Here is a 72089-nt window from a genome sequence, read left to right as displayed (position 1 = left end):
GTGTTTTAATTTTTTTTTTTTTAATTTTTTTTATCACTTTGATTGTTAAATGTTATCATATTGCATTATAAAGAATTAAAGATAGTATGTAAGAATATACACTATTATTATATTACATATAAGTTAGTGTTTACTGTTATATATATATATATATATATATATATATATATATATATATATATATATATTTTATTTTTACTTTTTTCTCATATAATTTTATTCAACATTTAAATTCAGCCACATCCCCCATATATATCATTAAATTATTTATATTTCCTCTCCTTTTTAATTTTAAAAATTTTAAAATATAATATTTTTCCTAAATTATTTAAATAAAATTGTCCTTATTAAGTGAAGTAATGCTAGGGAAACACTCATTCTCATACCCAATGCATCAAAGGAAAAATGAAATGCAAAACAAATTAAGTTAGAAACACTAAATTAAAAAAATTAAAATCATCATCAAATTTTGGATACCGATAGGTTGCCAATGGAAAGAGAGAGAGAGAGAGAGAGAGAGAGAGAGATGGTAATGAAAAAAAAAACAATACAAAGTAATAAAGAGTAGATAAAGAAAAAAGAATCAAGCATCAATTAGTAACCATTGATTGGAAAACAAAGAGGTTGTAAGGATAAGTAAAAAATAAAATAGAGATTATCGTGTGGAGAACATTAAAAACTTTACAGTGTGTAAAATAAACCGTTAAATTCACTTAAAAAATTAAATCAATAATTAAATACAATCATAGTACTAAATTTAAATTTAAAACTAATCAAACTCTAACTATGGAAACCATATTAATCATAACAAAAAAAAAAAAAAAAAGATGTTCTCTGGTAGTAGTAGAAATTACATTAGAAATAAAGTTAGAAAATATAAAAAATTCTTTTTGACCTTTCATTTAACCTTATTTATAATATATATATATATATATATATATATATATATATATAATTTTCATACACTATTACTTTTGAAAATATAATGAACAATGCTACCTCTCATTTAATGTTTTTGTTATGTGAATCATCAATTAGTAAATATATGATAATGGTAAGAAGTGTTGCAAATGAGATCACTAAAAAATATATATAAAACTAATTAGCCACTATCATTATGGAGTAGTGGTCTATAATTTTGTGCATCCAAAGAAATGGAATATATCGAGTTTTCTTAAAGGTATGTGTAAAGATTCACATTATATATATGTGTGTGTGCATGTGTGTGTAAAGGTAAAAAAAAGGAATATTTAAGGTTTATATTAACTTAAAAACTAATGAACTAATGGTTAATAACTAAAATTATAGTATTAATAAAATACTTAATGAGATCATCCTAAAAAAATTATCATGCACAACATGCGGGTATGCGACTAATAAATAATAATATCAATATCAAGTGAGTGATAGAAAGAGCTACACACCTACACCCACAGAGCTCTTGGCTTCGTTTCAATAGTTTCACATATTGCCTCTTAGCTTCCTTTCTTTTGTATGTCATGAGATGGAGTTATTTTTTTGAAAAAAAAGGGGTTTCCATTGTCCAAAGATAGTTTTTTTTTTTACTCATATTTTTTCCCCCTAATGCTACTCAACACAGGAAGCTATTGACAGGGTCTGTTGTACAGCATTTCTACTTGCAGTTAAAACAAATTTCCAAATTGGCAAAAACAGGCTATTAGTACAACAAAAATTGTTCCTTTCTATATAATTGATTTTATTTTCACACCTTTCTACAATTATCTTTTACTGAAATAATTTGTGTCTAATTGAGTTGAATGGATAAAATATTACACTAAACTAATTTTGAATGCTTAGTTGGATATATTTTGATGTTTCAAGCATCAAAAGCAAGAGAGGACATTTGATGGAGATATTTAGTCCAAACTTCAGAGTTGATTGAGGAATGGACAAGATATTTTATTTGTAAGATGTTTCAAGGAGTCTAGTTTGGCTAATACTAATTTTTATCCAACGTATGAAAGGAAAACACAATAATATCACTATTCCATTTCTCACAACTTGAGAGAGGAATTTTTTTTGGGATCGGAACTCTTTGTTTGGTTGTGTAAGAGCATTCTCATCAGGAGTTTTAAAAAATTTAGCATTTAGCACCTAAAAAATCAACTTTATAGCATTTAATACACCACTTTACAATACACATAACATCAAAATTTCTATTTTTTCTATAAAAAAAAATTCTATTTTTTTTACCACTTCATTAAAATATTATTTATTTATCTTTTTTTATTCTATTTGAGAGAGAGCAGAAAGTGAGATCTGAGGGAAGGGAGAGAAGGGGAACAAAAAATAATAACATCTTACTATAGCAAGGTGCTAAAAAATTTAAAATTTAGTGTCATTGATGTATGGGCTTTTTTAATGGTTTTGTTGCTAAAAATAACTTTTAGCATTTATCTCACCTTTGATGAGAATGCTCTAAGATTATAGAATTTTAAGATTTTAACTACTTTATAAAGACAATAATGCCATTTATGCGATATTTGTAAGAGCGATGGTAGAGTTAGTACAATTTTTTGTTATATTGTGTCTGCAAGTGTGTGTGTGTGTGTTTATATATATATAATCAAATGCATACAAAAAGACAAGTCATAAATAATGACAATATATTCGACCTAGGAATTGTTCACTCCTACGGGAGAAGTCCTCCCTACCACCCCTTGTGAGAGGAGGGAACTCCTCCCACATGAATGAATAATTTCTTCTATTCAACCAAACTAATAACATTAGAAAAACATTGTGTAATTGGTTGAGCATAAAGTGGAGCACAAAAAGTGAAATGAGAATTTGTATTCTAGAGATACATATAGCAAGTAAAAATTAATGATATCATATTCAACCTAACTAATAATCATGATTGTTGGAATTATTTGAGAAAAAAGTCAAGATTGTTGAAATTTTTTTGCAGAAAAGTCAGGATCGTTGATATTGTTGGCAATTGCAAAAGTGTATATTGGATAAGCTTAAAATCAACCTGTTTTTTTTCCGCTAGTTTATGTACAATTTTTTAATATGTTACCTCTTTTTGGTTTTGTTTACATTTACTCAATTTATTTTTTAAAGCAACATAAATCTATTAAAGTATACTTATATCAGAGCAGCAAAATTCTTGGTTCTTCATTCCACTCTCTTCTTATCCATTTTGTAGGTTTGCGCTCCCTACATACTAAATAATCGTATCAAATAGTAATTCGAAGGTTAACCTTTTTATTTTAATCCAATACTCAAGGGTAAGTGTAACATTAGAAAAGCCAAAGAATTTCTCTCCAAAAAAAAAGAAAAAGAAAAACATGTGCCAAAGAGAGGTCAGATAAATAGTAATAAAAAGGTTGGGTAGTAATTACGCTCTCCTCCTTTTAAGTTTGAGGGAATGATCCTCCACTTCAAACTTGTGGGGAAAAATATGCTCCCCTCCATTGAGATTTGAAGAAATTAACACTCCTCCCTTCCAACCCCCTAAAATTGATCAAGTTCCAAAACACTTGCAACAGAAAATTTCTCAATAACCTATTGAAAAAAGAAAAATAATAATAAGCAAAATCCACACTTAATATTTTAAAATACACTTCAATTAAAATTTTGAAATAATGAATTTTAATTATGAAATAGAATAATTTTGGAAACTTGTTCTTAAGCAAAGATCAGGTTAATACACAAAATTTTAATATTAATTTAACAAAGTTTGTTCAATCGGATGTTAAGGAGAAAAATATCTTTTTCCTTCAAGCTTGGGATGGACTGTCATTTCTCCAAACCTCAAGGGAGTGGATTGTAATTACCCAAAAGGTAAATATTCATTTTTTACTCCCAAAAAGAAAAAACTATAACATTGAAGTAAATACTAAAAATAAAAATAAAAATTGAAAGGATCAATAAGGAGGTAAAATGAACTAAAATACAAGGAGCAAGGGATGAATGAGCAATCAATGAATTAACTTGCAGTAGGTTCCAGTTAGCTTAATTAATAAAATCTTTGATTACTAAGTAAGAGATTTAGAATTCAATCCACATCTATATAAAAAACCGATTGATGTCTTGTTCTGATAATAAAGAGTGTAATCATCAGAAGAGGCATTATAGGTTGAAACTCTATAAAAAGAAATAAATAAATTGATTTGCATGAAGAGCTAAGTTTGACCCTTTTGCCACACTAAAAGGCAAAAGAGAAAGGGCATTTAAGACCAACCGGAAGACTATGGAACAGGAAATTATCTAATAAGAATTGAGTCCGGCTTTGTTTCATGAAGGTTTCGACTTTCGTCACAATCACTACTATAGTGATCTCAATTTCCAAATCTGTAAGTCACATATTCTTCACTTTTATTATTTTCCTTTCGCTTTGTCCTTAAAATGAAAGATGAATTCTACACATACAACACTTTCACAACAGATCTTAAATGGCAAGCTGTTTCTTGTAAATTCTAATAATCTATCACCTAGAATTTACTGTAAAAATGTTGTAAAAGTATTATGGACCTAGCATTTCTCAAAATAAAAGAACAATTTAGTCCAAAACACTTTTACATCAAATTATATTCTTCTTCCTTAAATTACTTTCCTTATAATTTATTCCTCGTTAGTTTTAATTGAATGCACTTGTTTTATTTATTTATTTATTTATCTATATATAGCTTGAGATTTACAAGTAAATATACATTAAATTATATGAGTCCAAATCTTCTGTCCCATCAATTGTGCTCCACTTCATGCTCCACCAATAAAATTTGAACAACTAGCCTCCCTCATTAAATGAGATAACTCTAACTTTAACACCGTTAATGTTAAAATACTTTTTTTTTCTTTTTTCTTCCGCAGCTTTTATTTTTTCTCGGTTTGACTGTTTCTGGCTTTTGGTTCTTTTTTTTTCTCTTCTCCATTGCCCTTTGAGTCAACAAGAACGGCTTTTGGCTTCCTTTTGTCCTGTGCAGATTTGTTTCAACTGAGAGACTTTTGCTGCAACAAGCAACTTTCAAGGCTTTTACAGATTTGTTCATCTTCATCCTCACTTCGCCCCGGTTACAGACACATCCTCACTTCATCTTCAAGTGTTCATCTGCTTCTATTGGTTTCTACAAAGTGACTTGTCTATGGTGATAATGGTGTTTGCTTTTTGTTCCATTATGAAAAATGTGGAAAGAAAAACGTTTTTGGACGATGTAAAGGTTGTAGTAAGTAAATAATTGGGGTTGCTGGATTTTGCATTTTACATGTTTGTTGAAATTCTTAAATGAGTGATTGGGATGGAAAGCTCCTCCATAGAAGCTCTCTTGTATATATCTTATTGTAGAGATTACAATTTGATTTGAATATATGGATAACATTTTATTTAAATTCCATATTTCATTATTTTATCAAACTCTATTTGATAAGGATTGATTGGATTAATGGATATCTGCTGAGAATGCTTGGATTGATATGTCTTGGTTTTGTGTTTCAATTGAGATAAAGTCGGATATGTCTCAATAGATGGTTTTTTTTTTTTTTTTTTTGAGATGAAACCGGACCTATTCTGCAGGAACAAAACATTATGTGCAGGAAAAACAGTTTCTACCGAAACAAAAACAGGGGAACCATACCAATTCTGCAGAAATAGAAACATTGTTATCTGCTTGAAGTTGTACACATCCCTTGATGATGGTGAATGTTGGGTGCACTGTACCATAGTCCAGCCCACACTTTGTCTTAGCTCATTAAATGAGCTTGTTGAAGAATTGGCAAGAAGTCAGCAAAGCAAATTGAATTTGCTAGAGAAGCTTGTTCGAAAGAGAAGAATTGAGTTCATCTTTTCCTCCATAATTATGTACAAAAGTACTGAACCATTTATGAAGGGATGTACAAAAGTCAAGCCAAATAAATGAATATGTGATGTTAAACTTGTGGGACACGTTGGAAGGAAGAAAGAAAAGAAAGAAGCAGAAGGCAAGGGTCATTCGGCTAAGGGAGAGCTGAAGAAAAGAAATTGGTTGAAGCAAAGTCAAGATAAGTTGGCTTGCATTTATTGTGACTTGATGTGAAGAGTGTGAAAGGGAGAAAAGAAGGATGAAGAAATAAAAGGAGAGGCCATTCAATTTGAAGGGGTGAAGAGTGAAAGAGTGAAGTCCCAAAGTTTGCTTCTCAAGGCTAACCGTGTTGTCAGTTGTATTGCTTGGCTAGCAACTGTGCTTTGGCCATTGCTTGGAGCTATCAAGAAGAGGCTAATCTAGTTACAATTGTACTATCATGCTAGGCTAGTAGGATCTCTTATATGAAATTTAAAATCCACAAGTATTTTCTCTATATGGATTATGACTTTCAATTGACTCTAGAGTCAAGAATTTTGTCACTACAATTAAAATAGGACTCCATAAACAAAATTAGACAAGTGCCACAAATACAGAAGTTCAAGGAAGATAATTTTTAAAGGAAGCAGAAGTTTTAGGCCTACAAACAAACAAAAAACAATGCTCCTCCCCCAAATACAAAAGTTCAATGAGTCTTTTTGCTAACCAGATCTAACTAAAAGACACATCTGAAAAACCATAGTAAAAGATAGAAAATTTGCAAAATTAAGTCAATATCTCAATGCATGATCTCTATGGACTTGGAGCGTGGCTGATAAATTCCTATAAACAAACACGCTTCTATCTTCAATTCTATCTTGCTATTCAACATCTTCATAATTTCTTTGATTTCCCACTTTGGGTAATTGTGCCTACATATCAATGTATAACAAATCAGAAATCAATAAAATCAAAGCAAAAAATTAATAATTGAATAAACTTTCATCTAATTACTTGTATCAAGTTCAACATATCAGTAAAGTTAGGTGTATTTAAATTTGTCATGCTATCTTCTTGATACATTTAACAATGAAACAAATAAAAATAAAAGCAAAAAATAAATCAATAAATAAACTTTCATTTAATTACCTGTGTCAAGTTCATCATATCAGTAAAGCCAGATGTATTTAAATTTGTCATGCTATCTTCCTGATACATTTCACAATGAAACAAATAAAAATAAAATCAATAAATAAATCAATAAATAAACTTTCATTTAATTACCTGTGTCAAGTTCAGCATATCAATAAAGCCAGGTGTATTTAAATTTGCCATGCTATCTTCCTGATACATTTCACAATGAAACAAATAAATATAAAAGCAAAAAATAAATCAATAAATAAACTTTCATTTAATTACCTGTGTCAAGTTTAGCATATCAGTAAAGCCAGGTGTATTTAAACTTCTCATGCTATTTTCCTGATACATTTCACAATGAAAATCATATAAATAATTTAGAAAATTAGTACATACTATTGTCTAACAAATCGTAAGTACAAAAAAAACAAAACACAAAACAAATTTCATACCAGTGTGAGCTGTTGAATATGAGAGGATGCTTTAGTTTGACGTTTTCTCTTTCTTGTAGCTTTCTCTAATGCACCCTTTCTTCTACGAGATGTCTCTACACATGCTTGTCTCCCTTTAAGCTTAATTCCTTTAATTTTATTTCCTTCACAATTAGTAGGCTGCACATTATCATTAGCTTGTTGAGCCTTTGATTTGAAATGAGTGCTCCCAACAGTAGATTCTTCAATTGATAAAATTTTCAAATTTGCCTCCACTTTGTTCAAAGTACTTTCATGAGCATCCAAAGCAATTCGAAAAGTCTCATCAGTTAGTGCAGCTCTTGCTGCCAAATTAGAATACAATTTAAGCAGCACTTTATAACGACTTCCCACATCCGCATTTTGGTCACGTGGTCCTACATGCATATAATTTTTCATTGCAGAACCAACCTTTGCATCTTTTGTCCACCTTTTTAAAATATACTGATTTGGCACCCTTTTACAATTTTGAAAAGATAACACTTTTAAGGCATGGGCACATAAAATTCCAACAAATTCAAATTTATTACAACTACACATCACTGTAGAAGCCAATGAATCAAATTGAACAATGTGTTGGCGAGATTTACGGGGAGAAATAACTTTATATTTTACCACAGATCCAACCTCACCCTCCTTATGCAATTCACAATCCCAAGTGAGCCATAATTCACGATTAAACAACTTAAATACTGCAGGAGTATAAACACTTGCTGCATGCTTCAATATTTCTACTGGATATTCTAATGATGGTTTACTTTGAGTTGCTTTAAAATCTGCTCTCAACTCTTCAAAACGTCTATCATCAACCAACCTTTGAAAGTGATGAAGGAAACGTAACAAGTCATAATTATAAGTTATGTACCTTTTAATTTGACTGTTCATACTCTCGCTTCTTTGAGTAGTAGACATATCAGCACAGAATGTTTTCCTCCCATAAACCAAAGCCCATTTCTCCCTTAACTCAAATTGTCTTTGCAACCAACTGTTATTCTTTAGATCATATTTATCAAGCATATTATCCCATGCATCTAAAAAATCGTCTTCATAGTCATGGTCATATACACAACTACTAAAATCTGCTGCAAAAGTACTGTACCTTCCAAACGCTTCTTTGAGGTTCTTAGCTGCATTCTGGTACATATGCCAAACACATAAACGATGATGTGTTTTTGGCCATTGTGAAGCTAAAGCTTTTGCCATTGCAGCATCTTGGTCTGTGAGGATAGTCTGTGGTTTCTTACCAAACATTGCTTTCTGAAAAGAATCAAACAACCACATGAAAGTCTCAGATGTCTCATCATATAACAATGCTGCACCAAAGATGATAGTTTGTTTATGATGATTTACACCAACAAACAATGCAAACGGCCTACCTTCTTTATTTTTTTGTAAGTTGTATCAAAGCACACTACCTCTCCAAAATATTCATAATCCAACTTCATTCTACCATCTACCCAAAAAATATTTGTAATTTAATCATCAAGGTCAACCTGAATTGCATAAGAAAAATTAAGGTCTTCAGATTGCATTCTTTGAAGATATTCAAGTAAGCCTCCTGTATCCCTGCTTTTCATCTCTTCTGTTCGTTTTGTACACAAATAATTATTATAGTCCTCAGGAATGAAGCCAAGATTGTCAAGTCCACCTACCCTTCTGGCCATTAGTCCTACACTTGCTTTTGGTGCAATTCCAGAACTATCTGCTAATTCAGCCTCAACAGCTTGGGCTGGATTAATGGACCTCTGAGATCTAAGGAATATACGCTTACGAGGAGAAGCTAAGACATGTGTGTGCTCTGACACAAATTTTACCACACAATATTTTTCACTATATCTACAACTAATTTTCATCTCTGCTTTGCAACCACATCTTGTTTCTAGACAATGGCATTTCACATTATCATCTCTTTTGTTATTCCCTCGTATACCCTCGCAAGAGCAACAAAAAACTCTATCTAACCATTTACGTGAACCATCTTTATCACCCTTATGGCCCTTACTTCGCCTAATACTAAATCCAACTACACGCGCATAACTATTATAGAAATCATACGCATCTTTCTCAGTCTCAAACTCAATTCCTAATTTCGGAATCACTTCTTCTTCTACATTAGCATGAATTTTATCATTGCTATCTATTGATATTGGTTCTGGTTGTTCAACTATCACAAGTGGTGAATCCTCATCTTCAAAATTTAATTTTCGAACTGATTGACTATCAGTCTTAGTATGATAATTGCTATCACTCATGACCTTAATAGAAAACAAAAACAACATAGTTATTTTTTTTTAATAAACAACACATATATATACACACACACACACACTTTAGACACAAACTCACACAAGTGTATATAAGAAAGTTGTTATAAATCTTAAAATAAATTTAAAAAAGAAATTTATTTACACTAAACCAAAAGAAGAGAACTTACTTTGTGACTGAACAATATGTAAAAGCCTTGAAAGTTGCTTGTTGCAGCAAGAGTCTCTCAATTAAACAAATCTGCACAGGACAAAAGGAATGGCACACAAAAACAAAAGCAAAAGCCGGAAACACTTTGGGAGAAAGGAATACAATGAGACAAAATAGGGAAGTGTCCAAATCAGAAACAAAAGTTGCGGCAAGAGACAAACCACATGGAGAAGAGAAAAAAAAAAAAAAAAAAAAAGAAGCCAAAAGCCATTCTTGTTGACTCAAAGACAATGGAGAAGAGAAAAAAAAGAACCAAAAGCCAGAAACAGTCAAACTGAGAAGAAATAAAAGCTGCGGAAGAAAAAAGGAAAAAAAAAAGTATTTTAACGTTAACGTGTTAAAGTTAGAGTTATCTCATTTAATGAGAGAGGCTAGCTGTTCAAATTTTATTGGTGGAGCATGAAGTGGAGCACAATTGATGAGACAGAAGATTTGGACTCAAATTATATTCATCTTCCTTAATTTACTTTTCTTATAATTTCTTTCTATTCAGTTTTAATTGAATGCACTCTTTTTCTTTATCTATATATAGTTTGAGATTTACTAGTATATTTACATTAATGGTTTGCATGAGCACCCAAGGACCATCAACATCATCATCATCATCTTCTTCTTAGGAGGAGCCCTTCGACTTTTCAAAAATCCCTCCTCCCTCTTATATATTTTTCATTTGGTAAAAAAAAAAATATATAAATTTAGATGTAAACTAAATATATATATATATATATATATATATATATATATATAAATGCTATAGGCAATAAGTATTTTATAATATTTTTACAAAACTATTAATATAGTAAATTCTTACTGGTTCTCATGAGACTATTAATTAAGTAGAATAATGTGTTTTTTCTTTTTTAACTGTACATGTGGTATAACATGAGACATTTTAATAAACCATCAGCTCAACTGTTAGTATTATTACAAGAGGGGCATTATTGAATCAATTTCGTTCCTTCCCTTTATATCTACAACTCAGTATCTTTCACTTTTTAAAATTTTGAAATATGCAGCAAAAACATGAATGTGCAGAATTTGGTTAGAAGCAAAAAAAAAAAAAAAAAAAAGCTTGTAATGTCGAATGCTCATAGGACCAAGACTAAACTGGTTTAAAATGTAAATTCAATGTTCAGCAAGCATTTGATTGTAATTTAAGCAGTTTATTTTTTTATTTATTTATAGTGAGAGGCTTTCAAACGGTGTTGTAGCAATAAAAGTTAAAATTTTAAGATTACTGAAACGATGTATCGTGAAGTCTTTTAACTTAAAGCTATATAGGTTTAGACTTGCTCAAAGTTTGGTTTAATGTAAGTTTGGAATCGAGTAGTTGTAGGAAATTATTGTTCTATTTCTGCATGGCTCAATCGATCGAAGAATAGACTCGACCGATCGAGAATCGTGCATTAGGAATTTTCTGCAGAATTTTAAGTCGGCCCAAACACAGTTCAAGCCCATTAAGGATTAGGGTTTCAGATCTACTTCTCCCACTATATAAAGGAAATCCTAAGCACGTTTTTAATGACTTCTAAGAGAGAGAAGAGTGTGCCTCTTTTTGTATTAGGGTTTTGTACCCAAAGCTCTCTAGAGTCTTTGTTGCTCATATTGCTGTTTTGTGTGAATCTCTTGTGAGATCAGAGAGGTGCTTGCCTTCACACGAGCTTGGGATTATCAAGAAGGAGATTTCTTTGAGAGCTTGATGATCATTCAGTTGCTGCCATAAAAGTTTAAAGAGACACAAGCGGGAGTGCTTGTACTTGCTGGAGAATCCAAGAAAGAAGGAGTCCGTGATCTCAGAGCTTGCACGTGGTCGTGTCAGTAAGTTCTACTAGTGGGTAGCAATAGGATATTAATGGTCTAAGTCGCTATTGTACAACTTCGATTCTTTCATAGTAGATTCAGGTTTACCTTAAGGATAGTTAGGTTAAATCCTCTCCAGGTTTTTTACCGGTTTGGTTTTCCTAGGTTATCATATTATTATGTTATTTATTATTTCCGCTGCTTTGCATGATATGATTATTTTTGTTTTAACCTAGATCTGAATAATAAATCTAAGTATTCACTTGGTTAATTAATTAGGTTAAATAATCTAGTTTTTATAGGGGTCTAAATTCTAACATATATAATCTGCATATCAATAATCATGAACATATATAAAATTGATTTAGGACTAAGCATAGTTTTAAGAAAATAACTCACTCAGAAAAGATGGATTGTGGTTAGGAATTTCGAAGACATTTCCTAAAGACATCATCTCTCAATAGAAGCTTAAATATGAAAATATTTAACATTGTGCTAGAAAATCAAATGGCATTCAAGATGATTAGTGTTAGACTTCTATAAGATTAATAGAATGCAATGTCCGCGACTTAGAATTGAATAATATCAAAAATTGGGACACACATAGCACATTAAAAAATACACATACACAGGAGAAAAAACCAATAGATCATTTTCTCAAAAAAACTCAAATGTCAAACACATTAAAGCAACAAAAGAGCACCACAAATTTATGCAAAAAGCCATGCCTATATAACTTTTAAATCATCCAAGTGCAGCAATATTTGAAGTAATTTTAAGGATTTTTTCCTCCTCTCAGTGGTTCCCACTCATCTTTTTCTTTTTTTGTCTTTTTCAAATCTATTAATCATTCTGCAACATGAAAATCACAATCAATACGTATACATCTCATCAAGCACAAATAACGTATTTGTTAATATTCTACTTGTCAATTGAAAACAGTCCAAAATTTACTACCAACAACGTAGGAGTTATAGCCGTAAGGGGAGATTGTGCTAACTTCCATAAATATATGTACTTTGCCTAAAAAAGTCTGTAATTCCACACCCAAAAAAAAAATCCAGGTTATCTTAGACTTAGACTACAAAAATCTAATTCCATCCAAACCAAGAAAAGAAGACAAACTATACTTCATCCAAAAACGTTTTCTATAAAGAACATTATACTTTTAGATTTCAAAATCCAATAATTTCAACCCCCTTACAAATAATTGAACAGGTAAGAGGGAAAACAAAACTCAACAATTAAAGTGAAATGACTAAGTTTAAAGGATTACTAACCATTAAAACTCATGTAGGATTTCATTTGGTGGGTGTTTCCACTTATAGGGAGGAAAAGGGCTATGAGTCAAAATTCTTAAATTGACAACAAACCATAATTGAAGAGAATATTAGGAAAAGAAATTAATACCTTTAACTTTACTTCTGCTTTGATGAAATTAGAGATTATAATTGTAGAAAGATTCCACATCATCTCAGCAAAAAAAGAAATCAAATGATTTAAATCCAAAAGAGATAAATTCAAAACAAACCCATTACTGAAAATGCTGAATAAAAATAGTCACATCAGAATTCTGAACCGGTTAGTTTTTTTTATATTGAGAAACTTGAAATCAATGTTTTAATGAACCTGAAACCTAGTAAGCATTATGTTTCTTTACCGTGAAAACCCAAAAAAATAAAAATGAAAATTCAATTGTAGCAATCTATAAAACATAACAAAAGCAAATATAATTTAATAGGCTTATTGTAAATTAAATTGAGAAAGACAAATTTTGAGCGAAACCAAAAAAACAAATCAAAACCTAACGTAACTCAAATAACTAAACTTTCAATAATTGTACACTAAACTTTCAGATTTGAAAGCATAAAACATTAATTAAGGGCAACTTTCCTAATGTTATTAAAACATGTAAACAGAGATTATAATCGGAGACCAAAGCATCCAAAGAAAGGGAATAAACAGCCGGGTTTTAATTCAAATTTGAATCAGTGCGTACCTTCAGAATACACCATTGAAGAGAAGGGATGGGGGCAGACAACTAACAGAGCAGAGAAGGGATGGGGTTGAGAACGATTAGAGCAGCAGCTAAGATGAAATTGAAACCATGGAGTGAAGGGAATTGTTTTGTTTCTCTTAAATGAAAAGGTCGGTCTAGTTTTTCAATAACCACCTCTGATTATTCAAGGGTTCTGCCATTCTTATCCACACCGTAAGAATTAATATTCACAACAAAGCATCTAAAGAAAGAGAATGGGCATCTGAATTTCAATTCAAATTTGAACACAGTAAATTGATGCGTACCTTTCGTCGATCTGTGTTTAGTTCTGATTATGTTGGTCACGAAGTTGCACTGATCTCTATCTCTGTATCTCAAATCTCTAAATTGATAGCAAACCTAAAGAAGACAATAAGATAAGAGAGAGAAAATGTTAAGCAGAGAATGATGAGAAGAGATCACTAGGGTTTTTTCAATTGCAACGTTTTATTTTATTTTATTTTAACTGGGTTTTTTTTAATATACAAAAAACACCCAAATGTCTTATCTGAAAGAGAACTCCGTAAATTTGTGCTTCAACAAAAGGATGGGAAAAGGAGGTTTCTTAAATTATAGAAAATAAATTGAAGTTGTAATCTGGTTTGAATTGAAAAATGTGCAAGATTGATCCCATAGTACCATTGACTGCTCATAGGACACCAAGACTGAACTGGTTCAAAACATATTTCTAAATTTATCCATTTAAAAAATATTAAATTTCTTAATACTATGCATATCAAGAAAAGAATAAATATATGGTGTGGGTAAAATTACTTAGAAACAGATGGACTGTGGGTAAGAGTTCGGAAGACTTTTCCAAAAGACACCATCTCTAAATAAATGGTAAAATTTATAATATTTGACCAAATAGAATAACATCCCAAAACAATAACTAAATATATCCTTCTGTGTCACTCTTGTAAACAACATCCATCCCATAGAGCATCTTGCCAAAGACAACATGGCATTCGGTCAAAAGAAAAAGAAAAAAAAAGAAAAAAGAAAAAGAAAGAAAGACAACATGGCATTCCATCCAATCTTTTAAATGAAACAAAAAGCAAGCATGTAAGAAGGAAAAAAAAAATCCAGGCTATAAAAACTGTGCACTAAACAGATGGTACAAATTAACATTGTTCAAATACATTTTAAATATAATATAAAAAATCCTCCACACCATTAATACAGCCAGCCAGCAAATGTCACCAAGTCTTAGTCTTCTTCTCCTATGTTATCTCATGTAAAGATATTGCCTTAAGGTGCACACATGTTGCTAATTCAGCACATGGACACTCAAATTCATGTAATGAGTCTACCTACTTCTAAATATGAAAAAAGATCTTGATCTACCTTAATCTATAAAATCTTCAAATTAGCACTTGAATCAAACCATTCACTTACAAACCAACAACTTTGAGCACAACACTACTTATTTAATAGGGACAACAGCAGCCTGAGCCTATATGCAAAAATTAGTGAAATTCAGATGGATGCACGGAGTTCCAAAATAATTGAACAAAACAAAATATTCAACAATATGAAAGATAGAGGCTAACAATTAAATAGATACTAATCTAAGATACCCAAACTTGTAATAAATAATCTGCTACTATCGCAACTCAAATCTTACAAACATGGGTGGGAAAAAATGCTAGAGATCACAAACCATATATAAGAGCTCTATTTGAAATTGAAAGTTTCATTCATAGAATCATCACAAATAGCAACTGAAATCCCTCAGAATCAAGAAAATTTAATCTTTGAGGTAGATTGAAATGTAAAGCCTAAAAAAAGGATTTTTATTTTCAAAAAAGAAACCAAAGAGAACTCTAACAATCTAATTTTGCTTAGAACTATCCCAAATAAATCAATCAACAAAATGTAATCCAAACTATCAGATAAATAGAGGGATAGTAAGGCCGTCCTAAGGTGAAACAAAGTCTACAAAAAGAAGCTGAAGTAATCATTATAAGGAAGTTGACCACAAAACATGACACCAACAAAAAAAAAAAAACATAATAATTTTACAGGTTAGTTGAAAAAGAATCATGGAATGCATTTTTTTCTTTTTAGAAAAAGCTGTCTAAAATATGCAAAAACAGAGGAAATTCAAACAACAAATACATAATGGACAGAATTATCAGATAAACAAATGAAAAATTAGGCTTTCCTAACCTATCAATTTGTTCTAGCAACTCTGCTTGCAAATTACTCAAGTTTTGTACTTGACAGAGAACTGCAGCAAATCTGAATTTAAACAAAATGACAGAGTAAGAAGGTTTTTTATAATTTCAATAACAGTGTCTAACAATCTGTTGGAAGGTGTATAGTAATCAGTTGGTTCTTAATTAATTAATTAATTTCTTTTTCAAAAATGCAGTAATTACTATACACTCTGAATTTTCAAATTTTCAACCAACCAAGTATTAAAATCAAGGGCGAAATCCCTAATGTTACCAAAACTTATAACCAAAAGTAATAATTTTAGACCAAATCATCCATAGAGAGAGAATAAACCCATCATTACACACTCTAAACTTTCAGACTTATAACCATCTAAGTTGAAATTTGGCTATTAAAATCAAGGGCAAAATCCCTTATGTTACTAGTACTTAAAACCGGAAATTATAAATTTTGCATAGAAAGAGAAATAAACCCATCTATATTTCAAAAGGAGTCAAAGAAGAACCCTAGACAATTCGGTATGGAGAAAATTTTGAAATATAGATATATTGAAAAGGAAGATGTTAATTTTTGTAGTATAAACATCTGGTCTTAAACTAAAAACATATACATATTTGAGATTTAATATGCTGATTCGAAAAGGAAAATCAATGACGAAAAGTTTCAAAAAACCAAAACAGTATTTGAAGAAGAAAAGAGTATGCTGATCTTTAGAGAAATTTTGTTGCAGAGGAGAGATAAGGCAGAGTAGATGGTGATGGCCGGTCGTACGAAACTCCACTGGATCGTAAGTTTTTTTTTTCCTCCTTCCCTTTCTCTGTGTCACAGTATCGCTAGGCGTTTTCTCTTAGAGAAAGAAAATGTTAAGCGGAGCCGCAGAGGCTGATGAAAAGAGATGGCTAGGGCTTTTTTAATTGCAACGTTTTTTTATTTTATTTTAACCGGGTTTTTTTTTTTTTTGTATATCAAAAAAACTGTCAAACGGTATTAAGCGTGGCAGAGTTTTGAAAGGCCAAACGTGGTAACATGCTATTGTTTTACTTAAAAGCAGTGCATGTGGCAGCATTTTATGGGGTCTTTTTTTCTATTTGTCAATATTTCTTTAATTGTAGGAACCAATTTTCTCTTAGCTTCTATTATATATATGGTATTATAGTATATGATATGTTTATAGATTAAACTTATCAATTTTTACACTCAATAATTCATTTGGTACTAAATTAAAAAATTAAATAAGACACATGACGCAAAATTGATAATCTAATTAAAAATTTAATTGGATTTTCTTTAAGTTTTGTCTATGATATATATATATATATATATATATATATATATATATATATATATTGGCTAGTGTGTAGTTTCATGCATATGCATGGGTATAATTAAAAAAAAATTACAATAATACGATTCAAATTATATATAAAATTAGCTTACAATTTTTTTATACCATGCATTTCTAAAATATGTAATAATTTCTCATTATATATATAGGGTTTGACTTACTTCCAATACTTTTTTAACTGGAATCTCTTTTTGTCTTAATGAGAAACTGTCACATCACCCATTAACTAAATAAGAATGTGAAAATTAAAACTCAATATCACTTGTTATTGTGTATTTAAAATAAAATGAAACTTTTAGTTAAAAAAGTAATTGAAGTAAGCCAAACTCATATATATATATGGGTGAGGTTCAAGTTACACCAAGTGTAACTCTAAGCAATATTACACCACTCGATATTTTTTAATTGGATGTGAATATTGACAAATCCACCATTAGATTACATTATCTTTGTATATTCTTTATGCTTGCAAAATTTCAAGGTGGTCGGAAATTAATATCCATGTCATCAATCAATTGTTAAAATTTAGATTTTTGTAGTTTAAAATAATGCATAAAATATGAATTTATGGATCAAATGGTAAACATCCGATTGATATGAAAATTGGCACGCATGTTAAGAACATATAAAACATATAATTAAATGGTTGGATTTTCAAAATATTAATTTAATAACAAGTTATATATATATATATATATATATATATATATATATATATATATATGGGTTGAGTTCAAATTACACTGGGTGTAACTCTAAGCAATGTTACACCACCCAATAACTTGTTATTGAATTCAAATTTTGAAAATCTCACCGTTGAATTACTTATTCTATATGTGCTTCATATGCATGCCAATTTTCATACCAATCGGATGTTATTTACTATATGATCCATAAACTCATCTTTTATGAATTATTTTAAACTATAAAAACTTGAATATTAAATAATTAATTGATAACATGACTATTAATCTTTGATCACCTTGAAATTTTGCAAGCATGGAAAGTATATATATAATGGTAAATTTCTCAAAATACGTATCCAATAATAAGTTATTAAGAGGTGTAATATTATTTAGAATTACACCAATTGTAACTTGAAACAATGTTACATCACTTAATATTTTTTAATTGGATATAAATTTTGACAAATCAATCATTAGATTACATTATCTTCATATATTCTCCATACCTGTAAAATTTTAAGGTGATCAAAGATTAATAACCATATCATTAATCAATTGTTTAAATTCAAGTTTTTTGCAGTTTAAAATAATACATAAAAGATGAGTTTACAGATCGAATGGTAAATAACATTTGATTGACATGAAAATTGGCATGCATGTTAAGAACATGTAATTCAACAATTGAATTTTAAAAATATAAAATCAATAACAAGTTATTGGGTGGTGTAACATTGCTTAGAGTTACATCAGGTGTAACTTGAACCCAACCCTATATATATATATATATATATATATATATATATATATATATATATATATATATATATATATATATATATATATATATTGTGGGGAGTAAAAGGACCTGAGCGGGTATTTGGGCCTTTGGACTCTGATAAGAAGGGTCAGTTCATTCTTGACTAAAGGCCTTTAGGACTGCAAGTCGGCCCACACACCGAGGGTCTGAGGATGCATCCAAGGAAGAATCTCTACTCGGACAGACCCGAGATGACTTGGAGATTTGCTAGAAAGATCAAGGTAGAGTTCCGGAAAGACCATTGGTTAAGAGAGGGATCCTTGTACCCTCTTAATGCACCGGTGTTAGAGAAATATCTCAGAAAAAGGCTGTCACCTCCACATTAAAAATCCTGCACCTACCTCCCTGGCCGCATTAATGGGGAAGTGACCCCTGAACAGTAGGACTGAACCTTCTGGTTACTATTTAAACACTTGAAGAAGTTGGTGACAAGGGGAGAGGATAAGATTTATGTGACACGTGGACAAAGGAAAAAGAAGAAGTATTTAAGAAGAGTAGAGGGCAAAGCAAGGGGGGCGAGGAGTTAGAAAAAATAGGGACTAAGAATTGTAATCTTCAAAGAAGAAAGAGAAATAATACAGAAATTGTCCTCGGCTTACGTCCGAGGAAGTTCCTTTGCCATAATCATTTACTATTCGCAAGTATTTTTACACCTTAGCCTGTTTATTAAGTTTCCAGCATCCCTAAACTAGATTTTAAATCCACACTCTACAAATTTCATTGTTTAAGGCTCATTGGGCCTGAACCCACAGTTGTCTTTGGGTTCAGGTGAAATTGTGCACTTACATATATATATATATATATATTTTTTAAAATTTAATTAGTTTTAGACTTTTCGGTTTTTGCACCCAATAATTCACTTACCACAAAAATTTAAAACTCAGATGGACACGTGGCTGAAAATTGGACTCTAATTGAAATCCAATTTAGAATCTAATTGAATTTAGACTCTTCGATCTTTACACTTAATAATTCACTTGGTACAAAATCTAAATTAAATGGGACACATGACGCAAAATTAAGAGTCCAATTAAAATCTAATTGGGCTCGGAGATACTATCTCACAAAGTGGGCCCTAATAAGAACGTTAGGGATTTAAGTGGAGGAGATTGTGATGCCCCAATTTGATTGATTGTATGATGAATCCCACATTGGATATTTACTGGGTAAATCTAGGCTTTATTAACGACCTAAGGAAAATCGTTATCTATATCTGCGCTATGCCTTAAAAGGACTAGTCACAATTGAGACTCCTTGTAATTATTAATAAAACCTAGATCTACCCAGTAAATACCCGATGTGGAACTCATCACACATCTACACACATCACACAATCAATCAAATTGAGGCATCACAATCTCCTCTACTTAAATCCCTAACGTCCTCGTTAGAGCACACTTTATGGGGTAATGTCTCCAAGCCCACACAAGGTTATTGGGCCGGCTCTGATACCATATATAACAACCCAAGAAAAAGTGCTAGCCACATCCGCGCTATACCTTAATAGAGCTAGTCACAAATGAGGCTCCTTGTAGTTGTTAATAAAGCCCAGATCTAGCTAGTAAATACCTGATGTGGGACTCATCACACATCCACACAATCAATCAAATTGGGGGCATTACAATCTCCCCCAGTTAAATCCCTAACGTCCTCGTTAGGGCCCACTTTGTGAGGTAGTACCTCCGAGCCCACACGAGGTTATCGGGCCGACTCTAATACCATATATAACGACCCAAGAAAAAGTGCTAGCCACATCTGCACTTTACCTCAAAATGACTAGTCATAATTAAGACTCTTTGTAGTTGTTAATAAAACTCAAATCTACCCAGTAAATACCCGATGTGGGACTTATCACATATCCCCACACATCACACAATCAAACAAATCGTGGGAAAGTGTCTCTGAGCCCACACGAGGTTTTCGGGCCAACTCAGATACCATAATAAAGCCCAGATCTACCTAGTAATTACCCGATGTGGAATATATATATTCTACATAACTCATTAATTCAAAATGTATTTAATGTATTTCATAAAAATAGAAAAGTTTGTGCATTATTAATGCATTGTTTTTTCTCCTTATAATTACTCTTATGCCATAATAACAAATCCTAGAAATATATATAAATATTTTTAACAAAAACTCTATTCTTTTTTTATAATTTGTTTTTACTTTTTAATTTAGAAAATTAGAGATGTGGTCATTTTTTTAATCTTTTAGAAGAAATAATAAACGTGGACTCCATGATTAGGAGTTAAAAATTATTTAGCTAACTAAAAACCTTAGAGGAGCACTACGTTTGGCTAAAGAATAAACATTACATGCCTATCGCATTAAAGTCCTCACAACTTGGCAAGGGGAAACACCGCCTATACTGTGATTTGAGGTAATCTTTCATTATTTTTTCAATAAAATTTCTAACTCTATTGAATATATATATATTCTTGATTGTCGGAATCATTTGAGAAAAAAAAGTCATGATATTCTTGAGATTATATGAGCCATATTATAGGCGATTTCAAAATCTTAGTGCATATTGTTAAAAGTTCAACTATTTATTTATTTATTTATCTTTGGCTTATGTACAATTTTTAAAATCCTACTATTTTTGGGTATAGTTTACATTTACTAAATTTATTTTTAAAGCAAAATAAATCAATGAAAATAGTAACATTGTAGTTAATAATAATAATAATAAAACAGGGTAAGAGTTGATAAGGAAAGTGATTATTGTAAGAGTTGATAAGGAAAGTGATTATTAGATACTTTTGGTTTTGGAATTGGTGATGTGGTTTTCTCTCCTCTTATATCTATGGTGCATAACTGTATTCTACTAATTAAATTTATGATAGAATCCATTATGAATGTAAGAAAATAGAGCACTACATTACTAGAAGTACCAATAATTTTCCCAATAGGGAAGTAAAAATAGGAAAAGAAGTGTTTCCTCCACAATATAATTTGTTAGTAGTTACTGGTTTTAATTTGAACTCACCACTAAAATTACTTTTTACCCACTAATAATAATTCGTAAAACCTATCACTTATAATTTATTACAAAAATATCGTTAAAAGTTTGCATACATAACATAGTATAGCATATTTCAAATAAAATGTGGGTTCCAGTTAGTTCAATTGGTAAAATTTTTGATGATTGAATAAGAAATTTGAGGTTCAATCCCCCCTATACCAAAAATCAATTAGTGTCTTAGTCTGATAATAAGAGTTATTATTAAGAGCGGACATTGTTAGATGAAACTCTAAAAAAAAAAAAAAAAATTGAACCATACACCGTATATCTTTCTAAAGGAATAAAGAAAAGAAAAAGACCAATTATCCGAAGTCCGAACAAAAGGAATAAAAAAAGAAAAAGACCAATCATCCGAAGTCCGAACAAGAAGAATAGCAAGGAAACTTCTGAGTAAAAAGGAAATTTCCCCTAAAGGTTCATGCTGGTCACCACGAAATTAGTCTGTCCTTTTATTTATTTATATATTTTTCTAAAGAAAGTAAAAAAGATAAATGAATGGATTGGGAAAGTAGCAGTAGCCAGTAACAGAGGAAAATAGGCATTTAAGACGCAGATGAGTTGTTGACTTGACTTAAAATAGAGGATAACGAAGTTGTGAACACAAACACACGGAGAAAGAAAGCACAGATTCCATTCCTATATCTAAAAAGAATTGGATCCGGCTTTGTTTCAGGAGGATTCCGAGCATTACAATCACTACTACTGTGATATCGAATCCAAATCTGTAAGTCACATATTCATCACTTTTATTATTTTCCTTTCAGTTTGTCCTCAAAATGAAAAATTCACATCAAATTGTATTTTTCTTCTTTAATTTACTTTCCTTCTCTTCAGTTTTAATTGAATGAACTTTTTTCTTTTTCTATCCATATTATAGTTTAAAATTTTCATGAGCACTCAAGGAGCACCATCTTCTTCTTCTTCAACACCTAAGAGGAAATACGAGGTGTTTCTTAGCTTTAGAGGTTTGGACACCCGTAGAAATTTTACAGATCATCTATATGCTGCTTTGCAACGTAAGGGTATTTCGACCTTTAGGGACGATGAAGAACTTGATAGAGGACAACCAATTTCACTAGAGCTTTGGAAAGCAATAGAAGAATCGAGGTTTGCTATTGTCATTTTCTCAAGAAACTATTCATCTTCGACATGGTGCTTAAAAGAACTTGCAGAGATCGTTAAATGCATGAAAAATAGAGGATTGACAATTTTGCCAATTTTCTATGATGTGGATCCATCTGATGTACGAAAACAAACAGGACCTTTTGGACAAGCTTTTAACGAACATGAAGAATGTTTTAAAGAGAACATGGAGGTGGTGGAAACATGGAGGGCTGCTTTGAGAGAAGTGGCCAATCTCTCTGGTTGGCATTTACAAGATAGGTAATTTCCATGAGAAATTTGTTTTTATAAATATATAAACAATATTTTCATATACCATGAAGTATATATATATACCTCTTACAATATTAATATATGAACAATCTTTCACAAACCATGAAGCATATAAATAGCCATTGGAATGTATAATAATATGCAAAGATTGAGGTATTACATATACTAGTTAAAATTATGTTGTTATATTCTAGGACTCCGTGTAGGAGGTGCTTATACTTCCCAGTCACTCTGTCTTTCATGCCCCCTAACATAGAAAGGCCCAAAATATAGGGCAATAAGGTTTGGTTTTTTTTTTTTTTTTTAATTCAAAAAATATATGCAGAGCTATATGTTCCTTTTTTCCACTGTTAAGAAGGCTCAAAATTTTAGAATTATGCCCGTTAATTACAAGTTTTACTAGATAGGTCTTATAAATTGAAATACTAATTATTCTTTTGTTGAAGTAATACCTCATTGTCACATCAATTTGTAAGTTTTTTGTAATAAAATCTATAGTAACTTTAATATTTTCTCCACAAAAAAAAAAAAAAAAAAGAATTAATAGAAATACAACCAAATCATCATTATGTGAACTAAAAATGCTAAAGTTGCTACAAATTGTATGACAAAAAACTTACAAATTGATATGGTAGGAATATGATTGGTACTACTTAAATAATATAATAAATGAATGTTTGAGTAACTTTAAAAAAAAAAAATTGATGACACTTCGTCAATTTGTAAAATCTATATTGTAAAATATACAGTATCATTAGCTCATTATGGGAGAATTAGTCATATTAACAAGTAAGAATTAGATTTGAAATAGAAAATAAATTAAATATTATTTAAGTAATGTTTTGATATAAAAAGGTCCCTTTAAAATTTTCATAGTCAGCCTTGAGCCTTAAACTTTTTTGGGCCGGCCTTAATCTCTCTATCTCTCTTTAAAGTAAAAGCTAGAGTTTTCTTTTTATAATTTCATTTGAGACCCTTGCAATTAAAAGGAACTACACTATTCAAGAACATAAATTTATATAAATTGTAAATCTGTTAGTATTGTTTATTATCTTTATTATATTTTTTGGATAAATTACAATTTACCCTTTGTGGTTTGGCTATTTTACATTATAATACACAAAAGTTTGATTGTTTGTTTTGTATTATTAATTTTTTTAAGAAACAAAACACGTACACAAGGGAAAATGAATGATTATCAATTTCAATTAACTCAACCGGTAAAAACTCTGATAATTGAATAAGAGATCTATAGTTCAATCCATGCCTACATGAAAAACCGATTAGTGTCTTGGTTTAATAGTATAGAACACAATTATTATAAACGAACCTCATAGGTTGAAACTCTAGCCCTAAAATTTGGACTAAAATGGAACCATTAAAGTTCTCTCCAAATTAATAGATTTTGTTGTTTACGGTCAAATTTATCCACCAATTTCCTTTCCCCTTTTCTTCTCCCTCCAACTCCAATATCCAATCCTATGAGAGAGAGAGAGAGAGAGAGAGAGAGAGAGTAAAAATTTAATCAACAACAAAATTTCGAATGAGTATGCTGTAAAATTAATTGGAGGAGTGTCTGCCTTTTTTTTTTTTTTTTTGGTTTTGGTAAAGGGCTAATATCATTGCTAACCTACTGGCATCCCCTGTTTCTCTCCCTCTTGTATGCTTTTTCATTTTTCTTTTTGGTTCTATGAATAGGAAGGCCCACTGTCTTAGGAAGGAACAACCGAACAACAATTGTCTACAAGTTATTAACGAAATTCGATGAGTCTCTTTCAATTTAATATAACAAAAACTATGTATATCTGATATCATCTTACAATTCTTATATGGGTGGTTCTATCCACATTGCTTGAGCTAATGACTTCATATTTGTTTGACCAAGGAGTATTATTGCCTAGTATTTTTGTTCCATCCCTGAGGGTTTAAGTTTGGTTTGGACAATCACGTAATTATTATTCTATCTTTTCCACAGGCAGGAGTCAATATTTATCCAACATATTGTGGAAGTGATATTACATAAATTGAGTTCAAGTTTCTCATGCATTACTAATGACTTGGTTGGAATAAATTCTTCAGTAGAGAAATTGATCAATTTGTATTTAGGTCTTGGGAACAATTTTTGCATGATTGGGATTTGTGGCTTGGGAGGTTTGGGAAAGACAACTCTTGCTAGAGCTATTTATAATATGTTCCATAATCATTTTGAAGGTTCTAGCTTTCTTGCTAATGTTAGAGAAATATCCAAAAAAGGTGATTTGCATCTATTACAACAACAACTTCTTGAAGAAATTTTGGAGGAAAGAAATATAAATATAAGGGACGTCTATCGAGGAGTTGACATGATCAAGGATAGGCTTTGTTATAAAAAAGTTCTAGTTGTTCTAGATGATGTTGACCAATTGGACCAGTTACAAAACTTGGCTGGAGAGCATAGTTGGTTTGGATTGGGAAGTTGGATAATAATAACAACTAGAGATGAACATTTGTTGGTTCAGCATGGAGTGCATGAAATATATAAGCCTAATGCACTAAACATTGATGATGCTTTAAAACTTTTTTGTTTGAAAGCCTTCAAAAATGAGCAACCCAAAGAAGGTTATATGAAGCTCTCCCAAGATGTTGTGTACTATGCTAAAGGCCTTCCATTAGCTCTTGTTACTTTGGGTTCCTTTTTGATTGGAAGAACAATGGATGAATGGCAAAGTGCGTTGGACAACTTTAAAAGAATTCCTAAGAGAGAAATATTTGATATACTTAAAGTAAGTTACGATGGACTTGAGGAAATGTGGAAGGAGATATTCTTGGATATTGCATGTTTCTTTCGAGGTGAGATGAAAGATCGAGTAATAGAAATATTAGAGAATTGTGGTTTTGATGCAAGAATTGGTGTAAGTGTTCTAGTGAATAAATCTCTCTTGACCATAGAAGGAAAGAAGTTGTGGATGCATGATCTACTACAAGATATGGGTAGAGAAATTGTTCATCGAGAATCTCGTGGAGAGCCTGGAAAGTGCAGCAGGATATGGCTTTATAAGGATTTGGTTCATGTATTGACGAGAGGAACGGTAAGAACAATGACAAAGCTAGAATTTTATTTCAGCAAACAATATTTAGTTGGTATATTAACACAATTTCAGTCAAAAATTTTGTTCTTAAAAAAAAAAAAAAAAACAAACAAACAAACAAACCATCCAACATATATGTAATTGCCTAGGTACTTTGATAATAAAATATAACATACAAACTTTCATTTAACATGCTAGTATATTGTCTATAATTAGATCTTATATTTTGAAAACATAATGTGATAGTGTGATTATTATATATATAATTTCAATTCATCTTTCTTGATGTAATCAACCAATTTTTCATCTCTTGATTACTAACTAAAACAAAAGGCTATATTTTTTGTCATCACTTTAAAAATAATGTTGTAATTTCATCTTTTCTTTTCTTTTTTTCTTTTCTTTTCCTTTTAGATTGTTTTCCTTTTTCCCTTGGTCATGAATTTCTAGAAGGTAGAATTGCACCTTCCTTATTATCATAAAGAATTGCACCTTCCTTATTTTAATGTATGGTTTTTCTCAAAAAATAAATAAATTAATGTATGGTATAAAAAAAAAAATCTTAGTCTATGAATTTAAAGGCGAAATTAAGAAGAATACTTTAAATGGGTTCCAGTTAGCTCAACTGGTAAAGTTTCTGAAGGTTATATAAGAGATCTAGGGTTTAATCCCTGTCTACACAAAAAACTGATTGGTATCTTAATTTGATAATAAAGATCTATCATCAGGAGCAGACGCCATAAGTTGAAACTCTCTCTCAAAGAATAATACTTTAACACTTGTTGACATGTTGTACAGCGATCTTTTAGGTTTTTTTTTTTTTTGAGAATCCAAATTATTATTAAATAATAGGACCCTTAATTGTTGGTCGTTTACTAGAAGAGATGAAGAGATTATTGCGTCATTTTCAAAGCTGTAAATTCAGGTTCAATACTGTTAAACATGATGCTAATATTGCATCTTGTAGATTATAGGCTTGTAATTTTAGAAATAGAAATCCCTTATCCCTTGTTTTTTGGAAAACGTATTTTGTGTAAAATGATATCGCATCATTTATATCAAAATTCAAAACCCAATAAATGAGAGACATGTGTATAAAAATAACTACCCACTAACACATGTCTTTCATTTGTTAGTAAGATAGTTATTTTTTACTGACATATTGCACACTTATTAGATTTTAATATCACTGACATGATATCATTTGATACAAAATATTTTCTCCTCCTTTTGTGCTCTACTTTATACCATGCCAAATACAAGTTTCCATGTGTGATTTTTTAAAAAAAAACTTTGGTTATTTTATAAGAAAACAAAAAATATTATGTGACAAATTGTGATTGGTGGAGTGTAAAATGAAATGCAAAAAATGGAACAAAGGATTTTTATTCATAATTCTAGTAGAGACAAAGTTTGGTTGGAGGATACTGCCAATCTTATTTGAGGGGTGATCCATTCTTAAGTAAACTATTAAATTTGTCTTACTCTTAATATATATTCTCCTCTTATTCCTTAGAAAAACAAACTCCTAACATTTTTTTATTTTATCCGGTGACTCTTAACTGGTATTTTGCAAGTTAGTCTATTTTTTATTGTTAAACTAGTGGTATGCATGTGCGATGCAGATATTAATTACAAAAAACAAAATTTACAAATATTATTAAAACTATCATAATAATTAGTGAACCACTTGAAACTCAAACTGTTATAATATACACACATATGGCCACTTGACTTGAGGACAATATGTATTGTGGAAGTTTTATTACATTACAATAAAATAAAATAAAAACTATGATATATGATTAAAATTATTGAAATAAATATTAAAATTTATTATAAATTTCTTCAAATTTTTGGTAATATAATTTTAGTTGAAGCGTATTTTAAGTTTCTTGAAACTTAGATAATAGAGTGTTACCTAAATTATACCACCCTAACAAATATTAAGATAAATAGAATTTTAGTTAGAGTATAATTTTTTATTTCTATGAAGAGAGTTTTAATAAATTAAACTGTTAGGTTTTATATATACTAACAAGTATTATAACAATTAATATGATAAATCAATTTGATAATTGTTGCATAGAGAAGATAGCCACTTGATGCAATCATGGCCTCTAAGATCCAATTTTTATTATATAGTATATGATTTGAAGTTTGGTCCACCATTCAAGGGGCTTTAAAAAAAAAAAATTTATTTGGCTGAATATTCGAGGCTATTTTTTTGGTTGAGGGAAGAAGATGCAAAAATTAAATTGTTTCCCAAAAGGGCTAATTGGAGAAATTTCCCACCTTACTCTACTTGATTCCACCAATTGTTAAGAGGAGGTTACATATCAGAAAAATTCAGGATCTCGCTATTTTTACTTCCTTTAATACAGTACACACTTGAGTATTTATAGTCTTCTTATCTTCTGTAGTGAATTTTTACCGATCCTTTCTCTTTTGATGCTTAGGCAACAGAAGCAATCCAAGCCATAGTACTAAAGTCTTCTCAGCTAGAAAAAGAATACCGGAGCATTGAAGCCTTTTCTAAACCTTTTTCAAAGATGATCAATCTTAGATTGCTCATAATTGATAATGAGGATATCCCTAATGGCCTCAGTCATCTTTCTAATGACCTAAGATTACTTGAATGGTTTAATTATGGTTCAAAATGTTTGCCATCCAGTTTCAGACCAAAAGAGCTTGTTGAACTTAATTTACCATTTAGCCACATCAAGTATCTTTGGCGCGGAGTAAAGGTAAATTTGTTCTTTTTATAATCCTTCTTTTCTTTAGGAGTAGCATCAACAAACTCCCTGGGTATTTGAGTTTACTCTAGTCATTATAAAATATAATTTCCTTAAAAGGTTATTCCTAATGCACAAAGCTCCCACTTTTACAAGGTTTGGGAAAAGTTATGGTAGGCAGCCTTACTCCATTTTTTTGGAGAGGTCTTATTAAAAACAAATTATGTGTTTAATGCAAGTTTTTTTTTTTTTTTTATCAGAATTTGGACAAGTTAAAATGCATCGATCTCAGACATTCTGAAAACCTTATCCAGACACCTAACTTCAAAGGGGTTCCGATTCTTGAGAAATTATATCTTAGTTGGTGTAGTAATTTGGTCGAGATCCACCCTTCTGTTGGGAAACTAAGAAGGCTTTTTATTTTAGAATTGGAACACTGTCACTCACTTATCAATCTTCCAAGAATGACTACTAAAATGGAGTCTCTTACAACTCTAAGGCTTTGTGGCTGCTCAAAATTCAGGAAGGTGCCAGAATTTGAGGGAATATTGAAAAGCCTATCAGAACTTGATTTGAGTGGGACTGCTATTGAGAAACTACCCTCGTCAATTGGGTGTTTGACTGCCCTTACTGTATTAGATCTAAGAAATTGTGAAAATATTGAACGTCTTCCAAGCAACATGGATGGCTTGAGGTCTCTTGAAAAACTTGTTCTTTCCGGATGATCGCAAATTGTTGAGTTGCCAGAGAACCTGTGGAAAATAAATTGTTTGAAAGAACTTGATTTGAGTCGAATTGGATTAAGACATCCATTAGAGAAAAAGTTCTTTAATGTTAGGTTGCCTCGTCTTGAAGGAATAGGGCTTAGTACAGGTATTGGTCGCTTATCCTCGCTAAAAAATTTAACACTAAGTTCGGCCAAATGTGTCACACTGCCTGCAAGCATCAGTCAACTTTTGAAACTGGAAACTCTTGATTTGTGCCACTGGGATCAGCTTCGATCATTGCCAGAGCTTCCACCAACTGTAAGATATATAAATGCTAGAGGTTGTTATTCCCTAGAACCATCACCAGCACTATTCAAGATGAGCAGTTCGTTACAACCTCGCTCCCTCTTCGGTTGTCAGTATGATGAGAGCAAAGGTGAAGTGGCATTTACATTATTGAACCATTACCTACAGGTACTCTCTGTCTCTGTCTCTGTCTCTCTTTTGATTTTTCTATTTTGATAATTTGATAGTTGGAGGGGGATTTTAAGCCAATAAATTTTCATTAGAAACACCAAAAAGCACCAGTTGATCTATAAGGCTCTTGACCTCTCTACTGTATTTATTAAGTGGAATATTGTAATCATGTGTTTTTTTTTGGGTACAGGGACTCCTTTGTCGAAAAACTGGGTTTGAAACTAATACCAAAAGGAAAGAGGGTGGATCTAGATCTGAATTTCAATTAATTATTCCTGGATCTAAAATTCCACAGTGGTTAAAACATCGAAGTGTGTCGAATTCAGTAAGTATAGTGCCGCCTCCAAATTGGTGTAATAGTAGATGGATGGGATTTGCTCTCTGTGCTTGTTTGTATGCATCATATTCGCCTATTATTGCTAATGCTGAGGAGCATGGCAAAACATCTGGTCTTAGAGCTCGCGTGATAGCCCTTGGTGATATGCCTCACAGTCACTGTGCCGCTGAAATTTTCTTTGGGATGGAATTAGGTGCGGACCACATTTGTCTATTGTATCTATCCCGTGATGATTGGTTTGCTACTGGTTGGAATGGTGAATGCAATCAGATTGAGGTTCTATTTGAGACCACTAACCCATCCTGGGTTACGCAGAAATGTGGGGTCAGTTTGGTATACGAGGAAGATGTGGAAGAGTTCAACCAATCAATTGCACAATGTAGCAATAGCCGTGTCAATACTTACGAGGGTTCTGTTGGTAATAAATTAAAATTTTCCTAAGCAGCTAAGAATGCAACAAGTGGCACAACAAGGAGATTACACCAGTAAACATGAGAGCATAGAGAAAGATATGGGAAGCAGATGCGGCAGTTTCTATGGAAGTCATTAATTTATTTAATAGTGTAGAAAGTAAAAACAAGTGGCGGTGATGTAGTTGCAGAAGTTACAAGCAGCACCTGACATCACGGCAAGTTTCATTCAAGCCTAAAGATAGACAGACACGTGGATGAACAACTGCTAATAACTGTCTGTAACCGTCGAGGGTATAAATAAATGACACATTGTCAAGAAAACTTTGGAAGTATGAGTTTTTATAAATCTAGCTATTGTACCAAATAAGCATTAATTTTAGTGTTAAGTCTTGAACATTTAACATGTTCATACTTTAGAATCATTTGAGCCATGCCTTCAAAAACACTCAAGAAGCAACTTTAATTACACTCATTAGGAATGAGTCAATAATTAATTCTTTTCTTTCTTTAATTATAGTACTATACTAACTAAGGTTTTTACATATATACAGATCATAATTGACATGTCTGCAGCTGATGATGCCAATGTTCTTTTCAAACATTGATTGACTGCAAAATAGGAAGGAGGATTTTCATAGCATGAATTTTAATTGAGGCTACTGCTATCTGATGTGCACAAGCGTCTCTGTCAATCTGACTGTTTTTTTTTTTTTTTTTGGATAAAAAACCTGGTATGTTGTAATGAATTTATATATTATGATGATTTGTAAATGTGTTAGTGTGAGATATCCTTTCATCTTGTTTCATAATGACAATATAGCCTGGATCTTTTTGTGTTTTGGCGGGTTCTAGTCCTAATCAGATATGATTTCTATGGTTTCAGATATTAGGATGAAGTGAAGTTCAATTGAGCCAACTGCTATCACCTACAAGCTATACTTTCAGGTCCCTTTCTCACATTTCTCTCATGCAGTTTATTTGAGTTAACCTATATTAGAGCTTGAGTCGTGAATTTTGGACAAGCTTAAAAGCTATTACTTTCTTTTCTTTTTTTTATCAATCACGCAATATGATCAGATAAGCATTAATTCAGTCTTCATTCTAGAATATGGACTTACAATTAAACAGTCTACAAATACTTTTGAAAGCTTCATCAAGTTCAGTAATCTTCTTCCAGGGACTAGCCTACTTGATAGTTATGGCCTAACCATTATACTATTAATATCTTTCTTCTAAATATAAACCAGCATATCAGCCTAATGTAGAAGTTGCTTTATATCACTGGAGGAATCAGCTAGCAACATAAAGGAGCCTATGTCTATCTTGGAGCATATTATCTGGTTGGGAATCCAGTAATTCCTTCCGATCGGATTTAGAGACTATTGTACAAGCTCATTTATTTATTTGGCTACAATGTAAAAACATTTCTGTTTGCCCATGGAACAAGTTTCACAAATTGGCAAAAGCAAGTTATTATAGTACAAAATTTTTTTCCTTTTACTTAATTTTCCCCCCACCCCATTCCCTCCCTTTTCTTCTTCTTCTTACTGTAATTTACCATATTTATGCTCAAATTGATTGTAAAGCTTGAATATTGCAAATCCTATAACTATTTCATATTGGAACAACAGGTCTCAAATCTATATTTAGTTAAAATTGGTGGGTATTGAGACGTATTAGGCTTGTTGACTAAACTAGTTTGGAATGCATAGTTGGATTTTTATTGATGTTATAGATGTCAAAAGCAAGAGAGAGGACAATTGAGAGAGATTCTTGTAACAAATATGAGGAAACAAAATGTGTTTTTTTTTTTTCTAAATAAAAATGATCTTATAATTCCTTGGCCTATCTTTATATCAAAATTATGCTACAATAATGTAAATGATATTATTATAGTGGAATGTAAATAATGATTAAAATCTTGTTAGTAGTGGTCCCTTTCTATTCTCAGTTGGGAAGCACGGAAATAGACATGATTACAGGTACAATATGGCGACATGAACAATTTTTGAAAAATTATAACTTAAAAAGACTAATACGACACTAATATGATACTGGTACGACACTCTAAATGAGATGTATGTGCATGTACTTGCTAGATTCTCAATGAAAACAAGAAAAAAGGTTATGGGTTAAATAGATATAATTTTAAAAGTTTAGGTTTAATTTTAAACTAACGGAATTATCAAGTTTAACGGAATTATCAGCTTAGAGTTGGACTTACTGAAGGGCTTCCTTTCTCTCTGTCACACACATACACAGAACATTACTTAATTCTTTAACCAAATGGGCAATAATCTGATAGCAACTGAATCCAGCCCAGCGTTTATTTCCACTGCCTTTTGCTGTTTCACAATTACTCCCAAATCTTTCACTTTCACTTTTCACTCACATTCATCTCTTCAATTTTTCTACTTTTATTCCCTCCTTAATATATATATATATACACACACACATCAAATTGTTTTCTTCTTCACTAATTTATGTTCCTTTCTTAACTTAGTTTCTTCAGTTCTATACATATTGTGCTTCAAATTTTTTCTGTATATTTTTTATGCCTTCCATGAGCCGCCCAATGAGGTGTACGTCATCACCATCACCATCATTTTCTTCTTCTTCAACACCTCAATGGAAATACGAGGATGGTATTTACAAGATAGGTAATTTCCATTACAACATGTACTAGTTAAATTTCTGTTTCAATCAGTGCTTATACTACTACAAATAGTTTGTGACCCTTGCTCTTTTGTTATTAAAAGTGTTGGTGCATTTAACAAAAAGAACATAACTTTCTATGAATTATAAGTATATTGTTATTGTTTATTATCTTCATTTTATATATATATATATATATATATATATATATATATTTCTTAGGTAAATTACTATTTGACTTTTGCAAATTTGGCCATTCTACAATTTAATATACAGAATTTCAATTATTAAATTTAAATCCCTAAAATTTCAATTTGACAGCCATGCCTTCTGAAACTGTCAAGAGGCAACTTTAATTACACTCATTAGGAATGAGTCAATAATTAATTGTTTTCTTCCTTTAATTATAACATATATACGTATTATAATTGACATGTCTACAGATGATGATGCCAATGTTCTTTTCATAGTATTTCCTTCCTTATCATGTATATTCTTCCTAATCATTGGTGTCATGCCTTTAGGAATCAAACTCCAATTACACTCATTAGTACTGAACGAATTATTATTATTATTATTATTATACTAACTCAGGTTTTCACATACATGCAGTTGGTGATGATGATGTATATATAGTGGTGATAATGATGATGATTTATATATACTTGTTGGTGATGATGATTATATATACAGTTGGTGATGATTATATATACAGTTGGCGATGATAATGATTGACATGACTGCAAAAGATGACGCCTAAGTGCTGTTTATACATTGACTATCTTTTTTTAATTGGATGAATTTCAATTCGAGGGTTAGGCAATAGATGTGCACATGCATTTCAATCAGCCTGACCATGTTTGTATTTAGTTCAGTTACAATGATTTGGAAACTTGTTATTTGGAAACTTGTTCAAGTGGCATGTCTGTGCATCTTGTTTCAAAACGAAAATGGAGTTAAAGATCTACTTTTAAAGGGGATCTAGGTCTAGCTAGACAGATAATGAGTTATATGTTTTTAGTAATAATATTTCTCCTTGGATGAATTTCAAGTGATTTTGTGCTATTGGATTGCATACAAGCGTTACTTCAGGTAACTTTGTCACATTTTTCTCTTCTATGTGGATTAGAGTTAATGTCTATCAGGCAGTAAGTTCTGAATTTTGAAGCAGAACTTTAAGGCTTATAAGTCTTTATCAATCTAGCTATAGTATCAAATAAGCGTTAATTTTTGTGTTCGGTCTTCGAAAGTTTCAGACAAGTTCACTTGTAAAGTAATATTCTCTTTAGATTATAAAAGTGCCCTATATATTCAAGAGGAAATGTCCTGTAGTTAAGCTTGCCCTTTAACTCTATTATTTTATACTATGCATCAAGGTTAAAGGACGTGGCTGCCTGGCTGGCAACGTTTATTATCTAGTTTGCAGTATAGTATGTGCCTTTTTGGCCTTCGTTGTACACTTGAGAGGGAAAGAAAGGCATTTGCATCAGATTATTGACAGGGCATTTCTGCTTACTCTTGGAACAAATCTATATCTATATATATCTAAAAGCATAGTATTTATTGTTGCTACGTTCCTGTTGAGCCACATCAGCGTCCACCTCATTATCATTTTCTTTCCAATTTTCCTATAATTGTTTTTAAAATTTACTTTTTATTTTATTCTAATATTTATACTTTTTCCAACCTTTCTCTACCCTTATCTTTTCATATTTCCACTACCCTTTAAATAAATACTATTCTTCGTCTTTTCATCTCCTCACTACCCTTTACATAAATATTATTCTTCTTCTTTCTTTTTATCTTCATTTATTTTGTCTCTTCTTATCCACACTCTCTTATTATAAATTTGTAACTATCTATTCTATTCTATGCATGCTTTTCTCTCACAAAAAAGGTTCTCTCTCTCTCTCTCTCTCTCTCTCTCTCTCTCTCTCTCTCTCTCTCTCTCTCTCTCTCTCTCTCTCTCTCTCTCAATTTTTCGATGAATGTTTTATACATTCTTCTATTTATGCTAAATTACTAATCTTTGGGAATCCTTTCTTTTCTTTTCTTTTTTCTTTTCTTTTTCTACACTAGAATCATTATACTCATTTTCTCACTTAATTTAATTGGGTAGTTTGCCGGAATTCAAAAAAAGGCTCTCTCTCTCTTTCTCTCTCAATTTTTCGATGAATTTTTTTTATACATTCTTTTATTTATGTCAAATTACTAATCTTTGGGAATATTTTTTTTTTCTACACTAGAATTATTATGCTCATTTTCTCACTTAATTTAATCTTGTAGTTTGTCGGAATCCAAGTAAAACCAGACAATAAGGAATTTTACAACATTGGAGAACGCCTTAATATATATCAGCCAAAAGTTGAATGTCAGCAAATTAGTGGAGCTATGATTAAGCTTCAAACGGGATTGGTGGTATTGCCAATGTTCTTTAATTAGCATCCTTATTTCTATTTCTCTATAAACTCCACATTGGTTAACGCCATTTAGATTTGTTTTTAAAAAAAAAAATTTCTTTAATTGTTAAATATTATCCTATTTTTGTTCTTTCTTATAACTCTAATTAATATTGATGGTTCTTTCTTACAGAGAAAAGAAAAAATTGAAAACAATTAAATTCCATATAAACATGTATTTGGTTTTTTTTTTAATTTGTATTTTAATTCTAAAGTTATGGGTAGTGTTTTTACTAACCATGGTTAAACATTTATAAACAGATTCTTAAATAAATTTAAAATATTTTGTTATTAATAAAAAAAAAGGGAGAGTGTTATTACTTATTAAGATCACCCTAAAAAATATTATCTCGCACAATGCATGGGTCTACAACTAGTAATACTAAAAGTTAAAGCGTAACATTTATTGTTACTATACTCACGTTGAGCCACATCAACGGCCATGTCATTACTTTCTTTTTAGTGATAAACTAAATTATTTTATCTCCATTCTTTTTCTATTATTCTTTTAACGATTCCACAATTTTCACTTCATCTTCCATGACACCCCTAACTCCCCCTCTCTCCATTCCTTTCAACTTCCCATGCTCTTTAATGCCTTGGACTCTCCCTCTCCTCCTATCTTGGCTCTTCATCTCCTCATTGAATCCAACCAATTTATACCTATTCATTTGCCACCACCATCCCTATAAAATCAAAGAGATGATATATAAACCATTAGACGCCCTCTATCTCTCTTAACCAAAAGATGAATGGTTTTAAATTTAGCTCTTGCCAAAAAAGAGCTCATTTCAAAGCAGTAATCCTATATTGTTGAGTGGGTATATCGCTTTGTTTCTTAAAATCATATGGTATGTCAAGTCTAATTTATATATTAGAGTATTATGTGTTTATTTTTTTTATTTTTGTCTCTTTTACTATGATTTACTGTGAAGCAAAATGGTCTGCTCTCTATTTCGATGCCAAATGACATGTAAGATTTGCAATTCTATGTTTCTACGTGTTTGATAAAATGACTATAAAAATGATTAAAAAAAAAAACAAAGATGGTCATGTAGAATAACAAATGTTGAAGATTACTATTAGTAAACTTCATTCATAAATGGGTTTTCAATGCTATGAAAAATTCCTAAGGTGTGTTTTATTGGATTTATTGTAGCAATGAATATAGTAAAAAGAATATTAGGCAACAATAATTTTGATTCTAATTGTGATACATTATCCTTTTCTTCATTAACATGTTCTAGCAATTGTTAGTTTTTTTTTCCCCTTACCACCTGGATTTCAAAATTTGAAATAAAGAATAAAGACTTGCATAACGTATACTTCAAATTGGGGTGTGTCGCACTAAAAGAACGACAAGGCAAATAATATACTTATATTACAAATAATCTTTATTTTCATTATCCACATCATCTTTGTCTAAACAGAATAAACTATCTAAAAATTTTGTGACTATAATAATAATAATAATAATCAAATTCCTATCTAAAACGGTTCACCGAACATAGAAGTCATCAAACACTATAAGAATGACTCTTTGTTGCCTAGGTAATACAAACATATGAATATATGAGTATGTTCTCTATTTTTTTAAATTACTTTAAATCACAATCAATTGTCTTCTACTCCATTATATTAGGAAAAAGAATTTAGGTTTTAATTATTCTTTTATTACTTAGTATCAATAAATCAAAATAATCATTCAAATAATAGTTACATTCTTACTCATCTAGATATATATGAACAAATCAACATACCATAACATGGAGTCCACAAGTATAGGAGTAATATTCAACCACACAAAAATTTACACTAAGATTTGTCTTCTTTTCATTTTCAACATTTTTTTATGCCAATTTAAATTCATTGTTTTTGTAAAACCATGTTTACTCTACACTATTTAATTATGAAGTTTCTAGGGCATGTCATATATGATGGCTAATTTAAATGATTTCTTGACAAATCCTTTTTGAATAATTTAATAAGTTAACGTTATATATCTTTGGTTATTTTTATTAGTAATGGTAATTTATTAACTTATTTGGTAAGAATTTTATTTTGGCAATTCACAAAATGATCCTTAACGAATTATTATTATAAATTTTTTACTTTAAAATAACTTTAACCATAAAATGATCATTAAAAATATTTTCACGCATCGCATGGGTTTGTGACTAGTAAATTTAAAAAGAGATAATAGCAACTAATTACATGTCAGTTTCTATTTTACATATCTCACATTAAGCAAGAGCAATTAATTATTGTAGAAGCAAATACTCAACAATTTTATATTATTCTTACGATGTTTACTTAAGTCATATGAGCACCAATATCCTATTTCAAGGTTCTACGTTGAGAAGTTGAACCATGTCAATTATAGGTGCAAAGCATTTAATAAGCCAAAGAACCAACTCAGTTAGTATGAGAGAAAGACCATCTCTATATATTTAGTAAAGGATATTGAAACTTGCAACAACACAGAAAAATTGAATAGAGCTTTATTACTCATCAAAAAAAGAAGGTAGATATCTTAGATACAAAACTTATAAATTCCAGCAAAATTGAAGATGAAGAGAACTTCATCAATTCACATTAGCAAATATCTATAGATTAACTTCCCATCAAAATTGAGAATGATATACAAAATTCAGCATACAATTGTCTAAAAAATAAAAGCCATCTATAAGAAACTCAACCAAGTAGCAACTGATACATAGGTAACAAAAGTTCTAAACCAAGGCAACACTGTAAAGTTTAAACCCAATAAACCTTAATTTACACTATGCAAACATCCATATTCCATTTTAAGTAGCATTTTTTAAACACCTGAGATACAAAATTATCAAACACATGGTGCACAAGCAAACATGTTCTCGCATCAACCGCATTCTAGCCAAAGCTTAGTATAAATTTTTTCATTTTCCCCCTTCCCCAAGACCACCACACAGTTAAAACAATACCACAATAAATGACCACCACATAACACCCATCCACCAAAAGCAAGAGCATAAGCCAACTAAAAAAACGCCAAGAAAGTAAGCATTTTCACAAACATCTTACAGGCAATCTTTCAAGATATCAATCGTATGTATTAACCCCATCAATTTGAACTTCTATTTACAATTTTAGTGAAATATCAACATCAAATACATGAAACTCATTACCTAATTCAGTAATTTTGGCAAACATATGGGTGGCATTCACATCCAGCAGCAAAGAATGGAGGTTGTCCACTTTTGAGCCAACTCTTTTCTTAATGACATCTCCAGAACAATCTTTACAACTCTTTCAATACCTGAAAGACTGAAACATTTATAAAGATTCTATTTCTAAGGACAATTTCAATGAGCAGAGAATAATTTTGGCAGTACCAGCATGTACAAAGGACTGAAAGGAGAACAATGTATGGCGGTAAGCGTATGCAACTTCATGTCTTGAAGATTTGAGGAGAGGAAAAAAATGAAAACATGTGAGAGACTGAGAGAGCGGGAGAAAGAGGAGGATGAGATGATGTCATAGTGGTCTTTGTAATATTTCCCCGATTGAGATTTGAAAGTATTGAGTTTGCCAAAAAAAAATCTGCCGCTCAAGGGGATTTTAGAAAAATTTTGATTTTTGATTGTTGCTATACGAAACAGAAGTTGACGGTGTTAACTCCGGTTAGTGAGAAATATGATGTGGCACTTCATGCTTATGTCATATCTTTTTAATGATTTGGCGTGTTTCTATAGGGTGGGACTAGGGCTGTCCATGGGTTGGGAAGATTGGGTTTGTGCCCAAACTGCAACTAACCCGTTCAAGATCAAGTGTGCAGTTTCCCAACCCGCAACCTACCCGTGTATAGCAATGATTTTGTCGGTTCGTGTTGCTAGCAAGTGGTAGTTGCTTTCAAGTGAAACTGAAAATCATCGAAATTCGCCGAAACGCGACGATATCTCTTCAGATCCCGCGAGATCCTACCAGATCCGTCCAAGATTCAGCAAGAACTTGTCGGATCCAATGAGATTTCTGCCAAATCATGCGAAGAAATCATTGATTCGACCAAATTCGATGTATATCATGCCAGAAATCACTGGAATAGTTGAAAATGTGGCCAAAATTTTGGAAAAAAAAAATGGTTGGAGTTGATAGTCTTCGGGCGAGTTGGGTTTCACGGGTTTTAGAAAGAGATTCGAGACCGCCGGCATCGGATTTTTGATGTCAGGAGCCGAGTATGATTGGCAAATCCGTTGGATCGGGAGGTTCCGAGTCGGGTAAGTTGGACAGCCCTAGGTGGGACTACAAGGCCAGCTGCTGACCTTGTAGTCCCAGACGAGCCAATAATTTCCCAATACAAATATATACACTCATTAATTAACCACATGATTCGGTAAAGTTTACCTCCTCATTGATTTTTCCTTAAGCTTTTGTGTTAGTTGATTAAAAAAAAAGCTTTGTGTTAGTCATTTGAACTTGAACAATTAAACACATTTCTTCTGCTCAAGTGGTTGGTTTTATTCAATGTTGTACCGGTAGTGTGGATGCCACTGCTTTGCTATAACTACTAAGCCATTGGTTTAGTATATCATTCAAAACATTTATGATGTTCTATTTTCATAAAGTCCACTATGAACTTTTTTCCCATTTGTAATGTTTTCAAACATACTTGAAGATGAAACCTACAAATGACTTATGATGTGGATATTGCATATGCAATAATGCAAGTTTGATTTTCCAATTCCCAACTTGATAAATATATAAGACTTTGAGGATTACATATACAACATATCTAAAACCAACATAAATGATTCATATTTACAGGTACAAAATTAGTTCAATGTTGAAGATTTAACAACAAGTGCTACATTTCCTTTTATATTAAAAAGGCTGAAAATTTAGTTCAAACAACAAGCAAAGACTGCCAAAATGAATGCTTAAGTGTATGATTACAGAATATAGTTACTTAATTTTCAAAATAATTGTACTAAATCATATTCATGTAGGAAATATACATGTTTGTAACACATACAAAACATACACAACGGCAAATCAATGGATCTACTTCATTCGCAATTGATAACATGTACTATGTAAATTTCAGAATTTCAAAATAAAAAAGCGTACTTTGGTATGGTGAAATTCAAAACCAAAGATTAGAAGCACTTGGGAACACTCTTAATCTTCACTCCAATTCCACTTATGCCTAAGAAATGTGGTCTCTCAACTAGTTTATATGTATGTGTCCAAGGGGGTAACTAGAAAGTGTTTTACACTCACATACAAACCATTTCATTCTTTTATAAAATTATGTATGTTTCTCTCCTTATAAATGATTATTTAATTGGGCTAGCCTTTTGGGTCATTTCAATTGGGTTTTAGTATGTGACTTGGAGTGGGACTAAAAGGGAACAAATAAATGGGCCTTGGGCTTTGGGCTTTTCTGTCAACTCTTGACAAGTCTAAAGTTATCATTAATTATATTTAATACTATTATATAAATATAATTGCACTCTAGGCCTTATTAATAAATTATATCTCAAGACTTTACTATACTTGCAACCCCTTCATAAAATATTCGTAGTAATACAAAATCATGAATGTTGACTGCCACTTTGAAAATTACTACATTTTAATTCTTGAGTACCCGGTTTAATCCTTTAAGTTATTCGTCGTATATTTATGAAATCTAATTTCATAAATATATACTTTAGTAACTCCTTACTGAAGTGATTAGGCCTAATACTCTGAATAACCGAACCCATTAAGCTTATCTCAAATGAATATTTTTTATATTTGTTAAGAACTTATGAGTTCCATCTTGAAAATATATGTTCCATCAACACTAAATGTGGCTGCTCAACATACTGAGGTTTTGATCGTAATTTTAAATCTCACTCCTGATATATCAAAGCAACCTACCCTTTATGATTAGGTCCATTATTCTTTCAGGGTTAAGAGTTTATGTAAATAGAAGTCGTGAAATTTATTATTCATTTGATAGTCGTTAGGAGAATAGTAAATCTCACAGTAGTCCAGTTCAATATGTCTTAACTCTTAAAACATATCAACATATCAACTAAAAGTCTCAACTTCCATGATCAAGACAAATCATCTTTATTGATATGTTATAGTCTTCGCAGATGAAATACCCAAATTCATCACCGACTACAAACTAAAATTCTAAGTTTACAAAGAACTTATGATTTATATCTTCTGTAACTAAATCACATACAATGCATCTCATGGACTATATGATAATGTCCAAATATTCATATTACTATTATTTTAGATAATAATAAAACAATTTTATTAATTATAACATTAAATCATACATAATGTCATACATAACATCATACAATAAGATTTAAGGGCATTAATCCTAACAATTCATTATATAATCAATTGAAAGACAAGGGAGAGTTCAACCAAGCAATTGCACAATGCAACAATAGTCGCATAATTACTTATGAAGGTTGGGATGGTGTCCATTATGATTTTCTCACATCAACGAGAAGTTGTGATGACTATAGTAGTATTTGTAATTTTTTCACGTGAGACTAGCAATATTGAACCTGTTAGAAAATTGAATATATATATATATATATATATATATATATATATATTTTTTTTTTTTTTTTTTCTTTTTCTTTTTCTTTTTCTTTTTTCTTTTTGATGTGAGACTATAGCGATATTGAACCTGTTAGAAAAGTGAATATCTTTTATTTTTTTGATGTGAGACTATAGCAACTGCATAATATAAACTGAAGCCAGGTTGGAAATTAATCATTATGTATAAAAGAGTTGTGTTAACCCGTTAACCACAGTTTTTTTTTGACAAAATTTGTCTTTTTTTTTTTCTTTTTCTTTTTTTGCAGTTCATGTCATTTTTTTCAGTTTTTTAGATACTATTTAGTTTGTATTTTTTTACCTTTTTTTGAAAAAATTTTTTGTCTTTTTTGCCCTTAATAGGAACCAAAAACCAAGCGGTGCTTATTAACATTCATTTGTATAAAAACAAAAGTTGGTGGTAGTAGTTAGTACAAAATGGCCAAAACTTTGTGGATCTTCTGTTTTTTCTTTAATCGAATACTATCTTCATCTCCATTTATATAGTTTGGACTTGGTCTTCGTTTTTTCCTAGAAGATGCCTGTATATGAAAAGTGAGTCGTAGACTTGACTCAAAAGAGATAATGTGAATGTCCATTCCTTTGACCAAACAATCATACATGGTAGGAACTGACTTTACATGCTTACGGAAATTTCTTTTATTTCTTCTCCTTTTCACTCCCTTCTTGAAAGAAAAAATCTCCATCAACTCATTTTGTTGGGAGATAACGCTTTGAGTAGCCTCCAATGAAATAGTTAAATAACGTATAGGAAACTACTTAACATAAAAGCTTAAAGCTAATAGATTAGCTCTAATTGTGTATTTTCATTTCTATATTAGTTGTGATTCTTGATTTACCAATGTATTTCCAATGGACTTTTCTAGATCAGGAAACTTTCTTATTTTCTCCAACACAGTCCCTGATGAGTTTAACACCAAAAAAAGGGAGGAAAAATATGAAAGGAATGCTAAAAATAAATTAGAATTTTCCATTACATCTTAAACATTATTCATGTCATCATGTGCAACACTGTGAGAGGTGCAAGGAAATGTTTGCAAGCCATTCAAATATGACAGGGATTAACTTCTTCAAGTATATAGGGATGATTATTCCAATAACTTCTCAAAAAGGAGGAGAAATAGATTAAGAGATGGGATTTTTTTTTTTGAGAAGAAAGATTTGTTGAGTTAGCGGAAGTTCTGACACTAGATTGTTGAACAAATGACTGAAAAAAAAGCTTTTATTTAGAACTTAACACTTTGAATTACAACACTTTACAAGCACTAATGCTTTTACAAGACATACACCAACTCTCTAGACACCTACACACACTTCACCTTACGTACAACTTCATACCTCTCACTTGGTGCTTTATGACACTCACTCACTTCACGCCTCTAGGAGTTTCACACTCTCTACTTCTTACACTCCACTTCACTTTACACATCACCACATATATTTATACTAGTTAGGGAACCAACTTGAAGCTTCTAGATCTTCCTTTTTATTGGCATTAAACATGTGGCTGAATTTCACTTCTACATAGAAGTTTCTAGAAGGACATCTCATAGAGAAATCTAGAATGCAAGAGAATGTTCTAGAGAATGAGAGAGAGGTTGAGATAAATTCTAGATATTTTTAGAGAAAGAAATTGTGTGAGAAGTTCTAGAAATTTCTAGAGAATTTCAGAGAGAAGCAAATTGAGTGGAACTCTAGAAATTTCTAGAGACAAGAGAGTTAATATTGGTTTCTAACAAGAGAGGGCCATAATATCCCCTTGAGAGTTAAGAACCACCACCCCAATACCTGCTGAGTTCAAGTCGTCAAACACCGCTCCATCAAAGTTAGTTTTCAGTTCGCTAGGATCAAGTGATTTCCCTGAGGGCCGAACTGGGTGGACAGATTTTGGCTGGGCCGGATGGGCATTCTGGAATTCTTGCAGCAGCTGGACAGCTTGATCAAAATACTTAGGCATAACCAACTCAAGCCCAACATAATTTTAGGTCCAAACCCTTTTAACTTGCAAACATTCAGCCAGATCTCTCTTAAAACATTAACACTCACTTTAAAATTAAAACCCAATCAGCCCACACTCATATAAAGCCCAAATTATAAATCGAATGATGACATGACATTTTCATTAGTGAAATTACATGACATTTTTAATTCAAACGATGACATGACATTTTTATTAGTGAGCTAATAAGTAAAAATCAAATTAACTGCTACCAAAGTAATTGTGACTTCATGATATTTTTTATTACTAAAATTTTTTTATAGCATCAAACAATTCTTTAAATCTTTTTGTTGGTTAGTGTATAATTTATTTTGGATTAATAATTATTAATTATCATGTTGCGCAACATAAAAGAAGACTTTTTTTTTTTGGTTAAATTAAAGAAGACTTTGTATGTGCCAAGTAAATCACCAATTCATCAATGTCATACTCATCATTTTTTTTTCTTTTCCCTTTTGCTTTGAAGATGCCATGAATACGCTGAGTTTCTTCCCTTCTATAGTGTTTCGTGTCGAGCGGTAGTGTGAAAGGCGGACTTTTGTTTTGTGCGTGTGGGCAGTTGTTGACATGTTGTGGACAAAACTTGGCTTGGAGTTTCGGAGAAAGACTCTAGAGAGTGTTCACCTGGTATTATTTTGATCAAACTTTTTCTTTCTTCGTGTTTAAGTTTTCTAGAGGATGATTGACAGCTTTGTTGACTGGCTACCATGAAATTACTTTGCCCCTTTTAGTTATTTATTTATTTATAATTCTAAAGAAAGAAAAAAAAGATAAATTGGGGGAATCCTTATCAATGAATTGACTTTCATGAAGCAGTAGCCAGTAAGCTCGACCCTCTGCCACGCCAAAAAAGAAACGAAGGAAAATAGGCATTTAAGAGTTAAGACTAAGCAGAAGAGTCGTTGATTTGAGTTGAAACAGATGATATTGTAGTTGTGAAAACAAACACACGGAGAAAGAAAGAACAGAGTCCATTCCTTTATTAAACAGGCAATTATCTAGTAATATTACTGTGTGGTGGCGATGTGCTGAAACTGTGCGGTGGTTGTGAATCTGTGATATTAGATTGAGGGAATTAGTGTTATCTTTTAGCTAAGCATTAGTATTTTTTTTTTCATAAAAAAACTTTCATTTTATTTTAATTTTAAATTCTTGAAAAAAATTAAATTAAAAAAAAAAAACTTTGTAAAGGCATTGGATGGAATGATGACATGCACAACTATTGCAAATGTAAAGGACCAATTGGACAAACTTTAAATTTTTAAACCTAAAGGATAATTTTTTAAAAAATAAAAACTAAAATGAAAATGAATCCAATCTGCCTCTAAGCTTGGAGTTGATATCATAAGCTATCAAGATTTTTTAAAAATATTCAATTTGCTCAAGCACATGAGACAATTTACACTTTTTTTTTTAAAGGGTAAAAGTGTGGTTGACTTGAAAGAATGGCATGAAATTGTGAACGCACAAGAATAGGAGAAATAACAAATTTCACTTCTACATAAAATATAATATAAAGTACACGGTTTAATTTAAAAATGATAGGTTAAAAATGTATTGACCACTTGTGGCGAATTAACAAATTAATTAGCCGAGTGAATTAATTAGGTTCAATTACATACAATGAGCGTAGCAACACAAACAAATCGCCAATTAATTAAATATGCAGTGGAAATTAAATGACACAGTAATTTGTTTACGAATGGAGAAAACTTACAAGGCCACCACTCTTGAGAATCCACTATTATCAAAACAAGCTATTACAAGTAAAGAAATCTCAGTACCTTACACCAATTTACAATTGAAACCTTACCCCAATAACCAATTGGACTTGTTCTGTAGTGACAATTTCTCCTTGTATTGCACGGTTCCCAGTATGTGACTAACCAAAAGATGCGCGGATCCTTGTACGAGACTTGATCACCAACTTGAGAAGGAAGTTAGCTGCAAAGTTCGTTTGTTCTTCAACACATGAAGATTACGAAGTTGCTCAGTCATAAAACCCTACGGTGTACAAACACAACAGATTCTTCAAGAACTAAGGCAAACTAGGTTTCCGATTACACTTGAGGAATTATGCTCTTGTGCAATTGAGCTCTTGGCTCTGTAACCTGATATGATTCTTAAAATAATCCTTATATATGTTTAGGGTTATGAAAAAAGAGAGCCCAAATTGAGTGTATTTTGTTTTCTATATTAGTTGTGGTTCTTGATTTACCTCTATATTTCCAATGGCCTTATATCACGAACTTTTTATTTTCTCCAACACAGCCCCTGATGAGTTTAACACCCAAAAAAAAAAAGGAAAAATAATTAACACAGAGTTTTTCAAATTGCCCCACCCCAATTTACGGAGAAAGAAAAACTAAATATATGATTAAAATTTTCCATTACACCTTAAAGAGTCTTCATGTGCAACACTGTGAGATGTGCAATGAAATGTTTGCAAGCCATTCAAATATGAAAGGACTTATTCACGTATATAGGGATGATTATTCCAATAAATTCTGAAAAAAGGAAGCGAATTAATTAAGAAATGGAATTAATTCACTAATTAGAGCGATTTACACATCATTATTATAATATATATATATATATATTTTTTTAAAATTAATTTAAATTTTATTCTAGATTTAAACACTATTAGAATCTTGACACAATATATATATATTTTTTTAATGGTGAATATTTAGTTTCACATGGATAAGGACATAACAAATGCCTAATGCTAGAATATATCTTTTTATATATAATTACAATTATAATAAATGCTTAATAATAGCTATCACAATTATCAATTTCATATTTAGCCAAAATAATAATAGTAATCATATTATATTAAACTTTCTAAACAATATCTGTCACAATTATCAAATCCTAATGTTCTTAGATCTTTGACTTTATTTTCCAACCCTGTTTACTAAAAAACTGATGAATATATATATATATATATATATATGTTTTAAATTTGGTAGCATCTAAGATAACCAAAATGTTAGAAGTAACTTTTCTAAAAAAAAATGGTAGAAGTAATTTTTATATTTTATCTAAATAAATTTTTTTTTAAATTTTAAAATTATCTTAATGAGAAGACTAGGGAGGAAACTTCATAGACCCCCACAACATTTCAACATCTGAATAAAAAGGAAATTTATTAATTTAAACAGAGCTTCATAGCCGGTTACCACGAAACTACCCTGTCCTCATCTATTGATTTAAATAACAATAACTTTAAAAAAAAATAAAATTAAAGCAAAGGATTAAGAAAGTGGGGAATCCATGGGTAGGACCGGTAGGTAGCAATCTTTAAAATGAAAAATAGTTTGAACCAAAGAAAGTGGGGAATCAATCACTTGTGCCACGCTAAAACACTAATAACTTCGTGGGTCCTCTGCTTTTTCTTTAATCGAATATTATCTTCATCTCCATAGATACAATGTAGTCTTCTTTTTCCCTGGAAGATGCCCATTCCTGTGAACTTGTGAACACGCACAGAGAAAGAAAGAGCAGAGTCCAATTGTTTATTAAACAGGCAATTATCTAATAGGAATTTTCTTGTGCTTAGAGCAAGTTGGATATTTAAAATAAAATTTGTAAAATATTGCAATAGTCTAAATCTCATACGCAATTTTTATATTTTCCCTTAAACTTTAGCTAAATGAGAAAGAATTTTTTTTTTAATTTTAAAAATGACACTTACACATACTTTTTTTTAAACTAAAATTGTGATTTGAAACCACGATTTAAATAAACATCTTTTCTTTTTCCCTATCCAATTCTCTAAATGTGGAGATTCAGGCGAAACTTCCCTAAAAATGGAAATCTTTCATACACCCCACCCCATTTGAACAAAAAGGAAATTTATTATTTTAAACAGAGCTTCATAGCTGGTTACCACAAAATTGCTCTTTCCTTATGTATTGATTTAAAAAATATTAATAGTTATAAAAAAGAACAATAAAGCAAAGGAAGAGAGTAGATAATAATTGTTGTGTTTGTGTGTAGAGAAAGAAAAATAATTTGAAAAATCAAGAAAATTGATATTTTAATTAAATATAGTGTAAAATAGATAATCTCATGTGGATTGTTTTGAAATATAAATATGTAAAAAAAAAAAAATCTCGTACTAAAGTATCATGTCCTCCACCATCGATTTAAAAAAGAAAAAGAAAAAGAAAATGCAAAAAAGGAAAGGAGTAAAAGTGGGGTAATCAATAACTCGTGACACGCAAAAGCTCCAAAAAAAGTAAGAGAAGTTCTAGTGCCACAAATTAGTGCACAATTTTGTGCATAATTCGTTAATGGGGCGAGTTATGGTTGGTGGAAGGGTGATCCATCATCATCCTTCCACCAACCACAACTCGCCACATGGACGAATTGTGGACAAAATTATCAACAAAGTTATGCATTAATTTGTGGCACTAAGATTTATCAAAAAGTAATGGGAAAAGGAATAACTTCTCTTGAGGGTGGCCCCGGAAAAGTTGTTGACTTGACTTAGAACAGGGGATGTGAAATTGTGAACACACGAAAAACGAAATAACAGAGTACAATCAATTATTAAACAGACAGAGTTTTAGAAAAAAGTATATCAGTATAAAATTAAAATTTTTAAGGCTAAATGATAATTTTTGTTAATAAAAAAACTAAAATGAAAATTAATCCAATCTGCCTCTGAGATTGGGGTTATCATAAGCTATCAAGATTTTTTTTTAAATATTCAAATTGCTCCCTAAGCTCATAGGACAATTTATACTGTTTAAAACAAAAAACAAATCCATGCTCTTCTAAGTCCTTGCTTCTTTTCAATAGCTTGTCATAACTGCATATGTCTCACATTGTGGCAATTATATACGCAAAAGAATTTTTAGTAGCCAATGTAGATAAAAAATTGTTAGAAACGGAGAAGGAAACAAATTAGGTTATGCCAATTATATGCGCAAAAGAGTAAATAAAAGTTTAAGATTGAGAAGGAAGAGCAATAGAATTTTCAAATTGTATTAAATGTTTGTTTATATACAGAGAGTAAATTGAATATTTTAAAGTTTTTTTTTATAACATTTGACAATTAACCCAAATCTCAAGACTGTTCAAGCAGTGACATTTCAACGAATGTGTTGTGCTTACTACAATAGCTCCATTAAGGCTCCAATGATACTCGTAGTGTTAGTTTTACCATCACATAGTGTGAGGTCGATGACGATGAGTCAACACTCCACACTAGAAACCTCTTTTTTTACTTGAAAAAAAACATATGAGGTATAGTTTCATTACTTTGTCCACCTCTATTGATGATGATGATGATGATGATGATGATGATGATAATAATAATAATAATAATAATAATAATAATAATAATAAAAAAAACTATAAAGCAAAGGTGTAAGAAACTTGGGGGGGGGGGGGGAGTGGATAAAGTGCTAGACTAACCACTAAAGAAGTAAAGGGTAAAAGTGTTGTTGATTGACTGACTGAAAGATAGATGTAAAATTATGAACAGTGAACAAACACAAGAATAGGAGATATAACAAATTCCAATTGAGCATTGAAATATACTATAAAGTACACCATTTAATTTAAAATTTTAAGTTTACGAGTTTGGGTCAAATTATATTATAATTGTAAGTGCACAATTGCACCTGGATCCAAAAACACACGTGGGCTCAGGCCCAATAAGCCTTAAACAATTAAATTTGTAGAGTGTGGGTTCGCAATCTAGTTTAGTGGTGTTCGAAGCTTGATAAACAGGCTAGAATATTACAGTATTTACAAACAATGGACAAATAGGGCAAAATGAACCTCCTCGGACGTAAGCCGATGACAACTTATATATTATTTCTCTTATTCCTTTCAAAGGTTACAGTTCTTAGTCCTTCTCTAATTCTTTTCCAAAAAAGCCTTTTCTTTTTTCTCCCTCCCCCTCTCTACTCTCTTCCCTCTTTAAATACTTCTTCTCCTTGCCTCTTCATCCACGTGTCACACAAATCTCACCCCTAGATCCTTAAGCAATGGCCAGAAGGCCCCTTCTACTGTTCAGGGGTCACTTCCCCATTAATGCGGCCAAGGCAGTAGGTGCAGGATCTTTAATGTGGAGGTAACAGCCTTTTTCTGAGATATTTCTCTCATACCGTTGAGTCCGGAGGGTACTTAAATCCCCCTCTTAACCAACGGTTTTTCCAAAAAATTGTCTTGATCTTTTTGGCGAATCCTAGGGTCATCGTGGGTCTGTCTGAGGAGAGATTTATCCTCGGACGAATCCTCGGACTCTCGACTCATGGGCCGACCTGCAGTTCTAGGAGCTTTTAGTTTAAAACAAACTAGCGCCCATCAATAAAGCCCAAGGCCCAAATATTTACTTAGGTCCTTTTAGTCCCCACAATAATAATTACTCATTAATTTCATTATCATTTAATATAAAATTTTACTCACAAATATCTACTCAACATATTTCACACATATCTTGTAAAAAAAAAAAAACATATTTCATACATATAAAAATTGTCACAATAACCCATAATAGACAAATATCAATTAATTTGGAGGCTTTGTATTATGACTTTTGCTCATATTCATTAATGAAATTTCTATTGCACTTTCCAAAAAAAAAAAAGGATCAAATTATATTATATAATCATTCACTATTTTCATTATCATATAATGTGAAATCACGTACCTACTTAACATATTTTATATATATATATATATATATATATAATTGTATGAATAACCCATAACAGTCAAATAAGAATTAATTTTTTAAATAAAATAAATAAATAACAATTAGAAATGAAGAAGGAAGATTTTGATAAAAAAAAGAGAGATGGAGATGAAAGCAAGAGCAAATAAATTTTCAAATGACTTTATGTGACCTTTGTAGAGTTTTAATAGTATGGCAAAATCTATAAAAAAAAAAAAATAGTATGGCAAAATCTAATGATAATTTATATATTTTACCATAAAATTTTAGTTAAATAAAAAGTTTTTATTTTTGTTTTTTCTTCTTCAATTCTCTAAACAAGGAGACTTGGGAGGAAACTTCTTGTAGATATGGAAATCTCTCGTAAGTAGTATGCCCCCACCACATCTGATTGAATTCAAAGAAATTTTAAACAAAGTTTCATAGACATTATACCTGGATACCACGAAAATACTGTGTCTCTATACTATTTCTTTTGTACCGATTTAACAAATAATTGTATAAATAAAAAAGCAATAAAGTGAAGGAGTAAAAAAGTGGTGTAATCAATGACTTTTGTGCCACGTAAAAAAAAAAAAAGAAAAAAGAAAAAAGAAAAAGAAAAGAGTAGTGGGAAAAGGCATTTGAGGCTGGCCCAGGAAGAGCGTGGACTTGACTTAAAACAGGGGATATTGAAGTTGTGGACACAAGCACACGGAGAAATAAAGAACAGAGTCCATTCCTTTATCTAACACCAATTGGATCTGCCTTTGTTTCAACTTGGGTTTCGAGCATTACAATCAATCACTACTACTCTACTCTAATTTCAATTTTCCAAATCTGTAAGTTGTCTTTTTTCACACATACTCATCCCTTTCATTTTTTTTTCCTTGGAATGAAATATCCATATCAAATTGCTTTCTTCTTCTCATTACCAATGAAATGAATGAATAAGCAACAAACAAAAGTTTGCTTTCTAAGATTAGAGTTTTTATAAGAGTGCTTAAATTCCTTAGCAATTTTTTTAATCTATTAATTTATCTTTGTCTCATTTCCTATAGTTAAATAATTTTCAGTTGTCTCTACTTTGAGGAAGAAAAGAAAAAAAGAAAAAGAAGCAAAAACAGGAGTGTTTTCAGGAGGTTTTGGAGGCCATCGCTGCTGTAATTCCTTCTCACAAATGGGTAAGTTCACACTTTTAAGTTTTAACGCAAAATCCTCTCTTTTTATTATTATTCTTTCGCTCCCTGCCTGAAATTAGAATCCCTCTTCACATCGTTTTCTTCTTCCTTAATTTAATTATTTAATTTTCTTTATTTTTAATTGGTTGTACTCCTTTTATCTAAATTTCCAACATTCAGGGAAGCGTAAAAGAGAGTCATCACCGTCACCATCTTCTTCTTCAACACGTCAGCCAAAATATGACGTTTTTCTTAGTTTTAGGGGTGAGGACACCCGCACTAATTTTACTGACCATCTATATGATGCTTTGAAAGGGAAGGGGATTATTACTTTTAGGGATGAAGAAGAACTCAAGAAAGGAGAACGTATTTCTGAGCTCTTCAAAGCAATTGAAGAATCACAGTTTGCTATCATCATTCTCTCAAAAAATTATGCATCTTCTACGTGGTGCTTGGATGAGCTTACCAAGATTATCAAATGCAAGGATGAAATGGGACTGAAAGTTTTGCCAGTTTTTTATAATGTCAGCCCATCTGTTGTACGAAAACAAACCGAAACTTTTGAACAAGCCTTTATTGATCACCAAAAACGCTTTGAGGATAACATAGAGAAGGTGGAAACATGGAGAGATACTTTAAAAAAAGTGGCTGATATCTCCGGTTGGGATCTGCATCTACAAAATAGGTAATTTCCATGAGTTTCAAATGATAACCTTCTTTTATTTACCATGAAGCATATAATTAGCTAAGAGAATATTTCATAATACACATGGATTGAACTACGTCATGGTATTCTACTTAAAATTCTGTTAAATTTTTAGGAACGGTAGAAGTGGTTGTGAATCTGGGCTTGGGGAAGCTCTGTGAAAAGATCAAAATGGAATTATTTGATTCAAGAATATATATATATATATATATATATATATATATATATATATATATGCTGACATTTTTTTTTTGAGAATCAAATCTGCTGACATTAATTTTTTATATTATATTCTTTTTAAATATAATATAATCCTTGATATGGAGATGACCTATAGCTAGATCTTTTGCTTCCTCTTATATAAGTGGATAAAGTTTTCTTATTGTTTGAAAAATCGTCCAACTCTTCAAAAAAAAAAAAATTCGTACAACAGAACATAAAAAGGCTTCCAAAACATTTTTCTTAGGTAAATTCCACAAACCACCTTGAGGTTTGAGTTAATACCAACTAGGTCAAAGACATTCCAAAATTGATCAATTTGGTCCATAAAGACTATTTTGTCCCTAAACACCACTAAACAACGTTAACCTCCGTTAGTTTCTCTCTCTTCTCTCTGTCCCTCACTATTACTCTTCCCTCTTCCCTCTTCCCTCCTCCCTCACTCTCTCTCCACTAATCAGCCATAACCACTCCTCAGATTAGCCACAACCACTTAGATTAACTACAACAAGAGCCACAACACAATTTTACTACCCATACCAAAACCCAGTCAAATCTGCTCCAACAATATCCAAATCCTTCAACACATAGAAAACTCACCACCACATCAAAACCCAAAACCACCCCATTGCAAATTCATTCCATATTGGAACCCACCACCACCATCACCGGCCACTAAACCCAACAACCACCTCTGGCCACAAAACCCAGTGACCACCACTGACAACAAAACCCAACCAAACCCACATCAATAAAACCCAAATCCAAAAATTCCAATCACCACTTCGTAACCCACACCCACCTCACTGCAAATCCACCCTAGATCAAAACCCATAACCACCCCCATTTCAAATCCACCCCAAATTAGACCCACCACCACCACCACCTTAAACAACCACCAACCAACCCAAACCACCAAACCCATGCACCACTGCCATTGCAGAAAGAAGAAAGAGATAAATGAAAAGGGTGAGTCAGAGAGAAGAGAATGGGTCAGGTTGGAGAGAGAGGCCTGAGGGAAAAGAAGAGCAGAGTGCAGAAGGGTTAGGATTAGCAACAAAAAAAAAATGCAGAGAGGTCGGAGGGAAGAAGAACGAAAGAGGTAGAGAGAGAGAGAGCAGACTTGTTACGTTTGGGAAAGGAGAAAAGAAAAAGAAAGAAGTAAAATGACTAACGGAATAGCTAACGGGGTTAGGGATTAAAATGTCTTTAGGGACAAAATTGTCTTTTTACGATGAAATTGGTAGGTTTTAAAATGTTTTGGACTTAGTTGGTATTATTACAAACCTCAGGGTGGTTTGTGGAATTTACCCTTTTTCTTAACAAATCATTACAAATGAACTTTGCAACGTTAAAAACTCTCCAAACTCCAAAGACAATTCCTCTCACATCACGGTTCGACTATTGACCGCCATTAATTGGCAATGGACCGGTATTGACTATCTGTGAATTTCTTCTCAAATGCTTTTTTTTATTATTATAAATTTTTCGAATAAATTCAGACTTTAGGGTCAATATTAACATTTGAGGCTCCCAAATGACCCAAAAAGAACACAATGTTTTATTAGCTCATTATCAATATTGCAACCAAATACATGACAATGAGTCAATTTTCTGACAAGTATTTTTAGTCAAAACAAATGGAGCATTTATTTTATAGGAAAACTTTTATAAATTCTTCTTTGGCCCCTTAAGAATTAAAGTCATTCAAAGTGAAATTTTGGAGAATTATAACACTTTTATAACTCAACATGATGCAACCATCCAAAATTAACTTTTGGCAAGTTATATTTTTGATTCAAGGTGGGCATGCCAATTTCATAAAGATTTAATTTTGGCTCATTCATTATTTCAGTTATAAAAAAAAAATATCAAACCAATTTATCCATTTTATTTCCACTCCCAAACCAATTGTTTACATAATTTAATTTGAAGAAGTATAGCTTTGAGGAGTTTATCATTGATATTAGGGTGCTTTTGAATGGTTTTAAACAAAGAGAAACATAACATACCTTTGGGCCTCAACTAAAGAAGTAAAAGCTTGGGTTTGTGTTGGCACAAAGATATAAATCATTAAATTCTATTTTTAATTAATAGAAACCAATACCTCCTCTTCACTCATTTGCCTGGTATACAAAGCTTTTTCAATTGTCTACTTTGAAAATTTTGAGTATTGCCATTGTTATTAATATTTTGTACTCAAGCAACCTCAAAGGGTCTTAAACATTTATATTTAGCATGTTTAACTTAAAGTATTCCAATGAGGTTTCTCTCAGCAATCAAGCATGAAATGAGATGCTTAATTTTTTGCTCGATCAATGTATCTCTTGATGAAATAGAATTTGGATTTAGTGGATCCAATATCATTGCTAACCTAAGAAAATTAGTGGACTAATTCATGAAAACATATCTCCCAAGGAGTATCTTTACCTAATATTTTTCTTTCTCCCCTAAAGTTTTATAATTGGTTTGAACCATCATTTTATTATTTTCTATCTTCTTTGCAGGCATGAGTCTAAAATTATCCAAGACAATGTGAAAGGAATTATGGAGAAATTGAGTTCTAAATCCTCAAGCATTAACGAAAATTTGATAGGAATAAATTCTATGGTGGCAAAATTGATCCCTTCATATGTAGGTTTTGGGAACCATATTTACATGATGGGGATTTGTGGTATGGGAGGTCTGGGAAAAACAACTCTTGCTAGTGCTATATATTACGAGTATTCTGATCATTTTGAAGGTTCTAGTTATATTGCCAATGTTAGGGAAAGATCAGAAAAAGGTGAACTACATGAATTACAACAACAATTGCTTGATGAAATTTTGGGGGGAAGTAATACAACGATCTACAATGTTCAAGTAGGAGTTAGAAAAATCAAGAGTAGTGGGTTACGTCATAAAAAAGTTCTACTTGTCCTAGATGATGTTAATCACAAGGACCAATTAGAAAATTTGGCTGGAAAGCGTGACTGGTTTGGATCAGGGAGTTGGATTATCATAACAACTAGAGATGAACATGTGTTAGTCCAACATGGAGTGCTTAAAATATATAAGCCTAATGGATTAGATGATGATGATGCCTTAACACTTTTTTGTTCGAAAGCCTTCAAAAAGGAGCAACCCGAAGAAGGCTATATGCAGCTCTCCCAAAAAGTTGTAGAATATGCTAGTGGCCTTCCATTTGCTCTTGTTACTTTGGGTTCCTTTTTGGTTGGAAGAACAGTAGAAGAGTGGCAAAGTGCATTTGATAGTTTTAAAAATATTAAAGGAAACATACATGATATACTTAAAATAAGTTATGATGGACTGGAGGAAATGTGGAAGGAGATATTCTTAGATATTGCATGTTTCTTTAGAGGGCAGAAGAAAGATGAAGTAATACAAATATTAGAGAATTGTGGTTTTGATGCAAGAATTGGTGTAAGTGTTCTTGTGGAAAGATCTCTCCTAACAGTGGATGACAAAGAATGTTTTGGGATGCATGATCTACTATCAGAAATGGGTCAAAAAATTATTCGTTTTGAATCAGGTGGAAAGCTTGGAAAGCAAAGTCGGTTGTGGCTTGTTGAGGACTTGCTTCATGTATTGGAGAATGATATGGTAAGAAAAATGACAAAGCTATAATTTTATTTCAATGAATAATATTGAGTTGGTATAGTAAAATAATTTTGTTCAATAAGTATTTATGTAACGAAATCAAGAATAAAACATTCATTTACCAATTACCATGCTAATATATTGTCAATGATGATCTCTTATATTTTGAAAACATATATTATCTCTTTGTAATTGTTTATGAAATTGAATTTATTTTTCTTGATGTAATGAACTAATTATTCATCTCTTGGTTACTACCTAGAATAAAAAGGCTATCTTAACATTTTTTTAATATAAAAGAAATCATTCTATAGGCTTTATTTTCTTTTTCCGCCAGTTTAAAAGTAATGTTGTGATTTCCTTCCCACCCCCCGTCCCCTTTGATCTTGAATTTCTAAAAGGTAGAAGTGCACCTTTCAAGTTTTAATGTATGAATTTTAAACAGATTAATAAGAAAAAAAGACTTAAAAAAAAGATGTGTAATACAATCTATTAATAGGCCTTTATATGTAGTACATTTTACTATCAACATATGATGTACTACGATCTATTAGTTACTAATGGGACTCTTTAGAATCTGTTTGGGTTAGTTTTATGAAAATTCATGTTTTGAAAACTTTAGAAGTTGTGTTTAGAAAATGTGTTTTTCAAAATGAAATTAAGTGTTTGGTAAAATATGTAGAAATTATTATTGTTATGAAAAATTGCAGTGTGAAAATGCAATTTTTTAGAGATTTCCATGAGCTGCTATTTGAAAATGCAACTTTTCTTCTATTATAAAAATGTAATTTTCCAAAAAATGCAAAACCAAACACCAATCTTATTGCACTTTCATTTAAATATCTCTTTTTCTCTACAAAATCGCAATGCCAAATGGTATATAATTTGATGTACATTTTCCTATTTTTAAATATTAAATTTGCGGTTGGGCCCAACATATTGGAAGGCCTTTTAAAGAAATATATATATTTTGGAGAGTTTTATATATGGAAAACTTAGGGAGTAAGATTTTTTTTTTTTTAATCTCCTTCACAGCTTTAAAAACGGTATAGAGCTTAAATAATTTTAGTATTCTTGTCATTTGATTGTGCAAAACTGCAAATCACCAAGCCTTTGCTTTTGAAATCTTAGGCAACAGAAGCAATTCAAGCCATAGTCGTTAAAGACAATGGAAATAAATTTGACCATGCAACAATTCCTGAAGTGTTATCATCAAAGATGTCTAATCTTAGATTGATGAGAATTGAGAAGACAAAATACTGGTATGACCAAGGATATCTTGCTGTTCCTAATGACCAAAGATATCTTGCTGTTCCTAATGACCAAAGACAAATTCTTGTTCCTAATCAACTAAGGCATCTTTCATGGGACCGTTGTCCTTTAAAATGTTTGTCATCCAGTTCCCAACCAAAGGAGCTTGTTGGACTTGACTTGTATGAAAGCAGAATTGAATATCTTTGGGAAGGAGTAATGGTAATTTGTTTTTTTTAACTGCCTTTCTATTGCTTTTTATTATCTCTCTTTTTTTAAGTGTAGCTACAAATACTAATTTCTACGTTTGACGAAAACTCTTTTTTTATTTTTCTGGTAACAGCGTTCAGTCAACTTAAAGTTCATTGATCTTTGTGGTTCCAAAAACCTTATCAGGACACCTGACTTTTCAGGTGTTCTGATGCTTGAGGGACTAAACCTTACCGAGTGCGACAGCTTGGTAGAGATCCACCCATCTATTGGACAATCAGCAAGCTCAGGTATTTACTTTTGGAAGAATGCGATTCTCTTACCGATCTTCAATGCTTGTCTGCTGTAATGCAGTCCCTTATGGAGCTTGAACTTGCAAGTTGCTCAAAAATCAGTTCGTTTTCGAAATTTATGAGAATTATGAAAAGCCTATTGGAACTCAATTTGAGTTGGACTGTTATGAAGGAAGTACCACCCTCATTGATCAAGTGTTTGACTGCCCTTACTTTCTTAGATCTAACATGCACAAATCTCGAATGTCTTCCAAGCAACATGGATAATTTGAGGTCTCTTCAAACACTCTATCTTACCTTTTGCAAAAAACTAAAATCGTTGCCAAGGCTTCCATCAACTATAAGATGTATACACGTGGAATGTTGTGGTTCCCTGAAATGGTTACCAGCATGGGTCAAACTGAGTATCTGGTCACAACCTTTCTCCCAATGGCTTCCGTATGATGAGAGGCACAGTCAAAAGGAATTTACAATATTGTTCCATTTCCTACAGGTAATCTCTTCTCTCTCTCTCTTGAATTGTTAAATAATAACAGTTAACAATAGTTGTGTTTTGGGTATAGGTACAGGGGCTCCTTTGTCGAAAAACCGTTTATGGAACTTCTTCCAAAGGGAAAGAGGATGGATCTATAACTAAGTTTCAGATAATTATGCCATCATGTTTAACTGAAATATTGGAGAATTCAATAAGCATAGAGTTGCCTTCAAATTGGTATAATAGTAAATGGATAGGATTAGCTTTCTGGGCATCAGTATTAGATGCATTGCCAATACATGGTATTAGAGTTTGTGAGGTAGCCGTTGGTAAAATGCCTCAACGTCACTGTGCCAGTGAACTTTTTACTACCCGAATAAATGTCAAGGTCAAAACTGAAAAATACTTCAATAATTACCTATTGTATTTGTCTCGTGATGAGTGGTTTGCTACCATTGGGAATGGTGAATACAGTCAAATTAAGGTTATATTTGAGGGTGGTAATCTATATGAGACAGAATTCGGGGTCAGTTTGGTATACGAGGAAGATATAGACGAGTTCAACCAAACAAATGCACAATGTTTGATTGCGAGCTTTGGGAAAGTACCCATCTATAAATTAACTGGTAATAACCATCTCAACCATCCTTCCCATTAATGTCCATTCCTTTTCTATCTTATTTTCTTTCTAACTATACATTTGGTTTTGTCATTGGCAAGTAAGTCTCATCATTTTTCTTTTTCTTCTTTTGGCTCACCATGTGCAAGCAATCCCAATAACCCTATACTTTCTGAGTTTCTGAAAAATTAAACTTAAATTTTGCCACACGAGTTTATTGCCAATTTTTTTAAGCCTCTATATCATCATCACTTACAAGAATATGATCTAGATAGGAAATACATTCTCAAGCTTCACCCATCACATTTCTCTATTGATTTTGCTAATGTAGATCTTTCAATCCTAATTTGGCATCCTATTTGTAACTATCAGATATTATGCTATTTTACATATTCATTTTGTGCTGGCAAATGCAATACAACTTTTCCTGATAAATTTTTGAAATGTAAAAGCTAGAGACTGTATAGTATTTCGTTCCTTGCCATGTATATTCTTTGTAATCATTGGTGTCATGCCTAACAAAACTTGTAGGAAGCAAACTCTAATTAGACTCATTAGTAATGAGTGAATTATTATTATTATACTAACTTAGGTTTACACAAATATGCAGTTGGTGATGATGATAGGGATGATGATGATGAGGAGGATGAGGATGATGATGGTGTCAATCCTATTATGGCATCCCATTTGTAAGTGTTCAAGTATTATGATGATGGTTTCAATCCTATTATGGCATCCCATTTGTAAGTGTTCAAGTATTATGCTAATTTTCATATTCACCTTGTGTAGTGCTGGCAAAAGCAAGAGAAATTTTCATCATAAATTTTTGAAACGTGAAAACTAGAAACTATATAGTTACTATAGTACTTCCTTCTCTACCATGTCTATACTTCATATAATCATTGGTGTGCTATGCCTTCCAGAAAGGGCAAGGAGGAACTCCAATTGTACTAATTATTCATGAGTTAAATATTAGAAATAACAATTTACCTACTTGTGGTTTAACTGAAATTTAAGTTGTCTACATGTTGTTTGAAATTTGACACTTTACCCACCTAAGGTTTAACCAAAATTTAAATTGCTTACCAGTGGTTTGAAATTTGACACTTTACTCACCTGAGGTTTGATCAAAATTTAAGTTGCTTACCAGTGGTTTGAAATTTGACACTTTACTCACCTGAGGTTAAATCAAAATTTAAGTTACTTACTTGTGATTTGAAATTCCATGATGCAAGTGTTATGCTGGATTCTTTTTGATCTTATTTAATCTTGTATTTTTATATTTTTTGTGTTTTTTGAGGATAGAGACATAATAGTAAAGAGAAATTACACATTTAGCTATATTTTTAATAGAAGCGAGTTACAAAAACTTTAACTAAGCTAACCTCAAATGGGCAAAGTGTCAAATTTCAAACCACAAATAGGCAACTTAAATTTCGGTCAAATCACAGGTGAGTAAGTTGTAATTTGCCCTAAATATTATTATTATTATTTTTAATTATGGTACCATACTAACTCAAGTTTTCACATATATGTAGCTGATAACAATTTAGGTCTCTAGAAGATGACGCTCATGTCTTACTTATACTTTGACTAGCTACTGAATGGTGAAGATTTTCTTAGCTTGAATTTCAGTTGAGGCTACTGCTATTGGATGTGCATAAGCATTTCTGTCAATATGACTATTTTTTTTAGTTGAAAATTCTTGTATGTTGTATTGAATTTGCAAATGGTTTCGGTTATAATGATTTGGAAATGTATTCAAGTGACATATCCTTGTATCTTGTTTCATAATGACTTTAGAATACGGTCTTTTCCTTTCTTTTTTAAAGGGGTTTTAGTCTGTACCAGTTAGAATGATTTCTATAGAATGACGTTCAATTGAGCCTATTGTTGTTGGATGGTATGCAAGCTATACTTTCAGTTAACTTTGCACAATTCTCTTGTGTGGTGATTTTGATTTAATGTCTATGAGAGCATGAGTTGTGAATTTTGTAGACGTTTAGAAGCTACTACTTTTTATCAATCATGCTGTACGATTAGCTAAGCATTAATGCAGTCTTCATTCTAGAATATATCCTTGCAATTAAAAAGTCAACAACACTGTTGGAAGCTTCGAACAAGTTGATAGTTAATGTAATCTTCTTTGATTTTTTTAGGGATTTGTCTAGTTGATAGTTATGGCCAAACCACTATATTGTTAATATCTTTCTTCAAATTAAATCAGCATATCAGGCCAATGTAGAAGCTGACGTTGCTAAAGGAATCTGCTGACAACATATAGAAGCTAATGTCAATCTTGGAGCATATTATGGAGTGTGAAAAATGATTAAAATCTTGACTTGTAATGAAGCACATATTTAGTAGCTGCGACAAAAGGGACTTTTATATGTGAGCAGTCAGCATTACGTTTATTGAATGGTATGTACACTTCTAAAATGATTGTGAGCTACAGCAGTTCAAGTACATTAAAAAATATAGCCATATCATTTATGCAGGTACCAATACACCTTTCAATATTAGATTAAGTTAACATGAATCTAATTTAAAATTAAAATCTACTAATTTGGTAGACAAACTTCGACTATCCCGAACAAACCGTTTCTAATTACCAAAAGAAATAGTATAAGCTCTATGAAATTTGGATGCCAGTTGTAAAACAACTGAAGCTCCCCTGGCTTGCATACACGGTTTCATTTGCAGCATAAGAATTCATATCAAATGAATTAATATATGATACAACAGCTGTGTGACAGTCTATATCAACAAACACTATGGCTTCTTTCAACTTGCAGTGTGAAAAAAAAGGGGAGCTGACGTCAGAAAATTTTGATGGAAATGGCAGGTCTGTTGGTTGGAAAACATGGGATTTGATTTGGCAGCCTAAGCAAAAGTGGGGAACTGGGTTTTAGAAAGTTCAAAGAATTTAATCAAGCCATAATTGCCAAACTAGGTTGGATGGTTGCTTTTGACCAAGACATCCTTTCTTTCAAGTGTTAAGAGGCAAGTATGGACATACAGCAAGAAGTGGCAAAGGGGGTTGAAGGGAAAGGACTCTTGTTATGGAGAGGTTTTGAAAAAGCTATAATAAGTGCATGATATGTATGTGATACAAATAGCATTGATATGTGAGAGGGTCTTTGGATTCCATGGTTCCAGGGTTTTAAAGCCAACCCAAATAGTAATCTGGATTTGCAAAGGAGCCTTTAATTGTAGATGATCTTATAAACAAATACAATGAGGCTCGAGGTTGGGTACTTGGGTTGAGGCATTGATTAGTAACAGTCACGGCCCTTGTGATATGTAAGAATATGTAATTATTTGTAATGCGATATAATATATAATTTATTTTCTAGAATATTTGTAGGATCATATTCTAAAAAAATATTTAATCTTTAATTGTATTAAACTATTAATCTAGAATAACAAGTATCTTCTCATGAAATTATTTAATCTTAAGTGTATTAAACTATTAATTTAACCCTTTACAAAAACAAACCAAGGCCGAGGTTTTTTAATTATTATTTTATACTAAAATAAATAATGCCATATTGTTTTCTTTCTCAAGTAATTTTTAATTTTATGTTCACTTAAAATAATAAATTATAAATATTTACCGTTTTTAAAATTTTCATTTACACCTATTATAAGCTTTGCAAAAAAAAAGAAAAAAAAAATCAACAATGATTATTATTTTGAATGAGGAGACTTGGAGGAAACTAGGTCTCTCATACACTCACTCTCCACCCCCCCCCCCTCTCACCCTCATCTTCCATTGTTGTGTCACCATTTTTTTTTATTGATTTATTTTTTCTACTGTTAAAATCATACATATTTGTTGTGAGGTCAATTTGTAATTTTAAATTTCTTTTTGTAGTGTTAACTACTAAAGGTTATACGAATTTTATTATATTGAACTTAAAATTGGTTTGTAACCAATTATAAAGACGCAATTCAAATATTCTTGTTATAAAACTTGTAGTAAATAATAACTTCATTTATTTATTTTATATAAAGTTTGTAGTAAATGGCATCTGAATAAATAAAATAATAAAATAAAATTTACACAGTGTGCTTCATATGGCTAATAGTTGGTCACCCCGAAATTACTTATAGTGCGAGACGTAGAGAATCAGTGGATAGAGCTCTTATTTTATAAAAAAAAATGATCATTGTTTGAAAAGCTAGTAGGTCCTCGAAGACATTCTTATTTTGGGCATTGCAGATTTGCCTCAAGGCCCCCAACCCTGTCCGATGGTCATTCTGTAAGTTAATAGACATGCCGTTTTTTAATTATCTGGGCCGAGTTCTTACTGCATATCTCCTCTGTTTCACCTAAGCTAAAGCCCAAATAAAACGACAGACTTGTTTTGTGGTGTAAATAATTCAAGAGACGTTTCCTCTTGAGTGTTGATGCCCAAATCTCCTCTTACGGCCCAGTTTCTTTTTGCAATTAGGGCCTTGTTGCTGTATGAGAGTGACCCAGCTAACCAGAGAAAAAGCTTGGGCTTTCCAGCCCGAAAGTCTATTCATGATTTTTTTTTTTTAACACAAAATCATAGGCATTCCTATTTAATTGCAAGGATTTTCAATGGGCTTCCTCTCTCTCTCTCTCTCTCTCTTTCTCTCTCTAACCAAATAGGCAACAATCTGATAGGAACTGAATCCTTCACTAATTTATGTGTTCCTTTTTTAATTTATTTTCTTCAGTTCTATACATATTGAGCTTCAAATTTCATCTGTATATTATTTCCTATGGCTTCCATGAGCGCTCAAGGAGGGTCTACGTCATCACCACCATCTGCTTCTTCTCCAACACCTCGGTGGAAATACAAGGTGTTTCTCAGTTTTAGAAAAATTTCTGTTGCAATCAGTGCTTATACTATTACAAATAGTTTGCCCTTTTGTTATTAAAAGTGTTGGTGCGTATAACAAAAAGAACATAACATTCTATGACTTATAAGTATATTGTTATTGTTTATTATCTTCAATATATATATATATATATATATATATTTCTTAGGTAAATTACTATTTGACGTTTGCAATTTGGTCATTCTACAATTTAATCCCTAAAATGAGACTGTTACGATTCTGTCCAAATTAGAGTTAGGTCTAAACTAACTCTGCACAAGTGCTAGAGTGCACTTATAGAGTGTGGGGTAAGGGAGTTCAAGTCTTGATGAGAGAGTTTCACGTACATATATACTTTATTAGATTAGATTAGAATTTTATCTTATATAAACTAACTCTGCGCGTGCTGTTCATGTGAAAATACAACTTCTTTTTGCGGTTCATCTCCATTCTTCAATTTGCAGTTGATCTTCTTTTCTATCTTCTGGACCTGCTCTGCTCTTCTTGCTTGCCACATCTCTTTTCTTGTTTACTATTCTGATACCTTCTGCTGCAAATTCTAGAGAATTTTGCCCAATAAATTTTTGACATGTGAAAGCTACGGACTACATTCTTCTTTTGGCACGTCTAACATGTTTATACTTTATAATCATTGGAGCCATGCCTGCTAAAAACAGTCAAGAATCAACTTTAATTACACTCATTTGGAATAAGTCAATTATTGATTGATTTCTTTCTTAATTATTGTAATGTACTGACTCAGGTTTTTACACACACACACACGTATATATATACACAGATTATAATTGACATGTCTGCGGAAGATAATGCCAATGTTCTCTTCATACATTGATTGACTGCTAAATAAGGAGGAGGATTTCCATAGGATGAATTTCAATTGAGGCTACTGATATTGGATGTGCACAAGCATTTCTGTCAATCTAATTGTGTGTGTGTGTGTGTGTTTTTTGTTTTTGGATAAAAATCCTGTTATATTGTAATGAATGTATATATTATGATGATTTGGACGTGTAACAATATAGCCAGATCTTTACTTTTCTTTTCCTTTTTTTTTTTAATGGGTTCTAGTCCTTATCAGATATGATTTATACAGTTTCAGTTATTAGGTTTTTCATAGGATGAAGAATAGTCCAATTGAACCCACTGCTACCAGATCGCCTACAAGCTATGCTTTTTGGTACCTTTCTCACGTTTCTCTAATGTAGTTTATTTGAGTTAATCTACACAAGAGCATGAGTTGTGAATTTTGGAGAAGCTTAAAAGCTATTACTTTTATATATATATATATATATATATATATATATATATATATATATATATATAAATCATGCAATATGATCAAATAAGCATTAATTCAGCCTTCATTCTTGAATATGTACTTACAATTAAAAATTCTACAAATACTGTTGAAAGCTTCAAACAAGTTCACCGTTGATGTAATCTTCTTCCAGGGACTAACCTACTTGATTGGCCTAACCAATATGTTATTAATATCTTTCTTTAAAATATAGACCAGCATATCAGGCTACTATAGAAGTTGTGATTTTTTTCCCTTTATATTGCTGGAGGAATCGGCTAGTAACATAGAGGAGCTTATGTTTATCTTGGAGCATATTATCTAGTTGGGCCTTTAGTGTGTGCCATTCTGGCCTTTGTTAGATACTTAAAAAGTCCTTCGGATTGGATTTAGAGACAGGGTATATTGTATAATCTTATTTATTTATTTATTTTACTAAAATGTACAAGCATTTCAAAACCTTCTAACTATTTAATACTAGAATAATTGGTGTCATATCTATATTTTGATAAAATTAGTGGTAATTGAAACCTGCTAGGCCTTTAGACTAAACTAGTTTTGAATTCACAGTTGGATTTTTATTGAGGTTTCAGGTATTCAAAGCTAGAGTGATGATATATGAGGGAGACTCTTTTAGCACATAAGATAATGACAGAGAAAAATATTTTTCTTTTGAAAAAAAGAAATGATCCTATAATTAGCACTACGTTACAGTGTAAATGATATTATTATGGTGCAAATAATATGTAAATGCTGATTAAAAGATCTTGTGAGCATTGGTCCCTTTCCCAGTGACTTGTAATGAAGCATATATATAGGTGCTGTGGACTTTTATACCTGAGCAGCCAGGATATTGACAATTGAATTACATGTACACTATTAACTGGTTTTCTAAATTGATTGTGAACTGCAGAAGTTCAAGTACATTACAAAATCAAGCCTTATCATTTAAGCAGGTACCACTGCACCCTTTGATTTGAGATTAAGTTAAACATGAATCATGATGGATTGGAACAAAATATAAAAACCAGTGATTAGGTAGAGATTCTCAGCTATACAAGACAATCACTTGTTATCACTTGTAAGGACTCAGACAGAGACTTGACTAGCCCAAGAAAACAGTTTCTAATTACCAAAAGATATAGTACAAGTTCAGCATGGTTATTGCATCATTTCATTGGTTCTTTGTTCTCCGCCTAAACTGGTAAACTTAGCTTTATGACTTACCAGTTGTGAAACAAACTGATGTTCTCCAGGCTTCCAAACGTGGTTTAATCTGTAGCACAAAGACAGCATAGGAAACAGTATAAATTAATTAATATTCAGAATTTAATCAAGTCGTGATTGGCAAACTAGGTTGGATGGTTGCTTTTGACCAAGACATCCTTTGTTTCAACTTTTAATCAAGTCCTGATTGCCAAACTAAGCTGGATTGGATTGATCCAGAGATTTAAAGCCAAATCATGAGGCTCAAGGTTGGGACTTGGCATTACTTAGCAACGTTATTTAATAATGAGTCAAAGCAGATATTTTGCAGCTGCCAGTACTTGAAATTCCGAGGCCAGACAAGCTGATCTGGATAGCAGAGAAAAAAAAAAGCTTTTGTTTTTTCAGCTAAATCAGCTTATTTTTGTCATGAATCTACTGATCTATTTGGGGGGTGGGATGGATATTAAAGATTTATAGAAGAATTAATTAAGACTGTGCTTTTGAGAATCATCAGTGGATGTATTGCCAATTAAGGACAAAATAAGGAGGTTATGGAGTTTAAAGGAATCTAATAAGTTGTTTACATGGTATACATAAAGAAACAAGCTTGCAGCTTTTTAAGGAATGTGATTTTGCAAGAACAGCATGGTTTGGCTCCAACTGGGGCTTTTGAATGGATGCAATCACTGTGAGCTCAAGTGCTGAATTGGTGAAATTCATAGTTGTTCATGCTGAAGTACTAAATGGTTTTTTGCTGAAAATGTGTTAAAGTATACTTGTATTTTGAAAAAGTGAAAAAAAAAAAAAAAAAAAAAAGAGTGAAAAAAAGTGAGGTTGTAATGATTTTTACATAAAAACTAAAAGCTAGAGCTTATAAACTCAAGCAAAACGGATACTTTTGTATAACGGCTGTTTTGAGAGATTTGTAAGACTCAATTGTGGAAGGACGGGCTAAGAAATTCCTGTCTGCAGGCCAAAGGTTGCAGAAGGAAAGGCAGCAAGATTGAGTAAGGAGAAAAACAAGTAATTGTGGAATAAGATTTGAAGATATGATTTTGATGCTTTGTAAAATAAGAGGCAGAATCCTTAGTTATTTGGTTTTTCAATACTTTATAGGATGCTAATTACTTTGCTTCAATAAAAAATAGGGATGGCAAAATTTGACACGACCCACAAACACAGCACGACTCGACTCAAAATTAGCAAATTATGGGTTGAGACTTAACAGGTTAATGTCATATTCAGGTTAACACGACTGACCCGTTTAATAAATGGGTTGGGTTAGTGTCTAACCCATAGAACCCATTTAACCCATTTAATTAAATGATATTTTACCAATATATTCTTCAAACCCTAGGTATATAAACTTATTAATTTTTGTGGTTTATTTTCTTTTACATATTGTGATTGATTATTTGTAATATTAAAATATGTTTTAGTTTTAAATGATTATTTGTGATGCATTTACTTGTTAATTATGAATTTTATATATATATATATATATATTTTTTTTTTTGGTTTTTCATAATTTAGATCAATTTGGTTTTTACTAAAATTTGTATTTATTTTTTTGCTTTGATAAAATCTAATAAATGGGTCGACACGACTGACTCGTTTAATAAACAAATTATGTTAAGGTTATGGAATTTTGACCCGTTTAATAAAGGTGTTGGGTCAATGTTAACCCATATAGTTAAATACTTATTAATTGACACGACACACAAACACAAATTGTCACTCCTAGTAAAAAACATTGATAGTGTTAAAGATATATCCGCCCAAGCATGACAGGGCTTGGGCCTTGATTACTTGGGTTGAAATGTCTCTAACAAATAGTTGTACATTTAACTAGGTGAATAATAGGGAGGTAATGCTATGGCTCAGTTTATTAGTAGGTGGGAAACTTCCTCCACTTTTGAAAAATGGTATCTCTCAAACACCCCAACCCATCTTCCTGTATCTGAATATATATATATATATATATATATATATATATATAAACAGACAGATGTCTGGGATTACACATCCTAAAATGTCATGTAGCTCAAAGTTCATCCCATGTGCGCTAATAAGTTTAGTCCCATGTGCCACGCCTCTTGATGCCAAAGCCTTTCTTGGAGAAACAACAGTGCCCATTTTTTTATTATAAAAAGCCAATTACATAATTTTCAGTAATTGTTTTACCAATTGCATACCTACTCTGTTTATAAAATGTGATGATGTAAATGGCTGCACTTCTCTTTGTTTCTCTTTGATTCCAATGGCCATTCTTTTGAGCAAGCAATTGCATAATATAAAACTGGCTTTTTAATTTGGAGATAAACGTACGCTAAATATGATTAAAATTTCTCATTACACCTTAAAAATTCTTCATGTGCAAGTGCAATGCTGTGAGAGATTGAGATAGCAATGAAATGTTTGCAAGCCATTCAAATATGAAAGGACTTATTCATGTATATAGGGATGATTATTCCAATAAATTCTCAAAAGAGGAAGGGAATTAGATTAAGAAATGTAAGTAATTCACTAATTAGAGTGATTTATACATCATTATTATAATATATATTTTTAAAACTAATTTAAATTTTATTTTAAATTTAAACAATCTATTAGAATCTTGACACAATATATTTTGAGTAATGCTACAACCACAAACTATTTTACAATATTTTTACAAAATGTTAATTTGGTCAATTTTTTATTGGTTTTTAGTTAGACCCACCAATAATATCACATTTTCATTCATCACATTAATAATTTGTAAAACTTTTTGTAAGATAGTTTATATCTCTATCTTTATTCATATATTTTCTTTAAATGGTGAATATTTAGTTTCACACCAATAAGGACATAATAAATGCCTAATGCTAGAATATATATTTTTATATATAATCACAATCATAATAAATACTTAGTAATAGCTATCACAATTATCTAAAATCCTAATGTTTTTAGATCTTGATGGAGAAATTGAGCTCCAAGTCCTTAAGCATTACCAAAAGCTTCATAGGAATAGAATCTACTATGGCCAAATTGATCCCTTTGTTTTTACTCCAATTTATTTGTGTTCAAAATTTGATTGTAAAGCTTGAATATTCCAAACCTCACAACTATTTCAGACTTGAACAATGGGTGCAACTAAAGAGATGATAATTGAGAGAGATTCGTGTAGCAGATAACATAATAGAGAGAGTTTTTTTTTTTTGGTGGGTGGGGGGGAGAGGAGAGATCTTATAATTCCTTGGTCTATTTATATCAGCATTATAACACCATGTACATGATATTATTGTGGGGCAAAGTAAATAATGATTAAAAGATCTTGTACGCATTGGTCCCTTTTGCAGGACATATTATAGATATAGAGGCTGCGACAGAGGCGATTGAATGATATATACACTAGACATAGTCTAAAATTGCGAATTGCAGCAGATCAATTACATTACAAAATATAGCCATATCATTTAAACAGGTATTAAAGGGCCTTTCAAAATGTAAAATCCACTAATTTAGCAGAGATTTTATACAAGACAGTCACTCGTTATCACTAATAAGAACTCAAGACAAAAACTTTGAATAGCCCAAACAAACAGTTACTCTAATTACCACAGGAAATATAGACCTAAAACTTTGAGCACACCCTTGGGTAGTCATTTCAAATTAAGCAAAGAACAGTCACCGAAGACAGAAGAAGAAAGGGACTATACGAGCAAGGTGCCCTATACCTCAGCTATTGGCAGCTTGATGTATGCTATGGTGTGTACAAGGCCAGACATTGCACATGCAGTGGGAGTTGTGAGCAGATTCATGAGTAGGCCAAGAAAGCATCATTGGGAGGCAGTAAGTGGATTATGAGATATTTGAGGAGCTCATCAGATACATGTCTTTGCTTCACAGGTGCAAGTTTGAAACTGCAGGGTTATGTAGATGCTGATTTTGCTGGTGATATTGATAGTAGAAAGAGCACTACTGGGTTTGTATTTACTCTAGGTGGTACAACTATATCTTGGGCCTCAAATTTGCAAAAGATTGTTACTCTGTCTACTACAGAAGCTGAGTATGTTGCAGCAACTGAAGCTCGAAAAGAGATGATTTGGCTACATGGCTTCTTGGATGAATTGGGTAAGAAGCAAGAGATGGACATTCTACATAGTGACAATCAGAGTGCAATTTTTCTTGCTAAGAATTCAGCTTTTCATTCAAAGTCAAACCATATATAGACAAAATACCATTTTATCCGGTACCTTGTTGAAGATAAGCCGGTAATACTTGAGAAGATTTGTGGATCTCCCGGCAAACATGTTGACTAAGGGTGTTACTATTGAGAAACTGAAGATGTGTGCAGCTTCAGTTGGCCTTCTAGCTTGAGGACAGGAGGATGAGTTGCAGGGATGAGGGATTGTGTTTGGAAGATAGTGGCTGATGTTGGTGATTGAACTAGTCTCCAAGTGGGAGATTTGTTGGGCTTTGTGGAGCCTAGTTTATGTTTGATCCGGTTGACGATCCGACCCGACCCGAATAATGTTGTGGTTTTTAATGGAAGATTTTCATAGGATGTAGAAAACCGTGGTTTTGTGATTAGGGTTTTGGTTAAGTCGGTTTTGGAGAAAGATAAAGTGTCTGTAGCCGCAACTTGTATTTTTTTTCGTGATAATAGTGAAATCCTTGCAACTCCGTGAACGTAGGCAAATTGCCGAACCACATAAATACTGTCTTGTGCGTGTGATTATTTCTCTTTGGTGTGTGTTTTCTCTATTTTTTGTTTCTCACAAGTTTAGGAATTCGTGCAAATTCCCCATAGAATGATATGTACACTAGTAACTAGATGTCTAAAGAAGTTAAAAGTACATTACGAAATCTAGCCTTA

The 72089-nt window shown here is 31.7% G+C and overlaps 1 protein-coding gene, 2 long non-coding RNA genes and 2 pseudogenes across 3 annotated transcripts; 3 read left to right on the top strand and 2 right to left on the bottom strand.

The window, feature by feature from the left end:
* Positions 1-6661: 6661 nt before the first annotated feature.
* On the bottom strand, positions 6662-9639 carry LOC142619405 (protein FAR1-RELATED SEQUENCE 5-like). Its single transcript, XM_075792495.1, has 6 exons — positions 8881-9639; positions 7370-8644; positions 7200-7259; positions 7065-7124; positions 6930-6989; positions 6662-6712 (listed from the first exon to the last, which is right to left on the bottom strand). The coding sequence occupies exons 1-6, from the start codon at positions 9637-9639 to the stop codon at positions 6662-6664; spliced, it is 2265 nt and encodes a 754-aa protein (XP_075648610.1).
* Positions 9640-22156: 12517 nt separating this feature from the next.
* Positions 22157-32519, top strand: LOC142619201 (TMV resistance protein N-like; annotated as a pseudogene).
* A 3977-nt stretch (positions 32520-36496) lies between these two features.
* LOC142619202 (uncharacterized) lies at positions 36497-39621 on the bottom strand. Its single transcript, XR_012841456.1, has 3 exons — positions 39381-39621; positions 39174-39304; positions 36497-36692 (listed from the first exon to the last, which is right to left on the bottom strand). It is a non-coding gene; the product is annotated as an uncharacterized LOC142619202 (long non-coding RNA).
* A 12323-nt stretch (positions 39622-51944) lies between these two features.
* LOC142619203 (uncharacterized) lies at positions 51945-52414 on the top strand. Its single transcript, XR_012841457.1, has 2 exons — positions 51945-52132; positions 52352-52414. It is a non-coding gene; the product is annotated as an uncharacterized LOC142619203 (long non-coding RNA).
* Positions 52415-52608: 194 nt separating this feature from the next.
* Positions 52609-60537, top strand: LOC142619404 (TMV resistance protein N-like; annotated as a pseudogene).
* Positions 60538-72089: the final 11552 nt, after the last annotated feature.

Source organism: Castanea sativa, chromosome 12 (assembly GCF_040712315.1).
Source record: "Castanea sativa cultivar Marrone di Chiusa Pesio chromosome 12, ASM4071231v1".
Classification (NCBI taxonomy): Eukaryota; Viridiplantae; Streptophyta; class Magnoliopsida; order Fagales; family Fagaceae; genus Castanea; species Castanea sativa.
This window is presented reverse-complemented; position numbering and strand designations above follow the sequence as displayed.

Bases quoted from the DNA above. Each gene is read 5' to 3' on its own strand.
- LOC142619405 (XM_075792495.1), bottom strand. From the start codon at position 9,639: ATGAGTGATAGCAATTATCATACTAAGACTGATAGTCAATCAGTTCGA. The intron at 7,125-7,199 runs GTAATTAAATGA...GAAATGTATCAG, and splicing joins ATATGCTAAACTTGACACAG to GAAGATAGCATGGCAAATTT. The intron at 6,713-6,929 runs GTAATTAAATGA...ATTGATATGTAG, and splicing joins ATATGATGAACTTGACACAG to GCACAATTACCCAAAGTGGG.